Source organism: Triticum aestivum, chromosome 2A (assembly GCF_018294505.1).
Source record: "Triticum aestivum cultivar Chinese Spring chromosome 2A, IWGSC CS RefSeq v2.1, whole genome shotgun sequence".
Lineage (NCBI taxonomy): Eukaryota > Viridiplantae > Streptophyta > Magnoliopsida > Poales > Poaceae > Triticum > Triticum aestivum.
In genome coordinates, this window is record NC_057797.1 from 341,821,522 (window position 1) to 341,893,610 (window position 72,089).

The 72,089-nt window shown below is 45.3% G+C and overlaps 1 protein-coding gene and 1 non-coding gene across 12 annotated transcripts; one reads left to right on the plus strand and one right to left on the minus strand.

The window, feature by feature from the left end:
* The first annotated feature begins 1,993 nt into the window (after positions 1–1,993).
* On the plus strand, positions 1,994–11,519 carry LOC123188635 (uncharacterized). Of its 11 annotated transcripts, none has more exons than XM_044600825.1 (12): positions 2,013–2,148; positions 2,677–2,729; positions 2,857–2,913; positions 8,033–8,157; positions 8,862–8,929; positions 9,481–9,621; positions 9,821–9,957; positions 10,309–10,349; positions 10,445–10,477; positions 10,736–10,869; positions 11,007–11,105; positions 11,188–11,519. In XM_044600825.1, the coding sequence occupies exons 7-12, from the start codon at positions 9,893–9,895 to the stop codon at positions 11,314–11,316; spliced, it is 501 nt and encodes a 166-aa protein (XP_044456760.1). In that variant the 5' UTR covers positions 2,013–2,148; positions 2,677–2,729; positions 2,857–2,913; positions 8,033–8,157; positions 8,862–8,929; positions 9,481–9,621; positions 9,821–9,892; the 3' UTR covers positions 11,317–11,519. The 11 variants fall into 11 exon arrangements, 8 of the variants coding, with proteins under 8 accessions (XP_044456760.1, XP_044456763.1, XP_044456765.1 ...); XM_044600828.1 differs by having other exon boundaries at positions 8,037–8,157; XM_044600829.1 differs by lacking the exon at positions 2,013–2,148 and adding an exon at positions 2,173–2,457.
* Positions 11,520–11,875: 356 nt separating this feature from the next.
* On the minus strand, positions 11,876–11,957 carry TRNAS-AGA (transfer RNA serine (anticodon AGA)). The gene has a single exon. It is a non-coding gene; the product is annotated as a tRNA-Ser (tRNA).
* Positions 11,958–72,089: the final 60,132 nt, after the last annotated feature.

Here is a 72,089-nt window from a genome sequence, read left to right on the forward strand (position 1 = left end):
AACCTACATTTTGAACATGATTCGATCATAACTAGGGTTCATACTACATTATTCTAAGATTAAACACCTAAAATACCTAAATTAAATTAACAACATGGGGTGGCTGGTCTCACCTCGATCGAGGTCGGAGGGGGTCGGTGACGACGGATGACGGCGGGGATGATGCAAGGGCTCCTTGATTTCTGCAAAAACAAAATATAAACAGAAACATTATTATTATCATCTTAGTACTTAGTGAAACTCCATAAGCTACTAATATTCTATTCAAATTTACTTATAATTTCCTATTCTATTCAAATTTACTTATTCAAATTTTCTAAAAAATTTCTATTCTATTCAAAAGACCTACATTTACTTATTTTTCAATTTCATATTTTATTCTATTCAAATTTACTTATTCAAAATTTCTAAAAATTTCCTATTCTATTCAAAAGACCTACATTTACTTATTCTTTTCAAATTTTCTAAAAACAAAATATACTAAAAACCTACATTTACTAAAAACAAAAACCTACATTTAACAAAAACTAAAACCTATTTACAGAAAGGGGGAGGAGGAGGTGGCAGGAGGCTAGGAGGAGGAGGAAGGAGGAGGAGGGAGGAGAAGGGGAAGGAGGAGGAGGAGAGAGCAGGAGGGGGAGGAGGAGAGAGGAGGGAGGGAGGAGGAGAGAGCAGGAGAGGGAGGAGGGAGGAGGAGGGGGCCACCGGAGAGGGAGGAGGAGGAGGGGACCGCCGGCGAAGAGGGAGGAGGAGGAGGGGGCCGCCGGCACCGAAGGGGGAGGAGGAGGAGGGACGGATCGACCTTGGGGTGGAGGAGGACGGCGACGGTGGCGACCGAGGCGATGAGAGAGTGTGAGCGGGAGGGTGATGCGCGCGGGCCGGCCGGTTTGGATAAGGGCCCTTAGTGGTAGCGCTTGTCCGTAAAAAGCGCTACTGCTAAAGTCTATAGCAGTAGCGCTTTCTGAGGAAAAGCGCTACTGCTAAAACCAATAGCAGTAGCGCTCTCTGTAAAAACGCACTACTGCTAACGCTAAGCATGTAAAAAATTTCAAAAATACATTGGTCATCAATGATCTTTTTGTGTAGAATCTAAATTGTCAATAGGAATCTTCTCCGGTTTAAAAACCGGTAAAGATTCCTATTGCGGCCACAGATCCTACACATAAAGTTTAATGAAGAGCAAGTGGTTGTGATGGTTTGAGAAGCACCATATTTAAGGTGGTAAATTTTTTGTTCCCAGAGCGAGGTGGGACTAAACTTTGGTCTTATTAGGAGGGACTGAATATATCATTAGCGCTGGTAAGGGAAAAGCGCTGTTGCTAATATCAATAGTAGTAGCGCTTTCTACCAATGAGCGCTACTAGTATCCCTAGCATGCCTGGAACGGTCTGTCAGTTTTAGTAGTAGCGCGTTTTTAGGTCCAGCGCTACTGCTATGCTCATATTAGCAGCGCTTGTAGTCCCCGAGCGCTACTGCTAAGTAGTAGCAACACTTACTATTTTACAGCGCTATTACTATGCTACTGTGTATAAGCATTTTCCTAGTAGTGGATAACCCCTTCATGGTAACATTATCTTTCACTCCGCCCCTGCTCCCTCTTGCTTTACATAGACACCCTCCTCGTCCAACGTTGTCACTGTACCTCTTCGGCCGCCGCCAGGCATTGCCAGACGTCCGCAGCCCCTACCTATGCGCCCACTCGCCCTGTACTACAGCGTCATCCACCCTTGATCCATCCGTAGCTAGGTACCCTCCGGCTCCTTCTCAACGCCGTTCATGGCGGGCACCAAGTCCAGCAGGTGTTCGATCAAGGATGTGTTTGGTTGCAGGGATATCCTCTGAGGGACAGGGGTAGCCCTTTTATCCAGGGGATGCCACATGTTTGGATCCGAGGCGAGGGAGGATAGGGGCAACCAGATGCCTCGAATATTCGCCAAAAACGGGGCTGGGGTCACCCGCGAAAAACGAGCGGGTCGCGGCAGCCACCCCGCGCGCGCGTCGCTTCGTCCAGGCGCGAAACAATATTTTCGCGTATTGACCCCCGCTCACCCCTCCGCGAAACCCTCACTTACCCCATTACTCATCTCTCTCTTCCGTGAGCGGCGGCGACAGCGGTGGCGCCGCATCTAGCAGAGAGGCCGGCGAGAGGTGAATCCTCTACTCTTTCCCTCTCTCCTCCTTTCTTTCTATCTTCCCACCTCCATCAATCGCGTGTGCCGGTTGGTCGTTGCGGAGGGTGTGCACGGGGGCGACGTTGGCTAGATTTGAGGCGGCGGCGCGAGATCTGAACGAGGACGGCGGCTGGGGGCTTGAGGAGGCGCGAGCGGCACCAGGAGGCCACCCATGCCCACCGTGGGGAACCTGGCCATGGGAGGAGCTCGCCACCAGGGCCTGCAGGCGGAGGTGGAGAAGGACTCCCCGACGAGCGGCGCAAGTGCACACGGGAGCTTCTCCACGGTGAGCGCAAGTGCATCCGGTGCCGCGCTCGGCTGCATGTGCACGGCTGAATCCGCTCGGCTGCATCGGCGTGTGTGTGTTCTGAAGTTTACTGTTGCAGACTGATGCATAATGTTCATGAGTGTGTGTGCTAGAGTCTGCTCATGTGTGTGTGTACAAGACTGATCTATATTATCTGTTTTTTTGTGGGAACTGATTGTATATTATCTACTGTTGCAGGATATTTTAAGGTCACCGTGAGCACATCTGGCAGCACAACTCCTTCAATTGAGGTAACACATACACCCCACTGTCTAATCTCCGGTTTCTTTTTCTGAAATATTCCGGCGTGCAGGGGCTGGTAGATGCGTGGTCTCTGCTCATGTGTAGTTCATTGATTGATTTAATTTTCTGGTGCAGGAGAGTTGAAGGCCACCGTCACTACATCTAGCAGCACAAGCACAACTACAATCTGAGGTTATTTCTCCCCTAAATCCTATTCTGTTCTTTAGTAAAATGTTTAACAGTGGAAAAAGAATGTTAGCTTTGGTTCTAAGTAGCTGTCCATTTGTACACATACGGTGTGCTATTGAATTCTTGTTTAACAGTGGAAAAAGAATGTTGGTTTTGGTTCTAAGTAGTTGTCCATCTGTTCACATGTTGGTGTCATTTGTAGTCATGCATTGTAGAGGGACAGAGATACTTGCTGAAATTCTTGTTTTGTTCGGTCTTTCATTATGTTCAAAAATGCTTGCTGTAATTTTTTTTCTTTAAGCTCAAATACTTGTTGTAATTAGTATCTCAATGTCCAAACAATTGCTGGAGCACACTTTAGGACCCTGGCTGCTTACATATCTTCTAAGTTCCTAACTATCAATAGGTCTGACATGTCAGCAAATGGGGGAATCACTAGACCTATTAACTGTACAAATAGGGATTCTAGGAAAGGGACTTCCATAAAAATTTGGTCAGACAATACAATACAGAGCAAAGGAACCAACACTGGGATATTCAAGGAGAAGAATGAACCAACCTAATTCCTGACGGAACTTTACAAGAAACATTTTTCCGGCATCAACTAGCTCCTCATATTGCGTAACCCTGTCGACGATAACAACACGCATATATATATATGATTAGTACAAAAAATTCACAACCACAGGAAAAATATATAAATAAAATCACAACAGAAGTGTATATGCAGAGCAAGGGAACACATGCTAGTTATATCCTACAAAATCAGCTGGGCATATATCACCAAAAAATGTTCTCCAAAACACACAAAAGAAGGGAGTAATATATCGTTCCTTCCAAATTCAAGTCAAGTGACAAACTGAAACTAATGTCATAAAGTCATAAAATAAAGTTCACACACAATTCAAAGGGAAATACTAGACACGACTCCTTGAGATGGCTGATGCTTGTTAGCACATTGTTGTTCCAAAAATAAGTGGATTGTTCTACTAGCAATTGTAAATGAAGTTACAACACAGTTATAGATTGATAAGTTTTCAGTTATGAAATAACATCATTTTCGAAGATTAGATAATAATTATTTTGATACACATGTACTGCGACATTTGGTGAAAATCTATATACATGTACTGTGACATTTTAACTGAGTTACCCGATATCAGTACTAAATGTTGAAAACTTTCTGTCGATATCTGGTTCTCTACTCATATCAATTGTGTCGTTAAACTATGTTAATTCACAATGGGCTTTTGTTTCCAACTATAGCTCCGCCAATTCATTATGTCCACTGCAAATGGTGAATCAATCAAGTGTATGGTATTAAAAAGATTGAGGTCACTAATTACTTGGTCATGAAATCAAAGAAGCAGTGCCGAGCTTCCTCCTTGGACATTGGCGCCAACAGCGGGGACACCTGATGTACTGCTGCTTCATCCACCATAAGGTCCAGCTAAACCGGTAAAAGATCTGACTGAAAGAAAAAGGAAAAAGAAATAGAAGTCAGGTTGGAGGAATTTGATGATCTGTAACAAAGTTGGTGGATCTTTGATCATGTATATCCAAAGTTAGTCAGCCTTTGATGAAATATTCAAAGTTGATTGTTTGGTTTGATGATATATGTTGAAGACGTTTTTACAAATACAGAACAACAAATACAGAACAAATAAACTATACAAAAATATACTAATATGCCCTTGTTGGACCGCTGCTCTCCAGCACATTGTTTGGGTGCGCTGCGAGGAACTCCTCGGCGGATATGGTGTGGGCATACTCGTCGTCGTGGCGACGAAGCGCACATCCCTATACACAGCAAACACAGATCTTCAAGAGCACGGACGAGTCAGGTTCATTGGAGGTAGGATTGCAGCGAACCCCGGGCCAAAAACTAAGCGCTTATGACCAACGGCGGATCTAGGGTTTGAAAACAGGGTGATCCACCTTAAAAAAATTGACACCAAAATTATATACATGTGTATGTGTTCATCAGGTCATGTACTGTACTGGACATTACTCCCTCTGTACCGAAATACTCAACTACAAGTATTTCGGTACAGAGGTACTCCCTCTGTCTCATAATATAAGAACGTTTTTGACACTAGTGTAGTGCCAAAAACGTTCTTATATTATGGGACAGAGGGAGTAGTAGTTAGCAACTTGCTCTTGATTATTTTTGCTAGCTAGCTGTGATCATCATTCGTGCTCTGGATAGCAATTACGTAGCAAACAATTAGCAACCTGGTCCACCTCAATCTCATCTTCGGCTCTGGACAAACCGCAAATCGACTCTGCAAAAAAGTGGCTGCAGGCTGCTGCTTAGCTCCCAGCTGCTAGCTTGTTATGTTGCACGTCTCCAAGGTCCCAAGGTGCACGCCTGCACACCGCCGGCCGCCGGGCAGACTGATGTGGCTGGGCGCGGTGGGCGGCTCCAGCGCGGCGGCAGCAGCAGGGCACAGGCGCGCAGCCACTTGCAGGCAAGGCGGCTTGAGTTGGAGGGCGGGGAAGGGTGCAGCGTGTCGGCTACGGCGGGGCATCCGGGTCCGGCGGGGGGCGGCTGGTGCGGGAGAGAGGACAGAGCGAGCAGGCACTGGGGCAGAGGAGTCGGTCCTGCTGGCCTGTTGTGCTGCGGGCCGGGACGACTGGGTTGTTTGCTCGTTTTTTTTTCTCTGCCTCATCTCCTAATTCTCGGTACCCTAAAGAAAACTACCCTAAAAGAAGATACAAAAGAAAGAAAGAAAAAACACCCTAAAAATATCCTAATTCTCGGGAGCAACTAAATGTCATTGAACTTATTTTTGAAGTTCATGTTGTTTTTAAGAGTAAGAAGGATGGTGGGGTACTCGGTGAAGAAGGATGACTTGCTGTGCGATGCGTGATTGGTCGTATCCGTGGACTTCGTAGGTAGAAGCGCAAGGGCGCAGGGTCTTTTGGCAGTGCATGCATGGTTCGTTTTATGCATGAAGGCACATTGCGCCCTACGACATGCACATCCTCCATAAACGCAAATGTGAACACGTTAGTGCATCGATGATACATCATCCAGAACTCCGTCATGAAGTTTTATGGCGCGGTTGAACGACTGAAGGCAATGTGACCATTACACACGACAATCATGAAGATCGTGACTTTTGCTTCTTCTTGCTCTACATGTTGATTGACTCATTCGTTCACTCAATATTGTTCTACAAGTTGTGTAGTCTGTACACGCTACCATGATGTATACAATTCAGAGGGCGGACCATTCACTTGCATCCATTTTTGGACCAAGCTCAAGGGACAGTATGTGAGAGACGACATGTGCCGGCTCTAATTATTCTTGTATCGTTGAATTTGATCTATCCTTGAAAAACTTGTTGAACATCCGGTTATCTCGTTGAATCTGAACTATTGTTGTACTAGAGATATTTGCATCCTATTTATAGATGATTTGTGCTATTTTTAATCCGAATTTTGATGAATTCCGTCATGTTCGATTAAATTCATCTAATCCGGCTTAAAATGTAGTACGTCCTGATTTATTAGTCCCTTCTTTAGGGTCATATTTTGACCAAGATTTTTACTAATAAAATATAAATTATACATGGCAAAACTAATACAAATCCCATGATATATTTTTTCATGCATTAATATTTTGTTAGTTAAATTTATAATAAAAAATTGGCATAAAATATGAAGGGGTCAATAAATCAAGACGGAGGTAGTATGCGGCTACGGTTGGACGGCTCCCGCACCAGTGTTCATGGATTGGTCCCTTCCGGTTCGCGAGCGGATAGATGTCCAGTTTGGAATCAGCGTTGGAGATGGCCTAAGCCCTTAGTTAGTTGCTCCCGAGAATTAGGATATTTTTTAGGGTGTTTTTTCTTTCTTTCTTTTGTATCTTTTTTAGGGTAGTTTTCTTTAGGGTACTTAGAATTAGGAGATGAGGCAGAGAAAAAAAACGAGCAAACGGCCCAGTCATCCCGGCCCGCAGCACAACAGGCCAGCAGGACCGACTCCTCTGCCCCAGCGCCTGCTCGCTCTGTCCTCTCTCCCGCACCAGCCGCCCCCCGCCGGACCCGGACGCCCCGCCGTAGCCGGCACGCTGCACCCTTCCCCGCCCTCCAACTCAAGCCGCCTTGCCTGCAAGTGGCTGCGCGCCTGCGCCCTGCTGCTGCCGCCGCGCTGGAGCCGCCCATCGCGCCCAGCCACATCAGTATGCCCGGCGGCCGGCGGTGTGCAGGCGTGCATCCTGGGACCTGGGGCCTGGAGACGTGCAACATAACAAGCTAGCAGCTGGGAGCTGAGCAGCAGCCTGCAGCCACTTTTTTGCAGAGTCGATTTGCGGTTTGTCCAGAGCCGAAGGTGAGATTGAGGTGGACCAGGTTGCTAATTGTTTGCTACGTAATTGCTATCCAGAGCACGAATGATGATCCCAGATAGCTAGCAAAAATAATCAAGAGCAAGTTGCTAACTACTACTCCCTCTGTCCCATAATATAAGAACGTTTTTGGCACTACACTAGTGTCAAAAACGTTCTTATATTATGAGACGGAGGGAGTACCTCTGTACCGAAATACTTGTAGTTGAGTATTTCGGTACAGAGGGAGTAATGTCCAGTACAGTACATGACCTGATGAACACATACACATGTATATAATTTTGGTGTCAATTTTTTTAAGGTGGATCACCCTGTTTTCAAACCCTAGATCCGCCGTTGGTCATAAGCACTTAGTTTTTGGCCCGGGGTTCGCTGCAATCCTGGCTCCGATGAACCTGACTCGTCCGTGCTCTTGAAGATCTGTGTTTGCTGTGTATAGGGATGTGCGCTTCGTCGCCATGACGACGAGTATGCCCACACCATATCCGCCGAGGAGTTCCTCGCAGCGCACCCAAACAATGTGCTGGAGAGCAGCGGTCCAACAAGGGCATATTAGTATATTTTTGTATAGTTTATTTGTTCTGTATTTGTTGTTCTGTATTTGTAAAAACGTCTTCAACATATATCATCAAACCAAACAATCAACTTTGAATATTTCATCAAAGGCTGACTAACTTTGCATATATATGATCAAAGATCCACCAACTTTGTTACAGATCATCAAATTCCTCCAATCTGACTTCTATTTCTTTTTCCTTGTTCTTTCAGTCAGATCTTTTACCGGTTTAGCTGGACCTTATGGTGGATGAAGCAGCAGTACATCAGGTGTCCCCGCTGTTGGCGCTAATGTCCAAGGAGGAAGCTCGGCTCTGCTTCTTTGATTTCATGACCAAGTAATTAGTGACCTCAATCTTTTTAATACCATACACTTGATTGATTCACCATTTGCAATGGACATAGTGAATTGGCGGAGCTGTAGTTGGAAACAAAAGCCCATTGTGAATTAACATGGTTTGACGACACAATTGGTAGGAGTAGAGAACCAGATATCGACAGAAAGTTTTTAACATTTAGTACTGATATCAGGTAACTCAATTAAAATGTCATAGTACATGTATATAGATTTTCACCAAATGTCGCAGTACATGTGTATCAAAATAATTTTTATCTAATCTTCGAAAATGATGCTATTTCTTATCAATCTATAACTGTGTTGTAACTTCATTTACAATTGCTAGTAGAACAATCCACTTATTTTTGGAACAACAATGTGCTAACAAGCATCAGCCATCTCAAGGAGTTGTGTCTAGTATTTCCCTTTGAATTGTGTGTGAACTTTATTTTATGACTTTATGACATTAGTTTCAGTTTGTCACTTGACTTGAATTTGAAGGAACGATATATTACTCCCTTCTTTTGTGTGTTTTGGAGAACATTTTTTGGTGATATATGCCCAGCTGATTTTGTAGGATATAACTAGCATGTGTTCCCTTGCTCTGCATATACACTTCTGTTGTGATTTTATTTATATATTTTTCCTGTGGTTGTGAATTTTTTGTACTAATCATATATATATGCGTGTTGTTATCGTCGACAGGGTTACGCAATATGAGGAGCTAGTTGATGCCGGAAAAATGTTTCTTGTAAAGTTCTGTCAGGAATTAGGTTGGTTCATTCTTCTCCTTGAATATCCCAGTGTTGGTTCCTTTGCTCTGTATTGTATTGTCTGACCAAATTTTTATGGAAGTCCTTTTCCTAGAATCCCTATTTGTACAGTTAATAGGTCTAGTGATTCCCCCATTTGCTGACATGTCAGACCTATTGATAGTTAGGAACTTAGAAGATATGTAAGCAGCCAGGGTCCTAAAGTGTGCTCCAGCCATGGTGCCAAACTGCTAAAGTAGAAACCTTCATCATTTGCTCTCACAGATGTCAACATTTTCTACTAGCATTTCTTGTACTGTAATACTGAACAAAGTGATAAATTGATTTCGTATTTCAACAGTTTTATTTGGTAATTTCTTGAAGCTGTAATTTTTTTCATGAAGTAAATTTCTGCTCTAAGCTTTGGTGAATGAAGCGTCATTTGCCAGTTAAGTTTATGAATGCATAAAAATCTTGCTTGGATTTCTGAACATTATTGTGTTGACAGATACTGCACAGTCCCCTATTATTTTTTGCACTTATGTTCAAATTCCATGACTCACTTATGTCAGAGCATTTTCGAAGACCAATGATTCCCATGGAATCGGATGCTGTCAGTCAGTTAGTCAAATCTAACTACACTGATCGACTGAGGTCCTATCTTGAAGCAGGCTGCCACCTTCAGCACCAAAGTATCCGGAATATTAACCAGTGTAAGTTAAAAGTCACATTTCCTGTGCCTGAGTGTATCGTGTATCTATAATTCTGTAGTGGAGAGCTGCTGTTTAATTATTAATCTAGCAGATATGTTTTTCCATTTGGATTTCTTCCTGGTGGTCTTTATATCTAGGTGATTAGATGAAGTTACACTGCTGTGCGTATGTAACTCACAGTACAGAAAATGCCATGCAGAATACTACAATGCTTCAGCTTTTTTAGTGTGCTCGCGGGAACAAATGGGTAGGCCCTCTTGTGAAACCCACGATGCTGAAGTATTGTGCATGGTGGTTACTGTGGCAGCAGGGCACAACTGCAATATCTATATTCAGGTTTTGACCTATTAGTTTAATTGTAAGGTTATTGATAGAAGATCTGATTATATTGGAGTGTTAATTATAGAGTTTGAGCTCAGTGACAGTGGATAGATTCTGATTGTTAGGGAAAATACCGGCTCTGTTGGAAATCAGCCAGAACTCATGGTACCAAAAGATATTATAAATTCTAGTAACTCTTTGTAACACTAGGATGTTAATATAGGACCCTAGTATATTATGCATGATTCTTATCTTTGGACATGTCTATTTGGCTGAAACTAGTATCTCTCATTTGTCATAAACATATTTACATTTAGTCAGACCTTTATAACTATTTTTGTCTGATAATAGAGTAAATTTTTGCAGTACAATCTTGCGAGGAAAAATTGAGGACCATATAAATAAAGGTAGCTACATCTCTCTGTTGGAGTGTGCTGGCGTCACATCATTACTGCATAACTTATTCTATGGTCTCAGAAAAGGTGTTGTTACTTAACTGCAGTAAAACAGCTGCGACGGTCGAATTTATTCAGAGGCATGCACACTCGTCTTTGTTCGAACTTTTGCATTTCCTCGTTCCTTCTCCCTTTTCCTCTTTCTGAAAGACACACGGTACTTACCAGTAGAAGGATTTTCTTTCACTGTCACGTCCTCATTTTAGTGTGCACAACAATGATCCTTCACATTCTCTTTTCGTGGATATCAAACTTAAATTCATCATTCATCTGCTCATGCCTTACTAACTGGCCCGTGCTGTCTAATATTTTTGTGTTTTCCACTTTATTTTGCCCAGCTAAAGTTTTGATTGAAGAACTTGAATGCCTGGCCGAGGATGTTTATAGCACTACGCTAACAGCCAGCCTTAGTATCTTAGAAGCTTCAGATTGCTTTGATGATGATGATAACCTGCCAGCAGATTCTTGTGAGGTGTGAATTCTATTTGCAGTCTCTTCGTCCCATGCTTTATTACTTCAGCCTCGAGTTTTTTAGTTCGTTAAAATACTATGGCCTGTAGGAACATTGACTAAGCCTCACCCAAAAATGTTGGCACCATATTTTACCAGGATGAAGGGCAGTCTGTGGATCCGCTGGACAGCGCAGTATCTTACTCGAGCGTTATGATTCTGGTTCACAATATGTTAAAGTTGGATTATTCGATGCAGGTTCGCATAGAAGCATCTACATGCCACTACTCTCTGTTTACTTTTGGTTGCTATTTTGTGACAGAAGTTTGCTATCCTGCAGGAGAAGATAGTCAAGGCACTGTGCCTTAAAACACCATCGTCGGAGCTAGATGGCTATTGTCTAATGTGGGACTTGCGGCCGTATATTGATGACAATGTGTTGCAGCTTGCCTGGAAATTCATTTCGTAGAAGCGGAGCGGACCACGCCTGACGGTAAACTAGTGCCTGATGGACAATGATTTTGCTGCAAGCATTGTTATGTGGGGCTAGAAAGGGCCCCGCCTAAACTTAAAGGGATATGTATCCCCTATTTACCCTTAGCAGTTTAGATCTTTTAGAGATATTTCTTGATTCCCAAGTTGGTTATTTCCTAATGTTTGTTAGTTCGGTTTGGCCTCCAAGTTTGTAAGTCAACACCCCAAGCTAAGTCAAATATTGAAATAGGCGGAAAAAAAATGTGATTTTTAGAAAAAAAATTCGTGGAATAACGATCTTAACTAAAATGATCCATGGAGTAAAATGTAAACATAAATTAAGTAGATTCTCCCACAAAGGTGAAGAAGCAAGCACTCCTGCTAATCTCTTTGACTGAAATGCCAATCTCGTCACCCACACAACACAAGTGACACCCCACGCTAAGTCAGATATTGAAATAGACGAGTGAAAAAATATGAGTTATAATTTTTTTGTGTGGAATAACACTATTAACTAATAATAATTTGACCAAACATTTGACAAAAATCAAAACCGTGGTCGGCAGGATTCGAACCTGCACGGCCAAAGCCCACATGATTTCTAGTCATGCCCGATAAACACTCCAGCACGACCACTTGCAAGAATATTTTCTTTTGTTACCCTAAAAGGGGACAGTACCAATCCACCGCTATAGTTAAGTTTTGTCTGAAATCAAAGTACCTCTACTTTGACCAAATGTATAAAAAAAACCAACATTCACAATGCCAAATTTTACAAAGTTTAGTTTGATAAATTTAATACGCGGAGTAAAATCCGCCGTGTCCTCACCTCCAGCGCCGCCTCCTCTCGACCACCGCTACGAATGGATGTATGAGTACACCGACCTCTAACCTTTAATCCTCTCCCCCCTTGCTTCCTCCCTCTCTCTCGCCCTCTCTCTCATGGCCCTTTGGCTCACGCTCACCCTCTCGTTTGCTTTCTTCTCCACATCAGTTTCGACGAATGGACGAACCCTATCGTCGCCGCCCTCTTCGATGCCAGGGACTGTTAGGCTGCTGACAATGGAGAGTATCATATATTGGTATCATGCATATGACACCCTCCATCCACGAATAAGTGTACATCACCTTTTGTCCCGAGTCAAAGTTTTAAAATTTTGAGGAACTATATAGAAAAGAGTAGTAACATATATGACATCAAATTGGTATATTATGAAAGTACATTTCAAAACGGATCCACTGATACTAATCTAGTGTCATAAATGTTGCTATTTTTTACCTATAAAATTGATCAAAATTTTAAAACTTTGACTTAGAAAAAAAGCGAAATATACACTTATTCGTGTACGGATGGAGTAGTTTTACATGCATGATACTACTTAGAGTATCTCCAGCCGCTCGCCCTCCCAGGGGCTAGAAAAAAGCGCCGCTTGGGGGCGAACCGGCGATGTTCTCGGCGTGGGGGCGATCGGGTTCCCAGCCGCCGCCCCCCAGACGCACTTTTTGTAAATACTTTTAAAAAGACATTCGGCCAAAATTCGGCAAACACGACATAGATTCGGCGATATTTAGGCGTTCCACGGTTTTTTACATATAGAAAACATAAAATCTAATGAAAAAAGAAAACAACGGCCTGCTGTCGTGCCTACAGGTCGAAGAACTTGCTGAAGGCGGCGTAGTCGCCATCGCCGCCGTCCTCCTTCTCCTTCTTCACACGTCCGTCCCTGCTGGACCCCTGCCCGGGGTTGCTCTAGCGGACTTGATACAGACATTGCAACGTCTAGAATATTATCAAGTGCGGCTGCTACTAAACTCGAACCAACTAAGGTGAGCAAGGAGAGTCTATTCGAGGATGCTGGTACAATTATAAGTTGTCCAGATATATTGCACACCGGCAGAGATGGCAAGGAACGTTTGCTATGCGGTCCAGGTATTCGTGCCGCAAAGATGGGTGCACGTCAAGCTGGTAATTTGGACAACAAATTGATGTGTGGACGTGCTTGTACAAATCTTGTACATGCACATACACAAGGAGATGTAAGAGAATCGCAGAAGCCATATGAGCCACGTCCATATATTAAGCCAATATATCAATTTGGTTTAATAAATAAAAGGAAGTCAGATCCTTTCCAAGAAGTATATGCTCATCACGGCAACAAACTTGAGATTATGGAGGAACCCATACGTGGCAAGGTGCAGCCCAACTTTCGTACACCTCCCCGATGGATTAAAAAAGGGACGATGGAGCTGCACGTTGGTCCTAATTGCATGGAGAATAGTCTTTTTTTCGTAGTCCCTTTACCTTACGTACGTATGTGTTTTATTTTAAAAATAGGAAGTATATCTTCATGTTAGCTAGTAGTTTTCCTTCTAATTGCGTGCCATATAAATCGTGATGGCAAGTTGTACTAGTTACGTACTACTTAGGAGTCTAGGCGATGTGGGGCTTAGGCCATGCGTTGGTTATATAAAAGTGGATGGCGTCCATGTAACAGGGAGATCAGTTTGGAGTTTTATTTCGAGTATGAGATATACAGAAAAACGTCCGAGTTATGGGTGGCCATATCTTGTGTATTATTTGTGATTTTCCCATCGTGGAAATTTACTAGCGACGCAGGGTTGATCATCACATCGACGCCTACGTGCTGATCCAAGGGGGTCATTATTTTCGTTTGTGTATTTTTGTACACAGGTGAAAATTGTTCTTGGAGGTTACCAGGAGGAACAGGGAGACGAGGTGTTGATCGAGTATCGTCGTGAAAGATCGGGCCATCTACATGTCCGAATTGGCATCTCGCTAGTCTGTGCCTCATCAAGTGGTATTCAGAGCTAAGGTTAGTCACGGCGATTCAATTTGCAATATCGTCTGCGGAGGCGAGCATCAACATATTGAGCAGGAACATTTTGATGGAGGAGGAAGGCATTGGTGAGGTCATTCTTTTTCACACTCGTTGCGTTGTGAACGAACGACGTGTCAATCTGACAATCGATGAGAGTACTGCGGTCAATATGGTGAGCATCGAGGTGGTGGAAAAATTGGGGCTGAAGATGACACCTCTTGAAAGACCATACACGCTGAAGTGGTTCGAAGGTGAAATCCAAATTACGCATCAGATTTTGTTAATTTTTACTTTGGGGAAATATTGTTGTGCGGAATTTTTTCATGTTTGTCCTGTGCCCATGGTGTCGTGTCATCTGCTACTTGGGAACCAATGGTGCAAACGTGTTGGGGCTGTTCGGAATTCCAAGAAAAATAGTTACTCTGTATCATGGAAGGGCCAACAAATCTGTTTTATTCCCATGCCATCAGATGTGTTCAACGCAGACTGGAAAAACCGTTTGCTAAAAAGAAGAGAGCAACAGGAAGAAAGAAAGGAAGAAGTCGATGCACCGACTGAGGGGCTGAATCTTTTGGTACAGAAGGTACAAAATGATGATGCAAAAGGCCAGCGATGGAGTGTTTTTAAGACACAATGCAAGATCAAGGACCGTGCATGTAAGATGATAATTGATGGTGGCAGTTTTACCAACGCCATTAGCAAAGACCTTGTACAAGAATTGGGTTTGTCTATGTGGCGACACCCTCAACCACACCATGTAGAGTGGCTATATAACTCTGGGAAATTAAAAATTACACATAAGGTACGTATGACATTTGCTGTTGGGGATTATGTTGACAAGGTGGATTGTGACGTCATGCCGATGGACGCATGTCAGTTACTATTGGGAAGACCATGGCAATTCGATCATGATGCAGTGCATGCCGGCAGATCAAACACATACACATTCATGCATGATGGAAGAAAGCGTGTGTTGAAACCAATGGCAAATAAGGCAATCAATATAGAGATACAATTTTCTAAGAAGGAGGTGCCTTTGAATGTTGGCTCAAAACCGAGGACGGTTTTGTTTCAAGGAAGGGAGGATGATACAGACATTGCAATGTCTAGAATATTATCAAGTGCGGCTGCTACTAAACTCGAACCAACTAAGGTGAGCAAGGAGAGTCTATTTGAGGATGCTGGTACAATTATAAGTTGTCCAGATATATTGCACACCGGCAGAGATGGCAAGGAACGTTTGTTATGCGGTCCAGGTATTCGTGCCGCAAAGATGAATGCACGTCAAGCTGGTAATTTGGACAACAAATTGATGTGTAGACGTGCTTGTACAAATCTTGTACATGCACATACACAAGGAGATATAAGAGAATCGCAGAAGCCATGTGACCCACGTCCATATATTAAGCCAATATATCAATTTGGTTTGATAAATAAAAGGAAGTCAGATCCTTTCCAAGAAGTACATGCTCATCACGGCGACAAACTTGAGATTATGGAGGAACCCATACGTGGCAAGGTGCAGCCCAACTTTCGTACACCTCCCCGATGGATTAAAAAAGGGACGATGGAGCTGCACGTTGGGTCCTAATTGCATGGAGAATAGTCTTTTTTTTCGTAGTCCCTTTACCTTACGTACGTATGTGTTTTATTTTAAAAATAGGAAGTATATCTTCATGTTAGCTAGTAGTTTTCCTTCTAATTGCGTGCCATATAAATTGTGATGGCAAGTTGTACTAGTTATGTACTACTTAGGAGTCTAGGTGGTGTGGGCCTTAGGCCATGCGTTGGTTATATAAAAGTGGATGGCGTCCATGTAACAGGGAGATCAGTTTGGAGTTTTATTTCGAGTATGAGATATATAGAAAAATGTCCGAGTTACGGGCGGTCATATCTTGTGTATTATTTGTGATTTTCCCATCGTGAAAATTTACTAGCGACGGAGTGATAGAGGCTAAGGTGTCCCGATGTTTCGATGAGATGGTGGCTATCGTTTTATGTGGGAGTCGACCTTGACGATCCGACTACGAACGTGCGAGACGTCGCGCCTTAGCAATCGCTAAACCAACTTCGGAGGGTTATTGACCACGCCGGAGCACGATCAACCTGACCACGAGGGTCTGTTTCCTGCGAGCAAACGAAGAACAAGAAAGAAACTGAGATTGCAATCGGGATATTGCGAATATAAGATGAAAGCTTTATTGATCAAGGTGGGGTTCTGTGACATCTTGGTCTGGTCGTTGGACACAAACGAAGTACGCGAAGTTGCAGCTATGGCGAACTTTTAATCTAAACAAAATCCAAAGTCTAAACGACGCCCTAAGGGCTGTATATATGGAGGAAGAGGGGAGAATTTCGTGGCCCTTGAGGGTGGGGTCCGAAACCAACCCTAACTCTTGTTTCCCCACACATACGGACTCTAAAATTAGCCTATACTTAAGTATTTCGAAATTACATGGGTCTGGCCCATTAATAAGGTGACGCAGCACCTAGAATAGCCTATGGACGAATATTATGAAGTGGCATCTTGCATATTTCGTCCAAGGCTTCATGCACTCCTTATGGCGGCTTCAAAGTCCTGAAATCATCACTTGTAACTCCGTTCTTGATCCCCTTGCGCATGCCATCAACTCCATGCGTGTTCTTGCTCCAATGTTCATCCTTCTCCAAGCTAGGCCCTTCATTTGTAAGCAAAACAAATGTATCCAATTTAGGCAGCATCATAATCTCATGAACATTAGAATCATTACCAAGAAACGAAAGTACCTGGTAATTTAATTGGCGTGCGCGAGCTCTAGTAATTGGTCCAGTATATGTAACAGTAGGGGTTGTGGGTTTAACAATGGTATTGATGTCCTCATCATCCTCCCCTTCTTGAAATGAAGTCGTCCTCGACGAAAACGCATCTTCCTCACCCAAATAAGGCTTCAAATCTGCAATGTTAAAAGTGGGACTAACCCCAAAATCTACAGGTAGCTCAAGTTTATATGCATTATCATTTATTTTCTCTAACACCTTAAAAGGACCATCAACACGTGGCATTAGCTTTGATTTGCGTAGATTAGGAAATCTATCTTTACGCAAATGTAACCAAACAAGATCTCCAGGCACAAACACAACATGTTTTCTACCCTTATCTCCAGCAAGTTTATATTTAGCATTCATACACTCAATGTTTTCCTTAGTTAACTCATGCATTTTTAAAATCAATTCAGAACGTTCTTTAGTATCAAAATTAACCTTCTCTGAAGATGGAAGAGGCAACAAATCAATAGGTGCACGAGGAAGGAAACCATACACAAATTCAAAAGGGCACATCTTAGTAGTAGAATGCAATGAACGATTATAAGCAAATTCAATATGCGGCAAGCATTCTTCCCACATTTTCTTGTTATTCTTCAAAACAGCCCTAAGCATAGTAGACAATGTTCTATTGACTATTTCAGTTTGTCCATCAGTTTCGGGGTGACAAGTAGTACTAAAAAGCAGCTTAGTCCCCAACTTAGCCCATAAACATCTCCAAAAGTGGCTAAGAAATTTAGTATCACGATCTGAAACAATAGTATTTGGCACACCATGTAAGCGAATAATTTCACGAAAGAACAAATCAGCAACATTAACAGCATCATCGCTTTTATGACATGGTATAAAGTGTGCCATTTTCGAGAACCTATCCACGACAACAAATATGCTATCCCTCCCCTTCTTTGTTCGAGGTAAACCTAAAACAAAGTCCATAGACATATCCTCCCAAGGAACACTAGGTACAGGCAAAGGCATATATAAACCATGAGGATTGAGTCGTGACTTAGCTTTTTGACATGTAGTGCAGCGAGCAATAAAACGCTCAACATCCCGTCTCATCTTTGGCCAAAATAAATGTGTAGCAAGTACGTCCTCCATCTTCTTCACGCCAAAGTGTCCCATTAATCCTCCTCCATGCGCCTCCTGCAACAACAAAAGATGAACGGAGCTAGCTGGAATGCATAGCTTGTTAGCACGAAACACAAATCCATCGTTAAGAACGAACTTGTTCCAAGTTCTCCCTTCCTTACAATTCTGCAATACATCTTTAAATTCAGCATCATGAACATATTGATCTTTGATGGTCTCCAAACCAAATATTTTAAAGTCAGGTTGTGAAAGCATAGTATAACGACGAGACAAGGCATCAGCAATAACATTTTCTTTACCCTTCTTGTGTTTAATGACATAAGGGAATGTCTCAATGAATTCAACCCATTTAGCATGTCTACGGTTCAGTTTTGCTTGACTTTTAATGTGTTTCAAAGATTCATGATCAGAATGTATAACAAATTCCTTGGGCCATAAATAATGTTGCCATGTTTCTAAGGTCCGAACAAGATCATATAATTCTTTATCATAAGCAGAATAGTTCAGACTAGGCCCACTCAATTTTTCAGAAAAGTATGCAACATGTTTTCCATCTTGTAATAACACACCTCCTAATCCAATTCCACTAGCATCACATTCAAGCTCAAAAGTCTTATTGAAATTAGGAAGTTGGAGTAAAGGAGCATGTGTCAACTTATCTTTCAATACCGTGAAGGCTTCTTCCTGTGCGGTACCCCAAACAAAAGGCACATCCTTCTTTGTAAGCTCGTTGAGAGGTGCAGCAATGGTGCTGAAATCTCTCACAAAACGCCTATAGAAACCAGCGAGGCCAAGGAAACTCCTCACTTGTGTGACCGTTTTGGGCTGCGGCCAACTCTCAATAGCTTCAATCTTGGCTTTATCAACTTCAATTCCCTGTGGAGTAACAACATAGCCAAGAAAAGATACTCGGTCGGTGCAAAAGGTGCACTTTCCAAGGTTTCCAAACAAACGTGCATCACGTAGAGCAATAAAAACAGCACGTAAATGTTCCAAATGTTCCTCCAAAGATTTGCTATAAATCAATATGTCATCAAAGTAAACTACCACAAATCGTCCAATGAAAGCACGTAAAACTTCGTTCATTAACCTCATGAAAGTACTAGGTGCATTAGTTAACCCAAAAGGCATGACTAACCACTCATATAATCCAAACTTAGTTTTAAATGCTGTTTTCCATTCATCACCCAATTTCATACGAATTTGATGGTATCCACTACGCAAATCAACTTTGGAGAATATTGTAGAGCCACTCAATTCATCAAGCATGTCATCTAGCCTAGGAATAGGATGACGATAACGAATAGTAATATTATTAATGCCTCTACAATCAACGCACATACGCGACGTACCATCCTTTTTCGGCACTAAAATGATAGGAACATCACAAGGACTAAGGGATTCGCGTATATAACCTTTGTCGAGCAGTTCTTGTACTTGACGCATAATCTCCTTCGTCTCCTCTGGATTGGTACGGTATGGTGCACGGTTGGGTAGCGAAGCACCGGGAATTAAGTCAATTTGATACTCAATCCCTCGAATAGGTGGTAATCCCGGTGTCACGTCTTGTGGAAAGACGTCAGCGAACTCCTGCAAAATGTTAGTGACAACAGGGGGCAAAGAGGAAGGCACGTCCTCGAATGAAAATAATGCCTCTTTGCACACAAAAGCATAGCAAACAGATTTGCTAAAATCTAGCTCATCAATATCAGATTTGGTGGCAAGTAAACATGCACTTTTCAATTTAATTTCAGAAACAACAGTAGATGGTTTATTATTAGGCTTCATTTGGTGCTCAAATTCTTTTGCCACAAATCTGATTTTCACTCTTATTTGTCTCCTGTTTTGCTTTATTAGCTCTATTAATATCATCTTTCAAAATGGAATCAAGAGTCATAGGAAGCAAAGTAATATTTTTATCGTTATGAACAAGAGTATACTGATTGTTTATACCATGGTGTACATAATTTTTATCAAATTGCCATGGTCTACCAAGTAATAAGGAACATGCTTGCATAGGTACCACATCACAATCAACATAATCAGCATATGTAGAGATACTAAAATGCACATGAACAGTACGTGTTACCTTAACCTTGCCGCTGTTGTTGAACCATTGGATGTAGTAAGGATGTGGATGTGGTCTTGTGGTGAGAGATAGCTTCTCCACCATCTCCATGCTAGCCAAGTTATTGCAGCTCCCTCCATCTATGATCACGCGAACAGAACGTTCCTTCACAACTCCCTTTGTATGGAACAAATTATGCCTCTGATTTTGCTCAGCTTGTGTAACCTGCACACTCAAAACACGTTGAGCAACTAAACATTCATACCTGTCAGCATCTTCAGGAGCCATGTATTGCGTCTCATGATCAGAATCGTCTCCACCGTGTTCTTCACGTGTAATAAGAGCCAAAGTCTCCTCATCATAGTCACTAGCGGACGCATACCCACCATCCTCAGTAACAATCATCACACGCTTAGATGAGCATTCTCTCGCATAATGACCTCCACCCTTGCAACGTCGACAAATAATATCATGTGTTTGCCCTGTTGATGCCATGGATGAAGAAGAGCTCTTTGCAGGCCCAGAAGGTGTGCTCTTGGCAGATAGTGGTGATTGTGCCTGCTTTATTGTATCACGGTTGGAGGTGGCAGCCGACGGAGGCGCCGGTGTAGCAGAACATGTGGAAGTAGATGATGCACGTGGTGTCCATGATGAAGGTCGACCTGCAGAAAAGTTAGTCCGCGCTAATGCCTGTCGATCCTGCACTTCACGTTCAGCTTTACAAGCAAGATGGAATAAACGAGTGATATTAGTATACTCCTTATACTATAGAATCGTCTGAATCTCTCTATTTAATCCACCCATAAAACGTGCAAGCATAGCTTCATTCTCCTCAACAATACCACATCTAATCATGCCAGTTTGTAATTCCTGGTAATATTCTTCTACAGAATTTTTTCCCTGTCTTAAGCGCTGCAATTTTTGAAGTAATTCACGTTGATAATATGGTGGAACCCAACGAGTACGCATAGCAGTTTTCAAAGCAGCCCAAGTAGCCGGAATAGGATATAATCTACAATGCTCAGACCACCAAACACATGCAAAACTAGTGAATGCACAAACAGCAGCAGGAACACGTCTCTCCTCGGGATATTGTAAACATGTAAATCGTTGTTCAGTTTCTAACTCTCAAGTAAGATATATATCAGGAACATATCTACCCTCAAATGGTGGAATATTCAATTTTAGCTTAGGGAGATGGTCATGATCTCGTACCTGAGGGTGAGCCCTACCATTGCCATTATTTGCATGTGGACGACCTGGTGGTTGCTGTGCTGGTGGTGGCACGTAGTTCTGATTTTGATCAACCTCATCCTCATAATCTCCCACATAATCATCCTCCTCCACATCAGCAGTAGGAGCCACAGAAGTATCAACAGCAGCACCAGCAGTTTGGCCCGACTGAAGAGGGACACGGCTCGCTCGGCGGAGGGCTGTTTCCCGACGTGGAGGTAGTCGATGTTGTTGCTGTTGTTGCAGAGGTGCGGCAGGAGCAGCCAGTGGTGGTGGTGGAAAACGCGAAAGCAATTCAGCAAACTTGTTATCGAGCTTTGTTTCAAACGTCTTCTCCATGCCATCTATCTTCTCCATGGCCTCTTCAAATCTGTTTATCACATCTTGCAGCTGTCCACTCATCATTTGCTGAAACGTATCATGAAGCTCCTTGTTCGTCAAGTTCTCCCAGTCTGTCTTGTCGGCTTGTGATCCTGGCATGGTTAGCAGCAATAGAAACACACAAGAATATGATCCTACAGACTACTAACAAGTGGTGGTGGTGGCGGGTGTCACAAATCCGTCAAGCAAATCTCAAATTCTTACCAGTTCTTACCCAGCAGCAGGCGGTGATCGGCAACCGTTGTAGTCAAAACTCTCAAAAGCTTGGATAGAGCGATTCCCAAGGAGAGTCAAACGCACGACGTAGATGTATGTGGAGATGGGAAGGCTTATAGTATGGTAGCAAAAAGGGTCAGCAATAATCAATTCAGAGATGCAAAGTTGAATAAACGCTCAACGACGGTACTGTGCTGGTCCTAGGCTAGACCGTGCTAGAGACGCGAGCCTAGAACACTAACAAAATCACGGCACTGCACGTAAATAAGGGAAAAGCACACTCTGGAACTCTTTTTTTTTCGCTCTTTTTTTTGCGCTCCTTTTTTTGCGCTCTTTTTTTTGCGAAAAATCACTATAATGGCGAGTGTCTCAAAACTCTTCCCTCATCAAACTGATATAATGGGCACGAAATTTTTTTTTCACTTTTTTTCGGAAATCAGGGCAGCGACGACGAAAAAGTGCGACAAAAAATCACTATGATGGCACGTGGCTCAAAAGACTCAGAAAAGCCTAAAAATAGGATAGGGAAAAAAAATTGCCCGTGAAAATTTTGGCCTAAAAACTGTCCGGGGGTCTCCAAACTCTTTTTTTTTCGAGACCTACGCAGGCAAGGAAACACGAATCAGAATTTAGATTGATCTCAAGAACAAACCTAATATGATAAGAACTCGGATTGGTGGTGGATATATGGTTGTGGTATATGGCAGCGGTGGTGGTATATGGTAGCGGTGGTGGTATATGGATACAGATTGGTGGTGGTATATGGATACAGATTGGTGGTGGTATATGGATATGGATTCAGAGCGGTGGCGGATAAGCAAAAGTGGTAGATGGGCGATGATGATGGTGCGGCGGTGGCGTGACAACTTATGACCAGAACTCGAAACTCTAAAAGACTAGACTCTAAGACCAGCAACTTGACACGACGATGCAACCGCAAATTCAACAAAGCAAAAACCCTAAAAAGATTATGCAAAGGCTTAGATTGGTTCGGATATGATGAACTAACCCTATTTTTTCTGGCTTTTTCGTGGACTGTAGGTATGAAGAACAGACTCGATCTAATCTACGAAAAACTGTAAAATCTCACCGAGCAACCTAGAAATCTGATACCACTTGATAGAGACTAAGGTGTCCCGATGTTTCGATGAGATGGTGGCTATCGTTTTCTGTGGGAGTCGACCTTGACGATCCGACTACGAACGTGCGAGATGTCGCGCCTTAGCAATCGCGTGGGGATCCGACTACGAATTGCGAATATAAGATGAAAGCTTTATTGATCAAGGTGGGGTTCTGTGACGTCTTGGTCTGGTTGTTGGACACAAACGAAGTACGCGAAGTTGCAGCTATGGCGAACTTTTAATCTAAACAAAATCCAAAGTCAACGACGCCCTAAGGGCTGTATATATGGAGGAAGAGGGGGGAATTTCGTGGCCCTTGAGGGTGGGGTCCGAAACCAACCCTAACTCTTGTTTCCCCACACATACGGACTCTAAAAATAGCCTATACTTAAGTATTTTGAAATTACATGGGCCTGGCCCATTAATAAGGTGACGCGGCACCTAGAATAGCCTATGGACGAATATTATGAAGTGGCATCTTGTATATTTCGTCCAAGGCTTCATGCACTCCTTATGGCGGCTTCAAAGTCCTGAAATCACCACTTGTAACTCCGTTCTTGATCCCCTTGCGCATGCCATCAACTCCATGCGTGTTCTTGCTCCAATGTTCATCCTTCTCCAAGCTAGGCCCTTCATTTGTAAGCAAAACAAATGTATCCAATTTAGGCAGCATCATAATCTCATGAACATTAGAATCATTACCAAGAAACGAAAATACCTGGTAATTTAATTGGCGTGCGCGAGCTCTAGTAATTGGTCCAGTATATGTAACAATAGGGGCTGTGGGTGTAACAATGGTATTGATGTCCTCATCACGGAGGGTTGATCATCACATCGATGCCTTCGTGCTGATCTAAGGGGGTCATTATTTTCGTTTGTGTATTTTTGTACACAGGTGAAAATTGTTCTTGGAGGTTACCAGGAGGAACAGGGAGACGAGGTGTTGATCGAGTATCGCCGTGAAAGATCGGGCCATCTACATGCCCGAATTGGCATCTCGCTAGCCTGTGCCTCATCAGGACTAGTTTGGCCGCCGGCGGCGCCTCGTCGTCGCTGTCCTCGAGGACGACGACGCCTCCCTCGTTGCGTCCACAGCGCCATGCGGCAATCTCCTCTAGGGCGCGGCGCTGGCGCTCCATCTCCAGCCGCACCCAGTCCTCCCGCACCCACTTCATGGCGGCCTCGTCTTCGAGTGCGGCCATGCCAGCGTGCTCAATCTTCACGGGGGCGAGCCCCATCTCCATCTTTGGCTTGACGAGGCGGGATGTAGGAGCCGAGGAGGCGCGACCGCCCTCATTGATGACGAGGGCGGCACCGCGGGTGCGCCGGCCGAGAAGCGTTTCCATGGGCTCAGCCTTGACGCTGACGAGCGCCAGCGGCCCGAAGGAATGGGAGGAGGATCAGGAGTAGTAGGAGGAGGACCCGCCCAACATTCGCCTCGGCAGCCATGGTCGCCATTCCGGTGGGGGCCGGGGCCGCCGGTTACTCGAGCGACGGATCGTTGCCTCCCTCGAGGTACTCGAGGATGGCATGGAGCGTGCGGCCGGGGCGCCCCACCACAGGCGGCGGCCGTCGCTGTTGTTGCGCCCCCTTACCACCGGTGCGTTGTTGATGGTGACGAGCCGCTCCACTTGCCGACGTTCGAAGTACGCCCCCCACGCATCGTGGTTGCCGACGTTGTAGAGGGCCCACTCCTTCCCCGACAGAGAGGCCCGCACACGCTCAATCTCGGCGTGAAAGTAGCCGGGGTGTTCGACGTCGGGCAGCGGGGGGACCGGGACGCCCCCGGCACTCAGCTTCCACCGCCCCGACGCACGCATGTCGGGGGGCGCCGGGTAGTTCGCCTCGTGGAGGAGGTGGGCTTCTCGTTCATGCAGAGAGCGGCGGCCAAAGCCGCTGGCCGCCGCCACGTCGCCGGAGAACCGTTCACCCATCAGTTGAGCGTGCACGCGGTGGCTAGACGGGGAGAGAGGGAAGGGCCTTGGCGGCGAGAGAGGGTGGCTGCGGGCGGGTGTGTCCACCGACAAGGGAAGGGGTGGATTTTATAGGGGCCGGGGGGGCAACGTGTGTACGCGTGGCGGGAGGGGGCACGTCGCCGCACTGTGCCGCCCATGAGGAATCAATGGAAGGCTGGCTGGCGATAGCCTTGGCATTGATTCCTGATACGTCTCCAACGTATCTATAATTTTTGATTGCTCCATGCTATATTATCTACTGTTTGGACTATATTGGGCTTTATTTTCCACTTTTATATTATTTTTGGGACTAACCTATTAACCGGAGGCCCAGCCCAGAATTGCTGTTTTTGCCTATTTCAGAGTTTCGAAGAAACAGAATATCAAACGGAGTCCAAACGGAATAAAACCTTTGGGAACGTGATTTTCTCACCAAACGTGATCCAGGAGACTTGGACCCTACTCCAAGGAGTCAAAGAGGCGGTCATGAGGGTGGGGCGCGCGCCCCCTAGGGCGCGCCTCCTGCCTCGTGGGCCCCTCGGTGCTCCACCAACGTACTCCTTCCTCCTATATATACCTACGTACCCCCAAACGATCAGATACGGAGCCAAAAACCTAATTCCACCGCCACAACTTTCTGTATCCACGAGATCCCATCTTGGGGCCTGTTCCGGAGCTCCGCCGGAGAGGGCCATCATCACAGAGGGCTTCTACATCATCATAGCCCCTCCGATGAAGTGTGAGTAGTTCACCTCAGACCTTCGGGTCCATAGTTATTAGCTAATTGGCTTCTTCTCTCTTTTTGGATCTCAATACAATGTTCTCCCCCTCTCTCGTGGAGATCTATTCGATGTAATCTTCTTTTTGCGGTGTGTTTGTTGAGACCGATGAATTGTGGGTTTATGATCAAGTCTATCTATGAATAATATTTGAATCTTTTCTGAATTCTTTGATGTATGATTGGTTATCTTTGCAAGTCTTTTCGAATTATCAGTTTGGTTTGGCCTACTAGATTGGTTTTTCTTGCCATGGGAGAAGTGCTTAGCTTTGGGTTCAATTTTGCGGTGTCCTTTCCCAGTGACAGAAGGGGCAGCAAGGCACGTATTGTATTGTTGCCATCGAGGATAACAAGATGGTTTTTTTTATCATATTGCATGAAACTATCCCTCTACATCATGCCATCTTGCTTAAGGCGTTACTCTGTTTTTAACTTAATACTCTAGATGCATGCTGGATAGCGGTCGATGAGTGGAGTAATAGTAGTAGATGCAGGCAGGAGTCGGTCTACTTGTCTCGGACATGATGCCTATATACATGATCATACCTAGATATTCTCATAACTATGCTCAATTCTGTCAATTGCTCAACAGTAATTTGTTCACCCACTGTAGAATACTTATGCTCTCGAGAGAAGCCACTAGTGAAACCTATGGCCCCCGGGTCTATTCTCATCATATCAATCTCCATCACTTTAATCTTGCTTTGCTTTTTTACTTTGCCTTTTACTTTTCACTTTGCATCTCTATACCAAAAATACCAAAAATATTATCTCTATCAGATCCCACTCTCGTAAGTGACCGTGAAGGGATTGACAACCCCTAATCGCGTTGGTTGCAAGGAGCTATCGTTTTGTGCAAGTACGAGGGACTTGAGCGTAGCCTCCTACTGGACTGATACCTTGGTTCACAAAAACTGAGGGAAATACTTATGCTACTTTGTTGCATCATCCTCTCCTCTTCGGGGAAATCCAACGCAGTGCTCAAGAGGTAGCAAGAAGAATTTCTGGCACCGTTGCCGGGGAGTCTATGCAAAAGTCAACATACCAAGTACCCATCACAATCCGTATCTCCCGCATTACATTAGTTTCCATTTGCCTCTTGTTTTCCTCTCCCCCACTTCACCCTTGCCATTTTATTTGCCCTCTCTTTCCCAATCTCCTTCTCTCTTTCCGTTCGCCTTTTTCTCGCTTGCCTTTTTGTTTGCTCGTGTGTTGGTTTGCTTGTTTGTCGCGATGGCTCAAGATACTACCAAATTGTGTGACTTCACCAATACCAATAATAATGATTTCCTTAGCACACCGATTGCTCCGCTTGCCAATACTGAATCTTGTGAAATCAATACTGCTTTGTTGAATCTTGTTATGAAAGATCAATTCGCCGGCCTTCCTAGTGAAGATGCCGCTACCCATCTGAATAGCTTCGTTGATTTATGTGATATGTAAAAGAAGAAAGATGTCGATAATGATGTTGTTAAATTGAAGCTATTTCCTTTTTCGCTTAGAGATCGTGCTAAAGCTTGGTTTTCGTCTTTGCCTAAAAATAGTATTGATTCTTGGAACAAGTGCAAAGATGCTTTTATCTCTAAGTATTTTCCTCCCGCTAAGATCATCTCTCTTAGAAACGATATTATGAATTTTAAACAACTTGATCATGAACATGTTGCACAAGCTTGGGAGAGAATGAAATTAATGATACATAATTTCCCTACTCATGGTTTGAATTTGTGGATGATTATACAAATTTTTTATGCTAGATTGAATTTTGCTTCTAGAAATCTTTTAGATTCGGCCGCGGGAGGCACTTTTATGGAAATCACTTTAGGTTATGCTACTGAACTCCTAGATAATATTATGGTTAATTATTCTGAATGGCATACTGAAAGATCTACTAATAAAAAAGTGCATGCGATAGAAGAAATCAATGTTTTGAGTGGAAAGATGGATGAACTTATGAAATTATTTGCTACTAAGAGTGTTTCTTCCGATCCTAATGATATGCCTTTGTCTACTTTGATTGAGAATAATAATGAATCTATGGATGTGAATTTTGTTGGTAGGAATAATTTTGGTAACAACGCGAATAGAGGAAATTTTAATCCTAGGCCTTATCCTAGTAATCCTTCTAATAATTATGGAAATTCCTACAACAACTCTTATGGAAATTTTAATAAGATGCCCTCTGAATTTGAGAATAGTGTTAAAGAGTTTATGAATTCACAAAAGAATTTTAATGCTTTGCTTGAAGAGAAATTGCTTAAAGTTGATGATTTGGCTAGGAACGTTGATAGAATTTCTCTTGAGGTTGATTCTTTAAAGCTTAGATCTATTCCTCCTAAGCATGATATCAATGAGTCTCTCAAATCCATGAGAATTTCCATTGATGAGTGCAAGGAAAGAACCGCTAGGATGCGTGCTACGAAAGATGCCTTTATTAAAGCGTGTTCTTCCAATTCTTATGAAAATCAAGATGAAGATCTAAAAGTTATTGATGTATCCCCTATTAAATCTTTGTTTTGCAATATGAATCTTGATGAAACTGAATATGATCTTCCTTTACCTAGAAGGCGTTCTAAAAATTCGGAGTATTTAGATCTTGATGATGAAATTGATAAAAGTGGGATTGAAAGAAATAAAAATCTAGATGTTGCTAAACCCACTATATTGGATTTCAAGGAATTTAATTATGAAAGTTGCTCTTTAATTGATTGTATTTCCTTGTTGCAATCCGTGCTAAATTCTCCTCATGCTTATAGTCAAAATAAAGCCTTTACCGAACATATCGTTGATGCCTTGATGCAATCTTATGAAGAGAAACTTGAGTTGAAAGTTTCTATCCCTAGAAAACTCTATGATGAGTGGGAACCAACTATTAAAATTAAGATTAAAGATCATGAGTTTTATGCTTTGTGTGAATTGGGTGCTAGTGTCTCCACTATCCCCAAAACTTTGTGTGATTTGCTAGATTTCTGTGATTTTGATGATTGCTCTCTAAACTTGCATCTTGCGGATTCCACTATTAAGAAACCTATGGGAAGAATTAATGATGTTCTTATTGTTGCAAATAGGAATTATGTGCCCGTAGATTTTATCGTTCTTGATATAGATTGCAATCCTTCTTGCCCTATTATTCTCGATAGACCTTTCCTTAGAACGGTTGGTGCAATTATTGATATGAAGGAAGGGAATATTAGATTTCAATTTACATTAAAAAGGGCATGTAACACTTTCCTAGAAATAAAATAAAATTGGCATATGAAACTATCATGAGAGCCACTTATGGATGGCCTACCAAAGATGGCAATACCTAGATCTATCCTCGCTTTTATGCCTAGCTAGGGACGTTAAACGATAGCGCTTGTTGGGAGGCAACCCAATTTTATTTTAGTTTTTTAGTTTTTGCTTCTGTTTAGGAATAAATAATCCATCTACCTTCTGTTTAGATGTGGTTTTGTCTTTTAATTAGTGTTTGTGCCAAGTTAAACCTATAGGAACTTCTTGGATGATAGTTATTTGATCTTGCTGTAATTTCCAGAAACTTTGCGTTCAGTGCCCGAATTATTAAAATTCACCAGAACATGATAAACAAATTGCCTAGGTCTTCCTATTTTGGCTGAATTTTTGGAGATCCATAAGTTTGCGTTAGTTACAGATTACTACAGACTATTCTGTTTTTGACAGATTCTGTTTTTCGTGTGTTGTTTGCTTATTTTGATGAATTTGTGACTAGTAAAATAGTTTATAATCCATAGAGAAGTTGGAATACAGTAGGTTTAACACCAATATAAATAAAGAATGAGTTCATTACAGTACCTTTAAGTGGTCTTTTGTTTTCTTTCTCTAACGGAGCTCACGAGATTTCTGTTGAGTTTTGTGTTGTGAAGTTTTCAAGTTTTGGGTAAATTCTTTTGATGGATTATGCAACAAGGAGTGGCAAGAGCCTAAGCTTGGGGATGCCCATGGCACCCCCAAGATAATCCAAGGACACCAAAAAGTCAAAGCTTGGGGATGCCCCGGAAGGCATCCCCTCTTTCGTCTACTTCCATCGGTAATTTTACTTAGAGCTATATTTTTATTCACCACATGATATGTGTTTTGCTTGGAGCATCTTGTATTATTTGTGTCTTTGTTTGTTAGTGTGCCACAATCATCCTTGATGTATACATCTTTTGAGAGAGCCATACATGAATTGGAATTTAATAGAAAACTCTATGTGCTTCACTTATATCTTTTGAGCTTGATAGTATTGCTCTAGTGCTTCACTTATATCCTTTAGAGCACCGTGGTGGATTTGTTTTATAGAAACTATTGATCTCTCATTGCTTCACTTAGATTATTTTGAGAGTCTTAATAGCATGGTAATTTGCTTAATAATAAAATACTTGGTATTCAAGATTTGTAAAACTTTCTTTTGAGTGCGTTGAATACTAAGAAAAGTTGGATGCTTGATAATTGTTTTGAGATATGGAGGTGATAATATCAAAGTCATGCTTGTAGAGTAATTGTGAATTTGAGAAGTGCTTGAGTTGAAGTTTGCAAGTCCCGTAGCATGCACGTATTGTAAACGTTATGTAACAAATTTGAAACATGAGGTGTTATTTGATTGTCCTCCTTATGAGTGGCGGTCGGGGACGAGCGATGGTCTTTTCCTACCAATCTATCCCCTAGGATCATGCGCGTAATGCTTTGGTTTTTGATGGCTTGTAGATTTTTGCAATAAGTATATGAGTTCTTTATGACTAATGTTGAGTCCATGGATTATACGCACTCTCACCCTTCCATCATTGCTAGCCTCTTCGGTACCGTGCATTGCCCTTTCTCACATTGAGAGTTTGTACAAACTTCGCCGGTGCATCCAAACCCCATGATATGATATGCTCTTTCACACATAAACCTCCCTATATCTTCCTCAAAACAGCCACCATACCTACCTATTATGGCATTTTCATAGCCATTCCGAGATATATTGCCATGCAACTTTCCACCATTCCGTTCTTCATGACACATCTATCATTGTCATATTGCTTAGCATGATGTAACACCCTCGATGCGACTATATCTCCCACGTGTCGAGGCACGACTTAGAGGCATAATCGCATTGAAGGCATATGTCGCAAGTTAGGCAATCTTCACAACATCCCATGTAATATAAATCATAAAGGGGAGATAACATAGTTGGCTTACACTCGCCACGTCAATCAAGTACATCAATAACATTACATCAACCAAACACTCATGGCCCGACTATGGCGCCAAAATAAAAGATAACCCAACATGCGACACGGTCCCAATCACCCCCAACTGGGCACCACTACTGATCATCAGGAAAGGAAACATAGTATCGTTGAGAGTCCTCGTCGAACTCCCACTTGAGCTCGAGCACGTCACCTGGAGAGGAATCATCAGGCCCTGCATCTGGTGTAATAGTAATCTGTGAGCCACAGGGACTCAGCAATCTCGCACCCTCGCGATCAAGACTATTTAAGCTTATAGGTAAGGCAAGGTAAATATATGTGGAGCTGTAGCAAGCGACTAGCAAATATGGTGGCTAACTTATTCGCAAAAGAGAGCGAGAAGAGGAGGCAAAGCGCGAGCAAGAAACTAGAGAACAACCTGCGCAAGCATAACTCCAACACCGTGTCCACTTCCCGGGCTTCGCCGAGAAGAGGCCATCACGGTAACACACTTAGTTGATTCATTTTAGTTAAGTTAAGGTTCAAGTTATCTACAACCGGACATTAACAAATTCCCATCTGCCCATAACCGCGGGCACGGCTTTTGAAAGTTCAAATCCCTGCAGGGGAGTCCCAACTTAGCCCATGACAAGCTCTCACGGTCAATGAAGGAATAGACCTCCTCCCAAGACGTTCCGATCAGACTCGGTATCTCGGTTCTTCAAGACACTTCGACAGGTTAAAACAAGACCAGCAACACCGCCCGAATGTGCTGACAAATCCCGATAGAAGCTGCACATATCTCGTTCTCAGGGCACACTCAGATAGGTCAAGCTACGAGTAAAACCAACCCTCGAGTTTCCCCAAGGTGGCCCCGCAGGCTGCCTGGTTCGGACCAACACTCAGAGGAGCACTAGCCCGGGGGGGGGGGGGTTAAAATAAGATGACCCTCGGGCTCCGGAAACCCAAGGGAAAAAGAGGCTAGGTGGCAAATGGTAAAACCAAGGTTGGGCATTGCTGGAAAAGCTTTAATCAAGGCGAACTATCAAGGGGTTCCCATTATAACCCAACCGCGTAAGGAACGCAAAATCCGGGAACATAACACCGATATGACGGAAACTAGGGCGGCAAGAGTGGAACAAAACACTAGGCGAGAGGCCGAGCCTTCCACCCTTTACCAAGTATATAGATGCATTAAGATAACATGGCAATATAATGATATCCCAACAAGTAAATAAATTTCCAACAAGGAACAGCCTCCAATCTTCACCTGCAACTAGCAACGCTATAAGAGGGGCTGAGCAAAGCGGTAACATAGCCAATCAACGGTTTGCTAGGACATGGTGGGTTAGAGGTTTGACATGGCAATTTGGGAGGCTTGAAAGCAAGTGGTAGGCATCGTAGCATTGGCATAGCAAAAGAGCGAGCAATCTAGCATAGCAAAGATAGTAGTGATTTCGAGGGTATGATCATCTTGCCTGCAAAGTTGTTAGAGTTGACTGGATCCTCGAAAGCAAACTCAACGGGCTCCTCGTTAGCGAACTCGTCTCCCGGCTCTACCCAAACAAGACAAACAAGCAACAAGGACACAATCAACCACGTGCAAGATCTCAAACAATATGATGCAATGATGATATGCTATGCGGGATGCATATGCAAGATTTGTCAAGGAAAGCATGAACCTGGCCTCAACTTGGAAATCCAAGTGTGCCACTGGAAAGATGAGATGAAATCGCTTGAAAACGATATAAAGAACGCCAGAATCGGAGTTACGGTTTGGAAATAGCAAGCGATTCAAATATGGCACCGGTCTGCGATTTACAGCAAGTAGCCATCTAAATGCAATGAGATGAACATGCTACAACACCCAAACATGACAACAAAATACATGGCAGGGATGCATACGAGATGCTTAACAAAAATCTAGCACTAAGCTACGGCCAATTTATCCATTAACAGGTTCAAACAAGCATGGCAAAAATGCATATGGCAAACAGATCTCAGACTTAGTGAAATTATCACTTGTCTGGAATTTCAGATCAGGTAGCACTCTTCGGAGCAACAAAACTACATGCTACAGGACCTGAACATGGCAAAGTAAAGCATGGGATGGAGCTACTCAAAGAGTTTAACAAAAGTCCCTTAGTTACCTTGAGCCAAAAGGGATCAAAAAATACAATTGCAAGCATGTGAACATAGCAAAAAACATAATCAGTTTTCAGACTTAGTGAAAACTGACACATGCTGAAACGTAACTCAAGTAGGCATGTTTATGAGCTCGATGCACTCACTACGGTGCAAGTCATGACCAACTAAGCATACATCTATCAAGAACACACAAAATGCAAGCTAGACATGGCAAGAACAATAGCATAACATGCACGGATCAACTACAACATCATCGGCAAAATTGCAAACAAGTTGACAATCTGCCCAGATTCACAAAGTAGCAAAAGTAGAGCTCGATTCACTCAAGCTAGGGTTCTCCATAATTGCAAAAAAGGCATGGATGGATAGAGCACTACAAGATTAACAAAACATCCTTACCGATCATCCTCAAAAGAGGCACAGATCACTAGGAAACAACATGAACATATGGCAATATGAAATAAACAGCTCAAGGACTTAGTGGAAATGCTAAGTCCCTGAAAACAGAATTACCAAGTGCACCACTTTGCAAGCTTGTGCTAGTCACCACACTAATCACAAAAATACATGGGTTGCACCTCTGGAAAGATGACAAAACCCTTAACAAAACATATGTAGAACTCATGGGCATATCATGCACACAATAATCATGGCAAAAATGACAAAAAGCTAAATAGAGTAGCAGATCTGACAAATATTTCAAGTAGCCCTCTTCTAACAGCATTTCAAGCATCAAGATGGACTCAAATGAAAATGATGCAATGGAACGAAATGATGTACTCTCTGAGATGAACATTTTGATATGCTATATGCCAAAAACGGAGCTATGGATGCAAAGTTACGAGGCTATGAACATGAGCATATGGACCTGGGATTTTGGGACTTAGGAGAAAATTCAACCTCCGGATCTAGGGTTTGCACGAGCCCCGAGGTTCGCTGGGATCTCGCCGGCGTCGTTGGCCGGGGCGGCGGCCGGAGCGGGAGGAAGAGTCCGGGGCGGCGGAGAGGAGGCGAGGCCGAGGCGAGGGGCGGCGTCGGCGGGGCGGCGACGGCTCGCGACGGAGGCGGCGGGGCCGGCGAACGGGGCGAGGAGGCAGGCGGCTTCGGGTGGCAGCGCGGGGGAGATGGGCCGCGGGGGCCGGCTCCGGGCTCCCCGGGCCGCGCGGTGGCGGGCGGCGGTACAGGGACACGTGGCAGCTCCTGAGTGGTGGCGGCGAGGTGTCCGGCGGCCGGCGGACGTGTCCGGCCGCGCGGAGAGGAGCGGGGCTAGGGTTAGGGGTGGAATGACCCAAAAATTTCAGGGGAGATACTATTTTATAGGTAGAGGGAGCTAGGAGAGTCCAAATGAGGTGCGGTTTTTGGCCACGCGATCGTGATCAAACGATCTAGATGATGGAGAAGGCTTAGGTGGGTTTTGGGCCAAATTGGAGGGGTGTTGGGCTGCAACACACACGAGGCCTTCTCGGTCCCTCGGTTAACCGTTGGAGAATCAAACGAAGTCCAAATGATACGAAACTTGACAGGCGGTCTACCGGTAGTAAACCAAGGCCACTTGGCAAGTCTCGGTCCAATACGGAAATGTTTAATCCCCACACACAAAAGAAAGCTAGAAATGACCAGCGGAGGAGAACGAAGCGCTGGAATGCAAAACGGACAACGAGGAAAATGCTCGAATGCATGAGATGAACACGTATGCAAATGCAATGCACATGATGACATGATATGAGATGCATGACAACGATAACAACACACGGAGACGAAGACCCGAACCCGAGAAAATAAATAACTTAACGCCGGAAATGGCAAGAGTTGGAGTACAAATTGGGAAAGTTACATCCGGGGTGTTACACATGATCATGTAGTTGACATAGTATTTGTGGCAAAGCCACCATTCATAATTCTTTCATACTTGTCACTCTTGATTCATTGCATATCCCGGTATACCACCGGAGCATTCATATAGAGTCATACTTTCTTCTAGTATCGAGTTGTAATCATTGAGATGTAAATAAATAGAAGTGTGATGATCATCATTTAATAGAGTATTGTCCCCAAAAAAAGGAAAGGCCAAAGAAAAAAAAGAAGGCCCAAAAAAATAAAAATAGAAGGGGCAATACTACTATCCTTTTTCCATGCTTGTGCTTCAAAGTAGCACCATAATCTTCATAATAGAGAGTCTCTTGTTTTGTCACTTTCATATACTAGTGGGAATTTTTCATTATAGAACTTGGCTTGTATATTCCAACGATGGGCCTCCTCAAGTGCCCTAGGTCTTCGTGAGCAAGCAATTTGGATGCACACCCACTTAGTTTCTTTTGTTGAGCTTTCATACATTTATAGCTCTAGTGCACCCGTTACATGGCAATCCTCACTCCTTGCATTAACATCAATCGATGGGCATCTCCATAGCCCATTGATTAGTCTCGTTGATGTGGGATCTTCTCCTTTTTTGTCTTCTCCACATAACCCCCATCATTATATTCTATTCCACCCATAGTGCTATATCCATGGCTCGCGCTCATGTATTGCGTGAAAGTTTATGAGTTTGATATATTTAAAGTATGAAACAATTGCTTGGCTTGTCATCGGGGTTATGCATGATGAGAGCATTCTTGTGTGATGAAAATGGAGCATGACTAAACTATATGATTTTGTAGGGATGAACTTTCTTTGGCCATGTTACTTTGAGAAGACATAATTGCTTTGTTGGTTTGCTTGAAGTATTATTATTTTTTATGTCAATATGAACTTTTGTCTTGAATCTTTCGGATCTGAATATTCATACCACAATTAAGAAGATTTGCATTGAAATTATGCCAAGTAGCACTCCGCATCAAAATTTCTCTTTTTATCATTTACCTACTCGAGGACGAGCAGGAATTAAGCTTGGGGATGCCTGATACGTCTCCAATGTATCTATAATTTTTGATTGCTCCATGCTATATTATCTACTATTTTGGACTATATTGGGCTTTATTTTTCACTTTTATATTATTTTTGGGACTAACCTATTAACCGGAGGCCCAGCCCAGAATTGCTGTTTTTGCCTATTTCAGAGTTTCGGAGAAACAGAATATCAAACGGAGTCCAAACGGAATAAAACCTTCGGGAACGTGATTTTCTCACCACCCGTGATCCAGGAGACTTGGACCCTACTCCAAGGAGTCAAAGAGGCGGTCACGAGGGTGGGGGGCGCGCCCCCCTGCCTCGTGGGCCCCTCGGTGCTCCACCGACGTACTCCTTCCTCCTATATATACCTATGTACCCCCAAACGATCAGATACGGAGCCAAAAACCTAATTCCACCGCCGCAACTTTCTGTATCCACGAGATCCCATCTTGGGGCCTGTTTTGGAGCTCCACCGGAGAGGGCCGTCATCACGGAGGGCTTCTACATCATCATAGCCCCTCCGATGAAGTGTGAGTAGTTCACCTCAGACCTTCGGGTCCATAGTTATTAGCTAGTTGGCTTCTTCTCTCTTTTTGGATCTCAATACAATGTTCTCCCCCTCTCTCATGAAGATCTATTCGATGTAATCTTCTTTTTGCGGTGTGTTTGTTGAGACCAATGAATTTTGGGTTTATGATCAAGTCTATCTATGAATAATATTTGAATCTTCTCTGAATTCTTTTATGTATGATGGTTATCTTTGCAAGTCTCTTCGAATTATCAGTTTGGTTTGGCCTACTAGATTGGTTTTTCTTGCCATGGGAGAAGTGCTTAGCTTTGGGTTCAATCTTGCGGTGTCCTTTCCCAGTGACAGAAGGGGCAGCAAGGCACATATTGTACTGTTGCCATCGAGGATAACAAGATGTTTTTTTATCATATTGCATGAAACTATCCCTCTACATCATGTCATCTTGCTTAAGGCGTTACTCTGTTTTTAACTTAATACTCTAGATGCATGCTGGATAGCGGTCGATGAGTGGAGTAATAGTAGTAGATGCAGGCAGGAGTCGGTCTACTTGTCTCGGACGTGATGCCTATATACATGATCATACCTAGATATTCTCATAACTATGCTCAATTCTGTCAATTGCTCAACAGTAATTTGTTCACCCACCGTAGAATACTTATGCTCTTGAGAGAAGCCACTAGTGAAACCTATGGACCCCGGGTCTATTCTCATCATATCAATCTCCATCACTTTAATCTTGCTTTGCTTTTTTTACTTTGCCTTTTACTTTTCACTTTGCATCTCTATACCAAAAATACCAAAAATATTATCTCTATCAGATCTCACTCTCGTAAGTGACCGTGAAGGGATTGACAACCCCTAATCGCGTTGGTTGCGAGGAGCTATCGTTTTGTGCAAGTACGAGGGACTTGAGCGTAGCCTCCTACTGGATTGATACCTTCGTTCTCAAAAACTGAGGGAAATACTTACACTACTTTGCTGCATCATCCTCTCCTCTTCGGGGAAATCCAACGCAGTGCTCAAGAGGTAGCAATTCCCCACGGGAAACCGAGGCGATGAGGACAACGAGGCGCGGGGGTCGCTGACTCTGCGGGCCTGCCGTTCTTTCATGCCAAAAACGATTACCCCGACGCCCTTGGGCGCCCCCAGTGCGCCGGGTTCAGTCTGGGTCCGCCGGCACCAGTTTCGGGCCTAACGGGCAAAAATTTGGCTCATGAGGACGCGACTGGGCCGTTTTTGCAACGCCGACGCTAAAAAATGGCCTTGGGGGGCTTGTTAGGGACGCGGCTGGAGCTGCTCTTATGATACTCCCATTACAACTAGCCTTAGTATTCTCTCACGGTCCACCCATAGTCCAGCTCCAATACACTATGGCGGCCTTCTCGTGGACCCTTAAATTTGTCCCCCCAATGTTTCAAGTCCCCATGTCTACGTGTATTGATTCTTCGCACACTCATGTGTTTGAGGTTCTGCATGGGCTAGAAAATCTACATATACTCTTCAACACCCCCTCTCACGTGTGATGTATAAAGTCAACACATGGATATACTCAAAGGTATGCCTCAAGAGACCTATACATGTGGACACAAACACGGGAGGCCGCAATTTTTGAATAAATGCGAAAGCTAGGATTGAACTCAAGACCTTAGCCTCTGATACCATGTTAAGCTTCAGGCACTAGTCAACGCAAGCAAAAGTCTGAACTTATGAAAAGGGCTAGACAATCCATATGACCGCAATGGAAGTAGTGGAGGAGGCGATGGCGCTGGCACCTCATACGACTGGGCACACGAGCGGGCGCACTCGTATGCTAGGCCGCCTATGGCTCTGGAAGCACCGCACGAGCTCCTCCTTTATCCCTTCGCTTCATTCCTTTTTATGGTTGTTTATTATCACATTAATTAACATGATTCCATCATCATTTTCTGGGATTCCTTCCATAAAACTATATTTGCTCCAAAAGATGTTACGTGAGGAATACCGACAAAAAGTAGTGCACGAATATGGTAAATTTTTACAAAGCCTATCATGTAGTCACAAAATAACTGTCAAAATCATCACATAATTTGGACTCATTAAAAGGAAGTGACACTCAAGTGCTGCCGTCATCGGATCCGACCACCAAAGGCTAGAGTTCAGGTTTTCACCAAGAAGAAACAATTCAAGTATATCCGAACAATGCCTTTAGCAAGGTAACAACACAAAAAAATCATCATTGCTAGGTATAACCAACACATGCCTGGCCTAGGTTTTCACCTCGTTCGAGACCGGGTACTCAAAAGGCACCACCCTTGGAGTCAATCATGTGTTGTCGCTACCATTTTTCCATGATCCTAGCAACTGCATGCTTTGTGCTGGAAAAACCGACTTCTGCCGCTACACAACCATACCATTTGTGTCAAGTCGTCGTCCATAGAGTGCATATCACCACCAAAGGCTACCATCGGATCTAGGGGAAATATCACTTGCAAACACCTTTCGATGGCCATTGCAATCCACTGTGTCGGAGTGGTCATCACACATACCGATAGATAGTGGAGCACCTCACCGCTGACTACCGCCCTTGAGCACCCGCACACAACTCCCATCGAGCCCGCATGATTGTCGGCTGGACCCTCATATGTACCAGAGCTATTTGTGAACCATGCACTAGTGGAAAAACGGCTAGCAACAATTTTCATTGGTGGCACGTCATTTTCGATCAACACCAACACTATATTTTTCAAATAGTGCTAGCGTATGCATAATTCGTACGTCATCGCTATGAGCTTATTGTTGGTGTAGGAATTTTAGGAAACACCACTTGTATGTGGTCCCATCATCCACACCATCCGCGGAATATTGCTGACGTCGCAAAAATAACCACGCCAGCACTATTTCTTATACTTTTAGCGTGATATTTTGTTCAACGTCACCAATATATGATATGGGGTCCACAATCAGTTCACAGATATTGTGCTAACGTTCCAAATGGTCGCACGCCGTAAGTATATGCAGCTCTATATATAGATAGATGTGGCTAGCTCAAGCACTGAACATTATCTCTTCTAATTTTTCTCAATCTTGTGTCTCTCAGCCGTCCTCTGCCCTCGATTGATTTGATCTATCGACGACTATCTAATCGAGGTAATGTACCCAATATTAGGTTTCCATTTTTAGCAAAAGGTAGTAATGCTGAAATATTATTTTTGACTATTTTTTAGGCAATTGTATGAAGTGAACGACTCTCTCTCTCTCTCTCTCTCTCTCTGATAGAGGCGAAGGTGTCCCGATGTTTCGATGAGATGGTGGCTATCGTTTTCTGTGGGAGTCGACCTTGACGATCCGACTATGAACGTGCGAGACGTCGCGCCTTAGCAATCGCTAAACCAACTTCCGAGGGTTATTGACCATGCCGGAGCACGATCAACCTGACCACGAGGGTCTGTTTCCTGCGAGCAAACGAAGAACAAGCAAGAAACTGAGATTGCAATCTAGATGTTGCGAATATAAGATGAAAGCTTTATTGATCAAGGTGGGGTTCTGTGACGTCTTGGTCTGGTCGTTGGACACAAACGAAGTACGCGAAGTTGCAGCTATGGCGAACTTTTAATCTAAACAAAACCCAAAGTCTAAACGATGCCCTAAGGGCTGTATATATGGAGGAGAGAGGGGGAATTTCGTGGCCCTTGGTGGAGGGGTCCGAAACCAACCCTAACTCTTGTTTCCCCACACATACGGACTCTAAAAACATCCTATACTTAAGTACTTCGAAAATACATGGGCCTGGCCCAATAATAAGGTGACGCAGCACCTAAAATAGCCTCTGGACGAAATTTATGAAGTGGCATCTTGTATATTTCGTCCCATGCTTCATGCACTCATTATGGTGGCTTCAGAGTCCTGGAATCATCACTTGTAACTCCGTTCTTGTTCCCCTTGCGCATGCCATCATCTCCATGCTTGAACTTGCTCCAAGGTTCATCTTTCTTGTCCAAGCTAGGCCCTTCATTTGTAAGCAAAACAAATGTATCCAATTTAGGCAGCATCATATTCTCATGAACATTAGAATCGTTACCAAGAAACAAAAGTACCTGATAATTCAATTGGCATGCGCGAGCTCTAGTAATCGGTCCAGTATGTATAACAGCAGGGGCTGTGGGTGTAACAATGGTATTGATGTCCTCATCATCCTCCCCTTCTTGAAATGAAGTCGTCCTCGACGAAAGTTCGTCGTCCTCACCCAAATAAGGCTTCAAATCTGCAATGTTAAAAGTGGGACTAACCCCAAAATCTGCAGGCAGCTCAAGTTTATATGCATTATCATTTATTTTCTCTAACACCTTAAAAGGACCATCAGGACGTGGCATTAGCTTTGATTTGCGCAAATTAGGAAATCTATCCTTACGCAAATGTAACCAAACAAGATCTCCAGGTGCAAACACAACATGTTTTCTACCCTTATCTCCAGCAAGTTTATATTTAGCATTCATACGCTCAATGTTTTCCTTAGTTAACTCATGCATTTTTAAAATCAATTCAGCACGTTCTTTAGCATCAAAATTAACCTTCTCCGAAGATGGAAGAGGCAACAAATCAATAGGTGCACGAGGTAGGAAACCATACACAATTTCAAAAGGGCACATCTTAGTAGTAGAATGCAATGAACGATTATAAGCAAATTCAATATGAGGCAAGCATTCTTCCCACATTTTCTTGTTATTCTTCAAAACAGCCCTAAGCATAGTAGACAATGTTCTATTGACTACTTCAGTTTGTCCATCAGTTTGGGGGTGACAAGTAGTACTAAAAAGCAGCTTAGTCCCCAACTTAGCCCATAAACATCTCCAAAAGTGGCTAAGAAATTTAGTATCACGATCTGAAACAATAGTATTTGGCACACCATGCAAGCGAATAATTTCACGAAAGAACAAATCAGCAACATTAACAGCATCATCGCTTTTATGACATGGTATAAAGTGTGCCATTTTCGAGAACCTATCCACGACAACAAATATGCTATCCCTCCCCTTCTTTGTTCGAGGCAAACCTAAAACAAAGTCCATAGATATATCCTCCCAAGGAACACTAGGTACAGGCAAAGGCATATATAAACCATGAGGATTGAGTCGTGACTTAGCTTTTGACATGTAGTGCAGCGAGCAACAAAACGCTCAACATCCCGTCTCATCTTTGGCCAAAAGAAATGTGTAGCAAGTATATCCTCCGTCTTCTTGACGCCAAAGAGTCCCATTAATCCTCCTTCATGCGCCTCCTGCAACAACAAAAGATGAACGGAGCTAGCTGGAATGCATAGCTTGTTAGCACGAAACACAAATCCATCATTAAGAACGAACTTGTTCCAAGTTCTCCCTTCCTTACAATTCTGCAATACATCTTTAAATTCAGCATCATGAACATATTGATCTTTGATGGTCTCCAAACCAAATATTTTAAAGTCAAGTTGTGAAAGCATAGTATAACGACGAGACAAGGCATCAGCAATAACATTTTCTTTACCCTTCTTGTGTTTAATGACATAAGGGAAAGTCTCAATGAATTCAACCCATTTAGCATGTCTACGGTTCAGTTTTGCTTGACTTTTAATGTGTTTCAAAGATTCATGATCAGAATGTATAACAAATTCCTTGGGCCATAAATAATGTTGCCATGTTTCTAAGGTCCGAACAAGAGCATATAATTCTTTATCATAAGCAGAATAGTTCAGACTAGGCCCACTCAATTTTTCAGAAAAGTATGCAACATGTTTGCCATCTTGTAATAACACACCTCCTAATCTAATTCCACTAGCATCACATTCAAGCTCAAAAGTCTTATTGAAATCAGGAAGTTGGAGTAAAGGAGCATGTGTCAACTTATCTTTCAATACCGTGAAGGCTTCTTCCTATGTGGTACCCCAAACAAAAGGCACATCCTTCTTTGTAAGCTCGTTGAGAGGTGCAGCAATGGTACTGAAATCTCTCACAAAACGCCTATGGAAACCAGTGAGGCCAAGGAAACTCCTCACTTGTGTGACCGTTTTGGGCTGCGGCCAACTCTCAATAGCTTCAATCTTGGCTTTATCAACTTCAATTCCCTGTGGAGTAACAACATAGCCAAGAAAAGGTACTCGGTCGGTGCAAAAGGTGCACTTTCCAAGGTTACCAAACAAACGTGCATCACGTAGAGCAATAAAACAGCACGTAAATGTTCCAAATGTTCCTCCAAAGATTTGCTATAAATCAACATGTCATCAAAGTAAACTACCACAAATCGTCCAATGAACGCGCGTAAAACTTCGTTCATTAACCTCATGAAAGTACTAGGTGCATTAGTTAACCCAAAAGGCATGACTAACCACTCATATAATCCAAACTTAGTTTTAAATGTTGTTTTCCATTCATCTCCCAATTTCATACGAATTTGATGGTATCCACTACGCAAATCAACTTTGGAGAATATTGTAGAGCCACTCAATTCATCAAGCATATCATCTAGCCTAGGAATAGGATGACGATAACGAATAGTAATATTATTAATGCCTCTACAATCAACGCACATACGCGACGTACCATCCTTTTTCGGCACTAAAATGATAGGAACAGCACAAGGACTAAGGGATTCGCGTATATAACCTTTGTCGAGCAATTCTTGTACTTGACGCATAATCTCCTTCGTCTCCTCTGGATTGGTACGGTATGGTGCACGGTTGGGTAGCGAAGCACCGGGAATTAAGTCAATTTGATACTCAATCCCTCGAATAGGTGGTAATCCTGGTGACACGTCTTGTGGAAAGACGTAAGCGAACTCCTGCAAAATGTTAGTGATAGCAAGAGGCAAAGAGGAAGGCACGTCCTCGAATGAAAATAATGCCTCTTTGCACACAAAAGCATAGCAAACAGATTTGCTAAAATCTAGATCATCAATATCAGATTTGGTGGCAAGTAAGCATGCACTTTTCAATTTAATTTCAGAAGCAACACTAGATGGTTTATTATTAGGCTGCATTTGTTGCTCAAATTCTTTTGCCACAATCTGATTTTCACTCTTATTTTTCTCCTGTTTTGCTTTATTAGCTCTATTAATATCATCTTTCAAAATGGAATCAGGAGTCATAGGAAGCAAAGTAATATTTTTATCCTTATGAACAAGAGTATACTAATTGCTTCTACCATGGTGAACAGAATTTTTATCAAATTGCCATGGTCTACCAAGTAATAAGGAACATGCTTGCATAGGTACCACATCACAATCAACATAATCAGCATATGTAGAGATACTAAAATGCACACGAACAGTACGTGTTACCTTAACCTTGCCGCTGTTGTTGAACCATTGGATGTAGTAAGGATGTGGATGTGGTCTTGTGGTGAGAGATAGCTTCTCCACCATCTCCATGCTAGCCAAGTTATTGCGGCTCCCTCCATCTATGATGACGTGAACAGAACGTTCCTTCACAACTCCCTTTGTATGGAACACATTATGCCTCTGATTTTGATCAGCTTGTGTAACCTGCACACTCAAAACACGTTGAGCAACTAAACATTCATACCTGTTAGCATCTTCATCAGCCATGTATTGCGTCTCATGATCAGAATCATCTCCACCGTGTTCTTCACGTGTAATAAGAGCCAAAGTCTCCTCATCATAGTCACTAGCGGACTCATACCCACCATCCTCAGTAGCAATCATCACACGTTGAGATTGGCATTCTCTCGCAAAATGTCCTCTTCCCTTACAGCAACGACAAATAATATCACTTGTGTGCCCTGTTAATGCCATGGAAGAAGAAGAGCTCTGCGGGTCTAGCAGGTGTGCTCTCGGCAGATAGTGGTGGTTGTGCCTACTTTCTTGTATCACGGCTGGAGGTGGCACCTGATGGAGGTGCTGGTGGAGTGGAAGTAGAGGATGCACGTGGTGTCCATGATGAAGATCGACCTGCAGAAAAGTTAGTTCGCGCCAATGCCTGGCGATCCTGCACTTCAGTTCAGCTTTACAAGCAAGATGGAATAAACGAGTGATATTATTATACTCCTTATACTCTAGGATGGTCTGAATCTCTCTATTTACTCCACCCATAAAACGTGCAAGCATAGCTTCATTCTCCTCAACAATACCACATCTAATCATGCCAGTTTGTAATTCCTGATAATATTCTTCTACAAAAAAAATTCCTTGTCTTAAACGCTGCAATTTTTGAAGTAATTCACGTTGATAATATGGTGGAACCCAACGAGTACGCATAGCAGTTTTCAAAGCAGCCCAAGTAGCAGGAATAGGATATAATCTATAATGCTCAGACCACCAAACACATGCAAAACTAGTGAATGCACAAACAGCAGCAGGAACATGTCTCTCCTCGGGATATTGTAAACATGTAAATCGTTGTTCAGTTTCTAACTCCCAAGTAAGATATATATCAGGAACATATCTACCCTCAAATTGTGGAATATTCAATTTTAGTTTAGGGTGATGGTCATGATCTCGTACCTGAGGGTGAGCCCTACCATTGCCATTATTTGCATGTGGACGACCTGGTGGTTGCTGTGCTGGTGGTGACACGTAGTTCTGATTTTGATCAACCTCATCCTCGTAATCCCTGGCAAAATCATCCTCCTCCGCATCAGCAGCAGGAGCCTCAGAAGTATCAATAGCAGCACCAACAGTTTGGCTAGGTGCAAGAGGGAGACGGCTCGCTCGGCGGAGGGCTGTTTCACGATGTGTAGGTAGTCGTCGTTGTTGTTGTTGTAGAGGTGCGTTAGGTGCAGCCGGTGGTGGTGGTGGTGGAAGACGCGCGAGCAATTCATTAAACCTGTCTTAAAATCTGTTTCAAACGTCTTCTCCATGCCATCTATCTTCTCCATGGCCTCTTCAAATCTGTTTAGCACATCTTGCACCTGTCCACTCATCATTTGCTGGAATTTATCATGCAACTCCTTATTCGTCATGTTCTCCCAGTCAGTCTCGTCGGCTTGTGATCCTACCATGGTTAGCAACAATAGAAACACACAAGAATATGATCCTACAGAATACTAACAAGAGGTGGTGGTGGTGTCACAAATCCGTCAAGCCAATCGCAAATTCTTACCAGTTCTTACCCAGCAGCAGGCGGTGATCGGCAACCGTCGTAGTCAAAACTCTCAAAGCTTGGATAGAGCGATTACCAGGGAGAGTCAAACGCACGACGTAGATGTATGTGGAGCTGGGAAGGCTTATAATATGGTAGCAAAAAGGGTCAGCAATAATCAATTCAGAGATGCAAAGTTGAATAAACGCTCAACGACGGTACTGTGCTGGTCCTAGGCTAGACCGTGCTAGAGACGCGAGCCTAGAACACTAACAAAATCACGACACTGCACGTAAACAATGGAGGAGCTCACTCTGAATTTTTTTCTTTTTTTTCACTTTTTTTTTGCAATTTTTTTTCCTCTTTTTTTTTTGCTCCGCAACATTTTTTTTCTCGAAAAAGTCTACAAATGGTCTAAAAACTGCCTAGCCAGAATTTTCCAGACTTAGTTTTTTTTTTGAGTTTGGAACTATTTTTCTTCTGCGGGTAGCACGGAATCTCAGGAGTCCTACTCTCTCACGACTCAGAGTATGGCATGATCTAGAACTCGAAAACAAAGCAACAAATACTGGACACGGACTAGGACTGGTGGCGGAGATGAATCTGGTGGAACTCGGACTGTGGTGGTATATCTGGACTCGGATTGGTGGTGGTATATGGCGATGGTATATCTGGACTCGGATTAGTGGTGGTATATGGAGATGGTATATGTGGACTCAGATTGGTGGTTGTATATGGCAGCGGCAATGTATATGGTGGGGTGGTGGTATATGGTAATGATGATGACGATGGTGCGGCGGCGGCGTGACAACCTGTGAACAGAACTCGAAACTCTAAAGGACTAGACGCTAAGACCAGCAACTTGACACGACGATGCAACCGCAAATTCAACAAAGCAAATACAGAAAAGATTATGCAAAGGCTTAGATTGGTTCGGATAGGATGAACTAACCCTAATTTTTTTGGCTTTTTCGTGGACTGTAGGTATGAAGAACAGACTCGAACTAATCTACGAAAAACTGTAAAATCTCACCGAGCAACCTGAAAATCTGATACCACTTGATAGAGGCGAAGGTGTCCCGATGTTTCGATGAGATGGTGGCTATCGTTTTCTGTGGGAGTCGACCTTGACGACCCGACTACGAACGTGCGAGACGTCGCGCCTTAGCAATCGCTAAACCAACTTTCGAGGGTTATTGACCACGCCGAAGCACGATCAACCTGACCACGAGGGTCTATTTCCTGCGAGCAAACAAAGAACAAGCAAGAAACTGAGATTGCAATCTGGATGTTGCGAATATAAGATGAAAGCTTTATTGATCAAGGTGGGGTTCTGTGACGTCTTGGTATGGTCGTTGGACACAAACGAAGTACGCGAAGTTGCAGCTATGGCGAACTTTTAATCTAAACAAAACCCAAAGCCTAAACGATGCCCTAAGGGCTGTATATATGGAGGAGAGAGGGGGAATTTCGTGGCCCTTGGTGGAGGGGTCCGAAACCAACCCTAACTCTTGTTTCCCCACACATACAGACTCTAAAAACAGCCTATACTTAAGTACTTCGAAAATACATGGGCTTGGCCCAATAATAAGGTGACGCAGCACCTAAAATAGCCTCTGGACGAAATTTATGAAGTGGCATCTTTTATATTTCGTCCCATGCTTCTTGCACTCATTATGGTGGCTTCAGAGTCCTAGAATCATCACTTGTAACTCCGTTCTTGTTCCCCTTGCGCATGCCATCATCTCCATGCTTGAACTTGCTCCAAGGTTCATCTTTCTTGTCCAAGCTAGGCCCTTCATTTGTAAGCAAAACAAACGTATCCAATTTAGGCAGCATCATATTCTCATGAACATTAGAATCGTTACCAAGAAACGAAAGTACCTGATAATTCAATTGGCGTGCGCGAGCTCTAGTAATCGGTCCAGTGTGTATAGCAGCAGGGGCTGTGGGTGTAACAATGGTATTGATGTCCTCATCACTCTCTCTCACACACACACATGCACACGCACAAGCACGCACAAGCACACACGCCCACACGCGTGCGCGTGCACACACACGCACACACACAGATATATATGAATTGAACTATAAATCACTTCTTCCAGGCAGTGTGGGAAGATATGAATCGCAAAGGTGAAACGACCCTTTTACTGGTCGTGTGAAGATGCACTTGTTGAAACATAGTTTCATGCGTGGTTACACACGATGGACAAGTCATGGTGAGGACGAGGAGGGTGCTGAAGTCGAAGTGGAGGCACATAATGATGAGCTAGAAGGAGGCATGAAGAAAAAAGCCAAACATGAAAATCACCTGGACGGACAAGAAGGCCGTGCGGAGGTTTAGGAAGTGAGAAAACTTTTGTACAAATTAAAGGTAGAAAGAATAGAGCGATAAAGACCTGTCCAAGAAGGAAGATATAGATGACCATGACAACCAACAATCTGGCGTCTATCAAGAAGAAGATGAAGTCCAGCTCAAAACAAAAGTGTACAAAAAGAAGCCGAACCACGTTGTTGGATGTAGAAATTTCCGTTGAGAGAATTCAGAAACGACACTGCAGTTGATTTTATATATCTTTTATTATTCAGCAGCACTTGTATCTAACGTATCTTTTATTATTCACCATTTGTATTGAACTTTAGAAATTCAATTAGACTATTGGTTAAAAATAGGTACGTGAAAAATAGCGTGAAACAAAACTTTGCCTGTGAATATTTCCCCTGACACCAAAGCCATATCTATTTTTCACATTGTCTTAGCCGATTTGTCACCAATGCCATAGCTGTTTTTCACATTGTCTTAGCCGATTTTTCATAGGCAAAGTTTTGCATCGCGCTCACACATACTCCACTTCTCTCGCACCGCCGCCGCCACCCTCGTCATCGCCCATCGCCGCATCTCGTGCCATCGACGCCACCGTCGAGCTCCTCGAACACCGCTGCCGCTCGCGCTGCCCTCGCCCCCTCCCCCACCGCTCATGTCGCTCATTTACCCCCTCCCCAACCGTCGTGCCGCCGACCCCAACCACCTCGACCTCGCCTCTGGCAGCTCCGGTTGCAAAGCGTGCAGCGTTGCCCTACCCAGGCGCGAACACCTCGATTTCGCCGATAAGTGAGATCTCTCCTTTTTTTAAAGTTCAGAGACATATTTGTTACAATTGCTACACATCTATATTTTAGAGTAAATTAGTTGTAGTTGTAACATTGTGAGTTGTTTTGGACATGGATTTGAGGAAATGTGATTGAAATCACGAAGATTTAATTGTCCATAGACATATTTGTTACAATTGCTGTCGAATTTTTTAGATGGATGCATGTGATGAATTGTTGTTGAATTTTTGTGTTGGCTATGAATTGTTTGCGGTATATATCTATGTATCTTTTTGCAGGGACTTTATAGGGTTGCCAATGTTTTGGCGAAACATTGATTAATTTCTGTTTCGTCAAATTTCTAGCACCAATATGTCCTATTTTTAGCAAATGTAATGCCGAAATTTTGTACTTATACAAATTAAGTATATGTCCTATTTGTTTGTTGATAACCCGATGTGGGCTCTTCTTTGACACATTCAGGCAACGGAGAAGAGGCATTTACGGACGCGCAGGGAAAGGAAGATTATGATGAAGATCTTCAGCAGGAGGAGATAAATCCGAATGACTGCTATGTGAGAGGCAGCGGCTACAAAGATATTCCTGGCGAGCAAAGTAATCCTGATAAGGGTGCTAGTACTAGTGAAGATGATACAGATGAGTATTCTGTTGAGATGAGGAGGAGGCGGAGGATGCTCCAAAATCCAAGAAGTAGCAGAAACCTAGGAGCTGAAATGCTATCGGCACTAACATGCTTGTGGTCACTTGAGTTAAATCCACTAGTGAGCCTGTTAGTCCATGGAAGGCCTCAGCTCACTGCGGCAACGTCCTAGGTTTCATCCTTCGAGAAGTCTGCTCCATCCACGAGTCCGATATAAGGGATTTTGGCAAACATAATCTCCGAGAACTCCTCATAAGAAGGGTGCACGCAAGATTCAAGTTTCCTAACAAGTATGACAAGCTATCGTACCCAAAGAATCAAGTAAACAACCATGCAATCAACAAGTTTTCCAAGAACCTGAGTTCTTGGAAATCAACTACCAGAAAATGCTTCACGGAGGTTTCTCCAAGATCCAGAAGAAGTGGCCTACCATTAGTGAAGATGACTGGAACATTTTCAAGATAAAAAATCAGGAGAATCCTGTAGTGCAGAGCCAGTCGACATGGAGGAGGGACATGCGATCAAAGACATGAAGTAACCACACCCTTGGAAGCCGTGGTTTTGTTGGGAAGAAGCCCGTGTGGGACAAGCATGTCACTATACTTACAACAAAGGGCATCCCAAACCACTTTGAGCAATACAAAGACCCCCTCAAATATAACTATGTCAGGGGCTGGTACCATTATGATTATAAGTTAGGGGAATTTTCCGCCGATCACCAAATGACAAGACTGGAAGACAAACTGGAAAGGCAGTGCGCGCAACCTCAGAGCTCTCAAGGGTCCATGACTAGGTGGAACACTCCTCTTAATCGGTCGATCAACGTGACCCTCGACAAGGATCTATTACATCCGCCGGTGGGTGTCCGTGTGAAAGTGCAACTAATCCCTGGGTGGTTTTGGTAATTCATAACAACATATAGCTCATTGAACTAATATCCTTTCAAGATAATTATTTCAGAAAGTTCAATGATTGGCATGGCATGGACTAGAGATGTGAACCCCTCAAAATGCTAAGGACAAATATTGGCAAAAGCTCAAGACTCTTCATTTCTATTTTAGTGATCCAAGATCACATTGAGTCCATAGGAAAGCCAATACTATTAAAAGGGGACGAGGTGTTGCTTAACGGTCTACTTGCTCAAAATGCTTAGTGATATGCTCCAAATCCCTCAACCATCTTCTCAAATCCAAATATGTCCAAAAGCTAAAGTCAAACTCGGCCCCACCGATTTGATTCATCCGGCACCACCGAGTTCACTTGACATAGCCATATCCAGAAACCCTAATCAGTTCGGTCGCACCGATAGGGACCTCGATCTCACCGAGATGGGACTGCAAACTCTCTATTTCCCTTCATAATATTTCGGTCTCACCGAAATGAGCAATCGGTCCCACCGAGTTTGCAGTGCAAACTCTCTGTTTCTCTTTGGTAACGTTTCGGTCTCACCGAAAGGAGCAACTGGTCCCACCGAGTTTGCCTGACCAACTCTCTGTTAACCTATTACTAAAATCGGTCTCACCGAGTTGAAGTAATCGGTCAAACCGAGATCAAGTTTTGCCCTAACCCTAGCTCATCGGTCCCACCGAGTTGATCATGTCGGTCCCACCGAAAATCCTAACGTCCACATTTTGGACTGAATCGGTCTCACCGAGTTCATACATTCGGTCTGACTGAGTTGGCTCTTTTGTGTGGAGGCTATATATACCCCTCCACCCTCCTCTCCATAAGTGAGAGAGCCATCAGAACGTGCCTACACTTCCAGCATTCATTTTCTGAGAGAGAACCACCTACTCATGTGTTGAGACCAAGACATTCCAATCCAGCCACAAGAATCTTGATCTCTAGCCTTCCCCAAGTTGCTTTCCACTCAAATCATCTTTCCACCATAGCCAAATCTGTGAGAGAGAGTTGAGTGTTGGGGAGACTATCATTTGAAGCACAAGAGCAAGGAGTTCATCATCAACACACCATCTATTACCTTTTGGAGAGTGGTGTCTCCTAGATTGGTTAGGTGTCACTTGGGAGCCTCCATCAAGATTGTGAAGTTGAACCAAGGAGTTTGTAAGGGCAAGGAGATCGCCTACTTCGTGAAGTTCTACCCAAGTGAGGCAAGTCCTTCGTGGGCGATGGCCATGGTGGGATAGACAAGGTTGCTTCTTCGTTGACCCTTCGTGGGTGGATCCCTCCATGGACTCGCGCAACCGTTACCCTTCGTGGGTTGAAATCTCCATCAACGTGGATGTACGATAGCACCACCTATTGGAACCACGGCAAAAATCTCCGTGTCTACATTGCGTTTGCCTTTCCAAACCTCTCCATTTACCTTCATATGCAATGTTTTACATTCCGCTGCTACACTCTTAGAATTGCATGTGTAGGTTGATTGCTTGACTTGTGTTAAGTTGTTAAAATCTGCCAAGACTTAAAATTGGGAAAATGCTAGATTTTTATTTGGTCAAGTAGTCTAATCACCCCCCTCTAGACCTACTTCCGATCCTACAAGTGGTATCAGAGCTTTGGTCTCCATTTGCCTTGATTTTCATAGCTTTGGTGATCATAACCTTGGTTTCACAACCTCGGAGAGTATGGCGTCTAGAGAGCCAAATTACCACCATAAAGGTCCTTACTTTGATGTTACTAAGTTTGCTTGTTGGAAGCATAAGATGAAAATGCATATTCTTGGACATAACCCCGCCGTTTGGGCTATTGTGTGTATTGGCTGCAAGGTGAATTCTTCGATGGAAGGGAACCGAATCGTGAAGAAACCGTGGAAGAATTGAAGATGTTGCAATACAATGCTCAAGCTTGCGATATCCTCTTCAACGGATTATGCCCCGAAGAATTTAACAAAATCAGTTGTCTTGATAACAAAAAATACAAAAATACTTTGCTACACTTTATTTTATTTGTGATCTATTTATTCAATCTATTACAACTTTCTCCCGTCCACGCACCATTTCTGGCGCCGTTACCCGAAAGGGATTGACAGCCCTTTAACACGTCGGGTTGCAAGTGGTTGTTGTTCGTGCACAGGGACTATTTACGTTGTGTTGCTTGGTTCTCCTACTGGTTCAATAACCTTGGTTTCATATCTGAGGCAAATACCTACCGCCGATGTGCTGCATCATCCCTTCCTCTTTGGGGAAATACCGACGTACCTTCAAGCGACATCAACGACCGACAGATTCATCATCAAGAAGATCCTAAGAGCCTTGGATGGAAAATATGATACTGTGTGCACATTGATCCAAATGATGCCCAATTACAGAGATCTCGAGCCAACAGAAGTCATTGGTAGAATTTTTGCTCATGAGATGTCACTCAAGGATAAAGAAGAGCTTCACAACAAGTCTAGTTGTGCTTACAAAGCTTCATGTGATGCTCCTACATCATCAAGTGAGAAACAAGTATTCAATGAAGAATTGAGCCCAATGGTGAAGAACTTCAACAAGTTCTACAAGAGTAGAAGCAAAGAAAGAAGTTCCAAGTCAAGGTCCTACAATGACAAAAGACCTTCTAGTCGTGATCGCAATTAATACAATTGTGGGAGACAGAAGCCTAACCTAGAGCGCTCCCTCCCCCTAGAGCGCTCTCTCTCCCTCCTCCTTGATAGAGGCTAAGGTGTCCCGATGTTTTGATGAGATGGTGGCTATCATTTTCTGTGGGAGTCGACCTTGACGATCCGACTACGAACGTGCGAGACGTCGCGCCTTAGCAATCGCTAAACCAACTTCCGAGGGTTATTGACCACGTCGGAGCACGATCAACCTGACCACGAGGGTCTGTTTCCTGCGAGCAAACAAAGAACAAGCAAGAAACTGAGATTGCAATCGGGATATTGCGAATATAAGATGAAAGCTTTATTGATCAAGGTGGGGTTCTGTGACGTCTTGGTCTGGTCGTTGGACACAAACGAAGTACACGAAGTTGCAGCTATGGCGAACTTTTAATCTAAACAAAACCCAAAGTCTAAACGACGCCCTAAGGGCTGTATATATGGAGGAAGAGGGGGGAATTTCGTGGCCCTTGAGGGTGGGGTCCGAAACCAACCCTAACTCTTGTTTCCCCACACATACAGACTCTAAAAATAGCCTATACTTAAGTATTTCGAAATTACATGGGCCTGGCCCATTAATAAGGTGACGCAGCACCTAGAATAGCCTATGGACGAATATTATGAAGTGGCATCTTGTATATTTCGTCCAAGGCTTCATGCACTCCTTATGGCGGCTTCAAAGTCCTGAAATCATCACTTGTAACTCCGTTCTTGATCCCCTTGTGCATGCCATCAACTCCATGCGTGTTCTTGCTCCAATGTTCATCCTTCTCCAAGCTAGGCCCTTCATTTGTAAGCAAAACAAATGTATCCAATTTAGGCAGCATCATAATCTCATGAACATTAGAATCATTACCAAGAAATGAAAGTACCTGGTAATTTAATTGGCGTGCGCGAGCTCTAGTAATTGGTCCAGTATATGTAACAGTAGGGGCTGTGGGTGTAACAATGGTATTGATGTCCTCATCATCCTCCCCTTCTTGAAATGAAGTCGTCCTCGACGGAAGCGCATCTTCCTCACCCAAATAAGGCTTCAAATCTGCAATGTTAAAAGTGGGACTAACCCCAAAATCTACAGGTAGCTCAAGTTTATATGCATTATCATTTATTTTCTCTAACACCTTAAAAGGACCATCAGCACGTGGCATTAGCTTTGATTTGCGCAGATTAGGAAATCTATCTTTACGCAAATGTAACCAAACAAGATCTCCAGGCGCAAACACAACATGTTTTCTACCCTTATCTCCAGCAAGTTTATATTTAGCATTCATACGCTCAATGTTTTCCTTAGTTAACTCATGCATTTTTAAAATCAATTCAAGACGTTCTTTAGCATCAAAATTAACCTTCTCTGAAGATGGAAGAGGCAACAAATCAATAGGTGCACGAGGTAGGAAACCATACACAATTTCAAAAGGGCACATCTTAGTAGTAGAATGCAATGAACGATTATAAGCAAATTCAATATGAGGCAAGCATTCTTCCCACATTTTCTTGTTATTCTTCAAAACAGCCCTAAGCATAGTAGACAATGTTCTATTGACTACTTCAGTTTGTCCATCAGTTTGGGGGTGACGAGTAGTACTAAAAAGCAGCTTAGTCCCCAACTTAGCCCATAAACATCTCCAAAAGTGGCTAAGAAATTTAGTATCACGATCTGAAACAATAGTATTTGGCACACCATGTAAGCGAATAATTTCACGAAAGAACAAATCAGCAACATTAACAGCATCATCGCTTTTATGACATGGTATAAAGTGTGCCATTTTCGAGAACCTATCCACGACAACAAATATGCTATCCCTCCCCTTCTTTGTTCGAGGTAAACCTAAAACAAAGTCCATAGATATATCCTCCCAAGGAACACTAGGTACAGGCAAAGGCATATATAAACCATGAGGATTGAGTCGTGACTTAGCTCTTTGACATGTAGTGCAGCGAGCAACAAAACGCTCAACATCCCGTCTCATCTTTGGCCAAAAGAAATGTGTAGCAAGTATATCCTCCGTCTTCTTGATGCCAAAGTGTCCCATTAATCCTCCTCCATGCGCCTCCTTCAACAACAAAAGACGAACGGAGCTAGCTGGAATGCATAGCTTGTTAGCACGAAACACAAATCCATCGTTAAGAACGAACTTGTTCCAAGTTCTCCCTTCCTTACAATTCTGCAATATATCTTTAAATTCAGCATCATGAACATATTGATCTTTGATGGTCTCCAAACCAAATATTTTAAATTCAAGTTGTGAAAGCATAGTATAGCGACGAGACAAGGCATCAGCAATAACATTTTCTTTACCCTTCTTGTGTTTAATGACATAAGGGAAAGTCTCAATGAATTCAACCCATTTAGCATGTCTACGGTTCAGTTTTGCTTGACTTTTAATGTGTTTCAAAGATTCATGATCAGAATGTATAAGAAATTCCTTGGGCCATAAATAATGTTGCCATGTTTCTAAGGTCCGAACAAGAGCATATAATTCTTTATCATAAGTAGAATAGTTCAGACTAGGCCCACTCAATTTTTCAGAAAAGTATGCAACAGGTTTTCCATCTTGTAATAACACACCTCCTAATCCAATTCCACTAGCATCACATTCAAGCTCAAAAGTCTTATTGAAATTAGGAAGTTGGAGTAAAGGAGCATGTGTCAACTTATCTTTCAATACCGTGAAAGCTTCTTCCTGTGCGGTACCCCAAACAAAAGGCACATCCTTCTTTGTAAGCTCGTTGAGAGGTGCAGCAATGGTGCCGAAATCTCTCACAAAACGCCTATAGAAACCAGCGAGGCCAAGGAAACTCCTCACTTGTGTGACCGTTTTGGGCTGCGGCCAACTCTCAATAGCTTCAATCTTGGCTTTATCAACTTCAATTCCCTGTGGAGTAACAACATAGCCAAGAAATGATATTCGGTCGGTGCAAAAGGTGCACTTTCCAAGGTTTCCAAACAAACGTGCATCACGTAGAGCAATAAAAACATCACGTAAATGTTCCAAATGTTCCTCCAAAGATTTGCTATAAATCAATATGTCATCGAAGTAAACTACCACAAATCGTCCAATGAAAGCACGTAAAACTTCGTTCATTAACCTCATGAAAGTACTAGGTGCAAAGGCTCAGATTGGTTGGGATATGATGAACTAACCCTAATTTTTTTTGGCTTTTTCGTGGACTGTAGGTATGAAGAACAGACTCGATCTAATCTATGAAAAACTATAAAATCTCACCGAGCAACCTGGAAATCTGATACCACTTGATAGAGGCTAAGGTGTCCCGATGTTTCGATGAGATGGTGGCTATCGTTTTCTGTGGGAGTCGACCTTGACGATCCGACTACGAACGTGCGAGATGTCGCGCCTTAGCAATCGCTAAACCAACTTCCGAGGGTTATTGACCACGTCGGAGCACGATCAACCTGACCACGAGGGTCTGTTTCCTGTGAGCAAACGAAGAACAAGCAAGAAACTGAGATTGCAATCGAGATATTGCGAATATGAGATGAAAGCTTTATTGATCTAGGTGGGGTTCTGTGACGTCTTGGTCTGGTCGTTGGACACAAACGAAGTACGCGAAGTTGCAGCTATGGCGAACTTTTAATCTAAACAAAACCCGAAGTCTAAACGACGCCCTAAGGGCTGTATATATGGAGGAAGAGGGGGGAATTTCGTGGCCCTTGAGGGCGGGGTCCGAAACCAACCCTAACTCTTGTTTCCCCACACATACGGACTCTAAAAATAGCATATACTTAAGTATTTAGAAATTACATGGGCCTGGCCCATTAATAAGGTGAAGCAACACCTAGAATAGCCTATGGACGAATATTATGAAGTGGCATCTTGTATATTTCGTCCAAGGCTTCATGCACTCCTTATGGCGGCTTCAAAGTCCTGAAATCATCACTTGTAACTCCGTTCTTGATCCCCTTGGGCATGCCATCAACTCCATGCGTGTTCTTGCTCCAATGTTCATCCTTCTCCAAGCTAGGCCCTTCATTTGTAAGCAAAACAAATGTATCCAATTTAGGCAGCATCATAATCTCATGAACATTAGAATCATTACCAAGAAACGAAAGTACATGGTAATTTAATTGGCGTGCACGAGCTCTAGTAATTGGTCCAGTATATGTAACAGTAGGGGCTGTGGGTGTAACAATGGTATTTATGTCCTCATCATCCTCCCCTTCTTGAAATGAAGTCGTCCTCGACGGAAGCGCATCTTCCTCACCCAAATAAGGCTTCAAATCTGCAATGTTAAAAGTGGGACTAACCCCAAAATCTACAGGTAGCTCAAGTTTATATGCATTATCATTTATTTTCTCTAACACCTTAAAAGAACCATCAGCACGTGGCATTAGCTTTAATTTGCGCAGATTAGGAAATCTATCTTTACGCAAATGTAACCAAACAAGATCTCCAGGCGCAAACACAACATGTTTTCTACCCTTATCTCCAGCAAGTTTATATTTAGCATTCATACGCTCAATGTTTTCCTTAGTTAACTCATGCATTTTTAAAATCAATTCAGAACGTTCTTTAGCATCAAAATTAACCTTCTCTGAAGATGGAAGAGGCAACAAATCAATAGGTGCACGAGGTAGGAAACCATACACAATTTCAAAAGGGCACATCTTAGTAGTAGAATGCAATGAACGATTATAAGCAAATTCAATATGAGGCAAGCATTCTTCCCACATTTTCTTGTTATTCTTCAAAACAGCCCTAAGCATAGTAGACAATGTTCTATTGACTACTTCAGTTTGTCCATCAGTTCGGGGGTGACAAGTAGTACTAAAAAGCAGCTTAGTCCCCAACTTAGCCCATAAACATCTCCAAAAGTGGCTAAGAAATTTAGTATCATGATCTGAAACAATAGTATTTGGCACACCATGTAAGCGAATAATTTCACGAAAGAACAAATCAGCAACATTAACAGCATCATCGCTTTTATGACATGGTATAAAGTGTGCCATTTTCAAGAACCTATCCATGACAACAAATATGCTATCCCTCCCCTTCTTTGTTCGAGGTAAACCTAAAACAAAGTCCATAGATATATCCTCCCAAGGAACACTAGGTACAGGCAAAGGCATATATAAACCATGAGGATTGAGTCGTGACTTAGCTCTTTGACATGTAGTGCAGCGAGCAACAAAACGCTCAACATCCCGACTGTACCTGGTAATTTAATTGGCGTGCGCGAGCTCTAGTAATTGGTCCAGTATATGTAACAGTAGGGGCTGTGGGTGTAACAATGGTATTGATGTCCTCATCACTCCTCCTCCCCGCCGTGCACTACTCTGGTGCCGGCGTCCACCTTCTCGTCACTAGCCGCTCCGGCTACGGCGGCCACCCTCCCGCTCCGGCAACGGTGGCGACCCATCCTCTGCGCTAGCTCTCCCTCCGTTGAGGTCGCCACATCTGCGCTCCACTGCGGCCAGTCCGCGTTCCGTCTCCTCCTCGTGCCATGGGGAACACCCCGTGGTCTCCGGCCTCGGCCTCTCGCCGGCGTCCGAGAGCTCGGCCGCGGCGGAGGCGTCTGTGGGGGCGACGGTGGAGGCCCTCTTGGCGGCGTCTTCTCGGCGCATCGTGCCATGGAAGGAGGCCCCAGTCTCAAAGCATACCCTCTAGAAGCGTCGCAGGGAGGCCGGGAAGCCGGAGGTGGCCCCGCGCCATGCCTCACCGGGCCGCAAAGAGGTCTCGCCGGAGATGAGGGATTGGTGTGTTGGGGAACGCAGTATTTCAAAAAATTTCCTACGATCACACAAGATCTATCTAGGAGATGCATAGCAACGAGAGGGGAGAGTGTGTCCACATACCCTCGTAAACCGAAAGCGGAAGCGTTTAGTAACGCGGTTGATGTAGTCGAACGTCTTCACGATCCAACTGATCCAAGCACCGAACGTATGGCACCTCTGTGTTCAGCACACGTTCAACATGATGACGTCCCTCAAGCTCTTGATACAGTTGAGGATGAGGGAGAGTTCCGTCAGCACGATGGCGTGGTGATGGTGATGATGAAGTTACTGACGCAGGGCTTCACCTAAGCGCTACGAAGATATGACCGAGGTATTAAACTGTGGAGGGGGCACCGCACACGGCTAAGACAATTGATCTTGTGTGTTCTAGGGTGCCCCTACCTTCATATATAAAGGAGGAGAGGGGGAGGCCGGCCGGCCCGTGTAGGGCACGCCAAGAGAGAGGAGTCCTACTAGGACTCCAAGTCCTAGTAGGATTCCACTTGGTGGAAGGGGAAAGAAGGAAGGGAGAGGGAGACGGAGAGGGAAAAGGGGGGCCGCCCCCCTCCCCTAGTCCTATTCGGACTCCCCATGGGGGGGCACCACCTCCTCATGGCCTGTCCTGTCTCTTCCCTAAGGCCCATGTTGGCCCATTACTTCCCCGAGGGGTTCCGGTAACTCCTCCCACACTCCGTTTTTACCCGGTACCTCTCGGAAGATGTCTCAACCATTTCGAGACTCCTCGTCATGTTCGTGATCTCATCCGGGACTCCGAACAAACTTCGGTCATCAAATCACATAACTCATAATACAAATCGTCATCGAACGTTAAGCGTGCGGACCCTACGGGTTCGAGAACTATGAAGACATGACCGAGACACATCTCCGGTCAATAACCAACAGCGGAACCTGGATGCTCATATTGGCTCCTACATATTCTACGAATACTAAGAAGACTAGGCCCGTAAGGGTTCGATTTACCTAGGTTTTTTGGAATTTTTTTCACGGTAGCTGTAAAAATTACGCGTGTGACGGAAGTGCTTCATTCCCTTCATTTGCCACCTTTGCTATCCCCACTGTGTGGACTTGACACATGTGACCCATGGTAGAACCTTCGATCATATCTCTTTTTTCATCTTGGGCCTGTAGCGTTTTTCACGTGTGTTTTCTTAAGCGGTTTGCATTTTGACTGGGCCTTCTAGGCTGTACATGTCCTGCGCTGCGATTTTGTAGAATTTTTCTTGTCTCTCTCGAAGCCTCGAGTCCAATCCTGTGACACCGCTACGCCGCCCTTTCCCGATATAAATGGGCATCAGGCTGACTCTTGCCTCATCTCTCGGTTCCCCCTCTCGCCGCATCCCCACCCCCTTCTCTTCTTTGTGGATGCGCCCGCCCAGGCCGCCGGTGACCCTCACCATCAAAGCCCTCCCCCACGTCATCGTCGGAGGGAGTTGTCGCTTTGGCTAGGCTAGGGTCGTTGCCGAGGTGTGGAGGCGCCCCAATTCCCCATCTCTCCGCCTCAGTGATGGAGAGGTGTGAGATGGATGTGGGGAGGAGCGGGCATGGTGCAGTGGCTGAAGGAGGCGTTGGCGTGGTGGCAGCGTCGGTAGCGGTTGGAGGCGACCACGGGCATCCAGTCGTCACGGCAGGGCCGCAGGGGGCGATGTGGCTGCTCGAGGTCCGGTTCATCTTGGATGTCACGGAGGTAACCCAAGTTGTGAAAGTATAGAATAACGACGAGACAATGCATCAGCAGTAACATTTTCTTTACCCTTCTTGTGTTTAATGACATAAGGGAAAGTCTCAATGAACTCAACCCATTTAGCATGTCTACGGTTCAGTTTTGCTTGACATTTAATGTGTTTTAAAGATTGATGATCAAAATGTATAACAAATTCTTTGGGCCATAAATAATGTTGCCATGTTTCTAAGGTCTGAACAAGAGCATATAATTCTTTATCATAAGTAGAATAGTTCAAACTAGGCCCACTCATTTTTTCAAAAAAGTATGTAATAGGTTTTCCATCTTGTAATAACACACCTCCTAATCCAATTCCACTAGCATCACATTCAAGCTCAAAAGTCTTAGTAAAATCAGGAAGTTGGAGTAAAGGAGCATGTGTCAACTTATCTTTCAATACCGTGAAGGCTTCTTCCTGTGCGGTACCCCAAACAAAAGGCACATCCTTCTTTGCAAGCTCATTGAGAGGAGCAGCAATGGTGCTGAAATCTCTCACAAAATGCCTATAGAAACCAGCGAGTCCAAGAAAACTCCTCACTTGTGTGACCATTTTGGGCTGCGGCCAACTCTCAATAGCTTTAATCTTGGCTTTATCAACTTCAATTCCCTGTGGAGTAACAACATAGCCAAGAAAAGATACTCGATCGGTGCAAAAGGTGCACTTCCCAAGGTTACCAAACAAATGTGCATCACGTAAAGCAAAAAAAAGCACGTAAATGCTCCAAATATTTCTCCAAAGATCTGCTATAAATCAGTATATCATCAAAATAGACTACCACAAATCGTCCAATGAAAGCACATAAAACTTCGTTCATTAATCTCATGAAAGTACTAGGTGCATTAGTTAACCCAAAAGGCATGACTAACCACTCATATAATCCAAACTTAGTTTTAAATGTTGTTTTCCATTCATCCTCCAATTTCATACAAATTTGATGGTATCCACTATGCAAATCAACTTTGGAGAATATTATAGAGCCACTCAACTCATCAAGCATATCATCTAGCCTAGGAATAGGGTGACGATAACGAATAGTAACATTATTAATACAATCAACACACATACGCGATGTACCATCCTTTTTCGGCACTAGAATAATAGGAACAACACAAGGTGATGCGGAGCATCCCTCGACCATCACCATGGATGTCACACCACCACCGCAAGCACGGAGACAACCAATGATGAGAGTTTGCGCACTCGCCGTCGAAACCGAGGTTAACTCTTTCCTTTTCAAGTTTCTTTCGGATTCACACGAGAGTCGGATTCTACCTCAAACAGAAACTCTATGCACTCTTAGGTACCAAGAAGAAGACCGTGAAGAGGCGAGGACGGAGACGCAAGCACCTATGGAGGAGGAGACGGAAGAAGGACGCTCGAGACGCAAAGCAAAGGAGGCGCCGGACTACCCCGGGTGCCCGGCCACCTCCTATAGCCGACTGGGAGAGCCCCTGGCCGCCCCGGGTGCCCGGCCCCCTGCCTGGGCGCTGCCCCGCCACCCACGGGTGCCCTGCTTCCTCCTGGGCTCGGTCCCAGCCCGCACAGGGTGCCCGGGCCATCAACCCCCGGGTGCCCGCCCCCCTACAGCCACCCCTCGGGCGGTGGCCCTGACCGGTCCGGGTGCCCGGCCAGTTTCACCCCGGGTGCCCGGACCCTTCCGCGTGCCTGCGCGCACTTTTGGGTTTGGACCCTTGTATCCCTCTCTCTGTCACAATTCGTCCCTAGACTATATAAACACCTCCCCTAGCTCATTAGAAAGAGAGAAAAGTATATGAGAGACATTAGTGAGCTTTGCTCCTTGTACCTCCTCTTCTCAGAGAGAGACCTCTCCCATGGAGATCAAGAGCTCCTATGGAGAAGATCCCTAGTGGATTCAAGCCCCATCTAGGGAAAGATCCCCATCATAGGATTATCAAGACCTCTCTCCTCATAGGATTGGGGTGAACTAGTTACTTTGTATCTTTTCTTTGTTGTCCTTGAATCATTGTGACCTCTTGTGTGTTCTTGGATCTAGAATATGTGTGATTGGATCTAGTCAATTTGAGTGTTTCCCCTCTCTTGTGTTCTTCGTGTTCTTGGGGATTTCCCTTCCAATTCGTGAAAGATCTCCCTCCAGGGTTCCACCGTACAACATCTTGGTATCATGAACCATGGTTTCTCACAAAATTGGAGCCCCCTTCTTGTTCTCTGGCCTAATTTGTTGTGTTCTTCCCCAATTTCGAAAATTCCCCACCAAAAATAACCCCAATTTTTTTGTGATTTATTGGTTTGATGAGGTTTTGTTGGATTTGATCCATGGATTTGCTTGGTTTCAAGTGGATCTAGCCTCCCCCCATCCATCTCCACCTTTCCCTCCACGAAATCCACCAATTTCTCCCATTTTGCCACAACTTTCCGCCAAATCCGACACCCCCGGGCACCCAGATCTCACACCCCGGGGACCCGGACCCCCGACCATCCCCGCTGACCACCCTGGGTGCCCGCACCCGTTACCCCCGGGCACCCGGACCCCTGGGCCACTTCTTCCACCCAACCCTGCTGACCACCCCGGGTGCCCGCACCTCCAACCCCCGGGCACCCGCACCCCCCGAATCAGCCCACCAACAAAAACCGTTTCGGCCATAACTTTCGCTCCCGGAGTCCGATTTGATGTTCTTTAGCTCGTTGAGTAGCTATTGAAATCCCCCTTCCATATACATAGGTTCCAACACCATTTTACTCCATCAAAATTTTGGCATTTTTGTATCTTTGCATAGGCCATCCACCATATCATCCGCCAAACCACCATAGCTTTCCGCACCTAACCCATTTTTGCTCCATATAGCATTTGTGGTTGCTTGAGTGGTGACTTGAGTCTCCTAAGGTGTTTCGGCTAATTAGGGACGGTAGCTTCATCATCAACCACCACCACCACTTCCGCATTGCTAACTCCGGAACCACCTACACATTCCGCTACCACCATTTGACATTTTCCTTTGAGATTTTGAGTTTGCGGTTTTTCCATTTCCTAGGGTGTTTCGGCTAACTAGGAACGGTTTGACTTCAACAACACTGTCGCTCACCTTCAACAAGGACTCGACATCGAGCACTTCACCATTTTCACACCCTAACCGTAAGCAAGAACGACAACCTCTATATCATCTTGGTATCATGGTATCCCATCATTGTACATTCTTGCCATTACATTGTTAACCCCTTAGCCCATTTTGCGTCACTTGCCTATCGAGACTAGCCAATGAGTATCGCCGGCAACGTTACTTGTGCACATTAGTGATCTGTACCTTCAATTGCATACATACCATATAATATTGGTATCTTCTTGGTATCTTATCATCTCTTGTGTCACAAGATTGTTCTCGCATATACAGAATTGCTATCTTGGTTTGTGAATTTTGCATAGTGGCCATATAAAAAAAGAATAAGCTTTTAAGCAAAAAGGAAAAGAGAGCCAAGAGCTTGTGAGCGAGAGCCATAGCATCATACCACATTGCACATAAGATTGTCATATCCGATCATCTTGGATCATCTTGAGAAGAACACCGGGAACATCATACATATATAACATACTTGGATAGAAAGTTGATATATTTTGCATCTTATAGGTTGTGTACAAGTGTCGTATCCGCCTATTGAGCAATCGTGCTAGTGTCTCTCTTGAGTTGTGCAACACAAGCATTTTCCGTGGATTCCACATTTTGTGCTCATTCCTTGGTTGCACGACCCCATTTATCTATCCATGTGTTTGTTTCCGTGTGCCACCCTTTGCTATTTGTCTACTTGTTTCACTTGCGAAATTGTGAATCTTTTCCAACATTATTGACTCTTGCTAACATTTTGCATAAATTTTTTGTGCCTCTATCTGTCGGTGGGAACGACACCTATGGGATCACAAGAATCCCTACTACGGTTAGCGGGGCACGGGGTCGTGAGAAGAGCGGATCAAACAGATAGCACACGGTTCGTTTATCTAGGTTTGAGCCGCGAGGATGCGTAAAACCCTACTCCTGCTTTGGTGGATTGTATATCTGTGTTCTTGAGCTAGCTATGGGGCGTGAGGAGCTCCAAAAAGCCGAATCCTTCTCCTGGTCGCCTCGGGCTCCTTTTATAGAAAAAGGGGTCGCCACAGTGGCACACAGGAGGTGGAAAGGATACAGTGATGTGAGGTTATCCCTCGCATTACATGACAAGGCGCATTTAATGCGTCTTGCTTAGGTGTCCTTGCTTTATCGGGGATGGGGGCGAAGCCTATCCCGTCCGTCGCCGCTCCTCCTCGCGTCGACACGCACCCTGGCCAGCGATGCCGGTGGTGCCATGTAGGCAGGCAGGCAGCTGAGGTGGCGCGGTGGTGGTGTCTTCAAGAAGATTTGCATGCCGCCACACAGGTGCCTGCCCAGTTGGTTGGGTCGGCAGCTGCACGCGAACGGCGGTGGAGACTTGGTTGGCGTGGGCCTGATGGTGGTCTTGCGGGTGTACTCGGCAAGGGCCTTGCTGGGCCCGGCAAGGGTCTTGCCGAGGCGCCTGCTGTCATCCCCGGCAAGGCGCTTGCCGGGGGCCTTATGGTCTTCCTTGGTTGGGATCCCGCCAAGGGTCGTCATCTTCTATAGTGCGTATCTTATCTTGAATGTCTTCACATAGATCTGCATGCCACCATGGGGATGTGTCCCGAATCCTTGCCCCATGGGGGCAGTGGACTCAAGGGTGATCTGCTCCGTAGGTGTGGGGCGAGTTGCCGCGGCAAGGGTCTTGCCGAGGTTGCTAAAACTGTCTCCCAGCAAGGATCTTGCGGGGGGAGTCTGCTTCGTCCCCTTTGCTCTTCGTGGTCTTGGCCTTGGCGTTGCTCCAGTTCTCTTGAGCTTCGGTCTTTCCCTGGCTCACCTCCCTTGCCTTGCTTGGTGTGGTGGTGCCCGTGGCTCAGACTGCCCGTGCACAGTTATAGGGGTACAAAAAGTGTACCCCTCTTTTTGTACACCGACAGGAGCCCCCGGGCCTGGGCCACACATAAGCGCAACGCGTTGTTGGGCTAGGCCCAAAAACGGTGCGTGGGAAGGCGGGGCAGTTTTTACCACGATAATATTCTTCGCACGCTGCGCTTCCCACGACTCCCGCGGGTGGCGCGGCGTGGGGAGGCGTGTGTGACGTGGGCGGCATGCGTGGGGTTGGTCTCAGCACGCATGCGTCATGTCACAGTTAATGTGAAAGGAGGCGGCCCGCGTTTTTCCCCATAAGAAGGAATAACCGTGGGCGCGCTGCTCACTTTCTCCTCTTTCCTCGTGCCTTCTCCAATCTCAGAGCCGCCGTTTCCTCTCTTCCTTCCTTCCTTCCTAAGCTTCCGTCGTCGCCTACCGTCGTTGCTTCGCCATCCCCCTCCCTCAGTCCTCCAACTTTCTTAGCCGCCATGGCGCCCAAATCCGCCAAGGGCAAGGGGGTGGCTAAGGGCGCCGGGACTGTTAAGCCGCCGGAGAGTGCGCTATCGGGGGACCGGACGAAATCCGCCTTCTTCTTCCCCTCGACGGTTGATGTTCGTGAGCTCCGGGCCTCCTTCAGGCCTCTATGGGGAGTGAAGATGGGGGGAGAGAATTCAGGACATCTGGCGACGCGCGTCATTCCTGCCGCTTGCGCCGATCCTGCCCCAAATCGGTATCCCTTTTTCATCGATTACCTTTCTTGCGGGTTATGCCCCCCTTTTCCGATTTCTTCTGTGACATTATGCACACCTTCGGTTTTCGCCTCTTGGATTTTACTCCGAATGCGGTGGCGTGCATGGCTTTCTTCGCGCATCTTTGCGAAGGCTTTGCCGGGGTGCAGCCGAACACGACACTCTTCCACCATTATTTCTCCCCTCGGATCCAACCGGGAGGTGCCGTCTCTGGTTGTGTCACCTGGATCCCAAGATCCAAGGGGGCGTACCCGGACAGTGCCGTGAAGGAGAGGTGGGAGGAATGGCGTGGCCGGTGGTGCTGGATTGAAGATGAAGACCCGCTGGAATTCTGCAAGGTCCGCTGAGTGCCACCGGTCTGCGGCAGCGATTGGAGCGATGTTGACGCCGCCGACGGGAGGCTCACTGTCTCTACCACCAGGATTCTCTGGCTGACCCGGGCTGGACTCACCCTTGAAATGATCGGGGCGGACTTCATTCGCCGCCGGATCGCCCCGTTGCATAACAAGGGGAGGCCAGCCTGGCTCTTTACGAATCCGGCTGACATCATGCGACTCCGCCCTGGTCTCGACCATAATTTCACGGTGATGGCGCATGTCCACTTCTGCCAGTGGCTTTTTCAGCTTGATGTGGGTCGTGATGGCGAGGTCGAACGGACCGGCAAGGTCGCGAGGGCTGCCGCAAAGGTCGGCAAGGCCATCAAGGGGCCGTTTTTCAAGTTGCCAGTGGGGGTGGTCCCGTTGTGCAATAATTCACGTCGGTCCGAGATCATCGCTATGATGCCGGACTGTAACACGCACGACCCTGTCCCGAGCTGGAAGGAGCCGAAGGATGCTGATGTGCAGCAATTCTTCGACACCTTGATCGAGGTATATGTCAATGCTGACGCCGAGCGGTGGCTTGTCATGGACACAACCCAGGCAGAGCTGGACTACATCGCCACTAGGGCGAGGGAGGCACAGCTTGCCATGGAGGCCGGCAGCACTGGGGGTGTGGAGGACAAGGCCGCAACGGCTGCGGAGGAAGAGGAGCTCACCCGGTGGGCGGCGGCCTCCAGGGAGGTTAGCAGCACCGACACGGGAGCTCTGCTTGTCGAAGATGCGGCCAACGAGTCGTCGGGGGAGGAGGATGTGGCGGCGGGCTCAACGCCAGCCAGGGGAAGAGGGCGAGTCCTGTGGCGGTCTGGCTCCGGCGAGCCGGTCCGGCCTGGCAGGGCCACGCGGCCTCAATTGACCCTGGAGGGGTCCGGGCGTCACACGAGGGCCACAACAGCGAAGAGGCTGACGAAGGCCGCTGAGAAGAAGAAGGCAACAGTCCCTTCCTCATCTGGGCGTGCACAAACTCCGCCTTCTTCGCCTCCTCTGGCAGATGTCGACTCGGATGTTGACGCGGAGGTCCCTTTTGATCTTGGGCCTCTCAGCCCGAAGAGGAAAAGGAAAGTGGTGGAAGAAGAGGAGATGGATGACGAGTAAGTACTCCGTTTCTTACTGCCATTTCCATTTCCCCAAATTAAGTCACTCATGTTGATCCGTTTTTGCTTTTGCAGGGATGCAGAGACGTTGGCCCAGAGGGTGAAGAGGGCGAAGGCCTCGGCGAGCAGTCAGCCCTCGGCTGGGGCTTCAAAGACACCACTGGTGTTGTTGAGCAGCCCGGACAGCAGCCCCCGGCATAGCCCCCAGCGTAAGTTCGTTACCCTCCTCTTATTTGACATGTGGTAGGCGTTCGATGCTATGGTGTTGACCTTATCGTGTTTGTAGGAGGGGAGCAGCAGCAGGAGGAGCCGCGGAGGGCTACCCCCAACACACCACCCCCATCGACTACGCCGCCGCGAGGGGCGTCCCCGGCAAGGGCATCAAGCACGGAGCCCACACCCATGGAGGAACAGGGGAACTTGGGCGCTGGTGACTCTGCCACGGCGCCAAATGCTGGCGGGGAGGGGACTTCTGCTTCACAGCCTGGCACTGGTGAGTCTCCTGTCCTCCGTCTCTGTTTTTCCCTTATTCTTTTTCTTGGCTTCATTGCTCCCATTACTGCCCAGGCCCTCCTTCAACAGATATGGAGGGCGTGGACACTGTTGTTGGGAATATTGCTGAGGAGGCCGCGGCGGAGGCCGACAGGATTGCCGCCGAGGAGGCCGCCAAGGATGCTGACGAGGTCGCCGCCGATGAGGCTGCCAAGGATGTCGCTGAGGAGACCGCTGCGGGGGCCGCCAAGGCGACTGGCGAGGCTTCTGCCGAGGGTGCCAGCGGTGGGCCTGCCGGGGAAGCCGGCAAGGCCTCTGCCAAGGAAGAGGTGGTTGATGATCAGCCTCCCTCCTCCTCAACCTCGGGCCCCGGCAGATATCTGAAGGTGGGCGACGATCTTTTCGTCCATCTTCCAGGGGCGTCAAGTTCCCGAGCGCCCACCGAAGGGGAAGTCTTTGACGGCGAGGTGCTTGCCGCCACCGGGCTCGAGGTGGTCAATGAGCCGGGCGTTGGCGGCGATGGTTCTCCACAAGAGCAGCTTTTCCGTGCCATGGGGGCCAATTTCTGGAAGCTCCAAGTGCTCTACCGTGCTCGCCTAGACAAGGTCAAGTCCAGGATGGCAACGGTGGACAAGGCGGAGGTGGACTTCAAGGCGCGCGTTGCTGAGATGCAGACCTGGTTTCACCAGACTCGCGAGGAGCAGAGGGCCTTTCAGGAGGAATTGGCCAAGCGCGATGTAGAGCTCACCATGAAGATGGCTGACATCAAGAAGGCCCAGGAAAAGGCAGCGAACTTGGCTGCCGCGGCCGAGGCCGCCCGGAACCAGCATCAAGCCGCATTGGATTCCCAGGAAGAGGACCTCTCCGTGCGTGAAGCGAAGCTTGCCGCAACGCTCCGCGGCAAGGATGAGGAGCTCGAGGCCCTTGTCGTGCGACGGACTCGCGAGCTGGAGCAGAGGCACAAAGAGGCACTCGATGCCCAAGCTCTGGCCCATGCCGGCAAGGTGAAGGAGTTGGAGCTAGAGCGGGACGAGCTGAAGGAGCAGGCCCTCAAGCTGTCCAACGAGAAGAGCACGCTCAACAGCGCCTTGGTAGAGGCGCAAGGAGCGGTCATCAGCAGGGCTGGGGAGCTCTCCGAAGCGCAAAACTCCATCAGAGATCTCAAGCTGAAGCTGGAGAATCTCGAGAAGATGTTGTCGGAGAGCACGGCTTGGGAGGAGACCTTGACCAGGAGCCTGGAGGAGGAGAAGCAGCTGCGGGCGAACGAGGCCGCCTCCCACCAGGAATATGTGGCGGGCGAGAACAGATGGATCAGCCGTCTAGAGGACGTCCCCGGCAGGGTCACCTCGCAGTTGGCCACCATGGGGATGCCAAACGTGAGGTATGCCCCTGAGCGCAGCGGGACCGTCAACGCCAAGCTGACCCAGTTCTTCGAGGGCGTCCTCGGAGCCTTGGCTTATCTCCACTCCAGCAGAGCGGCCACGTCGGCCGGGGAGGCCCGGCGACTTTGCCGGAGGGTCGTGACCAAGGTCCTCACCAAGATGGCATACTGGAATCCCGACCTTGACTTCGAAGGCGCGATGGATAGCTTGCTGGATGGTACTGACCTCACGGTGCTCAAGGAGCGCATCAAGCCCATCATCGACTGCATCGACGAAATCAAGAGGGTGGAAGGCCAGCGCCGGGATTAGGCATCCCGTTCTTCTTCGCCGCTGCAGGTTCCCGGCCAAGACAAATTTTATCTTTAGTTAGAACCGCAGCAATGATGTGATGTAACATAACTTTGAAGTACTTTTGGGATTATGCATGCTATTTCCCTGTTTGTTGCCTCTTTGTACGTCCACCCTACGCTAGCTGGGTAGGCTTGCCGACACGGAAACCCAGGGCGGCGTTTTGGGGACGGGTCCCCATTGGCCTGCCGGGCGAACGTGTTGTCGGGTGAGCCACCTTACCACCCTTAACGCAGCCGCTCGAACTGTCGAGTTTGACTCGAGTCAGAGTCGAGAGCCTTGCCAATTGCGGAAGGCTACCCTACCGTTTCCAACGCAGCCATTTGAACTGTTGAGCGGACTCGAAACAGAACAAAGGCATTGCCAATCTGGGAGGGCCCCATTTTCGTATAGGTTTCTTTTTGTACAAAGAACGATAGCTCCGAGGATAATAACTTTATATAATAGAATGGAAATATCCGGGGTTTAATGTGACTTAGCTCCTGTTTGTAGTCGCTCGAGTGCTGATCTTCCGGCCTCCTTCCTTCTCCAAGAGCCACGCAGACGAAGGAGTGCTGGGCTAATTGCTAGAGCCGATTCTCACAACTGTGCCCCATACCTGGCGCGCCAAAGATGTCGGTGGGAACGACACCTATGGGATCACAAGAATCCCTACTACGGTTAGCGGGGTGCGGGATCGTGAGAAGAGCGGATCAAACAAATAGCACACGGTTCGTTTATCTAGGTTCGGGCCGCGAGGATGCGTAAAACCCTACTCCTGCTTTGGTGGATTGTATATCTGTGTTCTTGAGCTAGCTATGGGGCGTGAGGAGCTCCAAAAAGCCGAATCCCTCTCCTGGCAGCCTCGGGCCTCCTTTTATAGAAAAGGGGTCGCCACAGTGGCACACAGGAGGTGGAAAGGATACAGTGATGCGAGGTTATCCCTCGCATTACATGACAAGGCGCATTTAATGCGTCTTGCTTAGGTGTCCTTGCTTTATCGGGGACGGGGGCGAAGCCTGTCCCGTCCGTTGCTGCTCCTCCTCGCGTCGACACGCGCCCTGGCCAGCGATGCCCGCGGTGCCATGTAGGCAGGCAGGCAGCTGAGGTGGCGCAGTGGTGGTGTCTTCACGAAGATTTGCATGCCGCCACGCAGGTGCCTGCCTAGTTGGTTGGGTCGGCAGCTGTACGCGAACGGTGGCGGAGACTTGGTTGGCGTGGGCCTGATGGTGGTCCTGCGGGTGTCCTCTGCAATGGCCTTGCCGGGGCCCCGACAAGGGTCTTGCCGAGGCGCCTGCTGTCATCCCCGGCAAGGCGTTTGCCGGGGGCCTTGTGGTCTTCCTTGGTTGGGATCCCGCCAAGGGTCGTCATCTTCTATAGTGCGTATCTTATCTTGAATGTCTTCACAAAGATCTGCATGCCACCATGGGGATGTCTCCCGAATCCTTGCCCCATGGGGGCAGTGAACTCAAGGGTGATTTGCTCCGTAGGTGTGGGGTGAGTTGCCGCGGCAAGGGTCTTGCCAGGGTTGCTAAAACTGTCTCCCGGCAAGGATCTTGCTGGGGGAGTCCGCTTCGTCCCCTTTGCTCTTCGTGGTCTTGGCCTTGGCATTGCTCCAGTTCTCTTGAGCTCCGGTCTTTCCCTGGCTCACCTCCCTTGCCTTGCTTGGTGTGGTGGTGCCCGTGGCTTAGACTGCCCGTGCATAGTTATAGGGGTACAAAAAGTGTACCCCTCTTTTTGTACACCGACACTATCCTCACCGAGCTCCACCATAAGCCTTACTTGTGCTGGTGTGAGAACTGACAAGATCCGGTACCAATTGTGCTATTTCCTTGATACATTATTGAGTGATCATTGATCCATCTTCAACATTTGAAAGGTACATTTGGTCTAGTTCTTTCCTTTCTTCCACTTACATGTGCTCGAGTCTTGTGATGGATAGGCAAGGCATTTCATTTCTGGTCTTCCACGACAACGACGGCGCGAACAACTGCAGCACCAAAACGTCCATCTTTGGACTACAACAAGCAATGTGAGGCATTGAGTGACTCACCGTCGACATTCACCAAAGTGAAGCATGGACAAGGGACTACATCGACACCAAATCGGATGCACAATTGGATGACATCCGACACGTGTGGGCCAACTACAAGTCTTCTTCCTCTTCGTCATCTTCAAGGCAGAGACGCTCCAGTCGCAAGTCTTCGGAATGGCCACACGATGAGAGTACCATGCGGCACCGTCATCATCTTCGAGACGACCGCCGAGACGACTGCAAGCCCAAGGTGTATGGCAACGAAGAGCGCCATCGACTACAACAACACCGTCACCACCGAGAGGAAGCTACGGCTACTACCACAACTTCGGCATCTTCGCCAAGTG

Coding starts and splice junctions, on each gene's coding strand:
- LOC123188635 (XM_044600825.1), top strand. CDS start 9,893: ATGCTGAAGTATTGTGCATGGTGGTTACTGTGGCAGCAGGGCACAACT. Junction 10,350..10,444: donor TGAGGACCATATAAATAAAG/GTAGCTACATCT, acceptor ACTTAACTGCAG/TAAAACAGCTGCGACGGTCG. Junction 10,478..10,735: donor ACGGTCGAATTTATTCAGAG/GCATGCACACTC, acceptor TATTTTGCCCAG/CTAAAGTTTTGATTGAAGAA.